Below are 72,089 nucleotides of genomic sequence, written 5' to 3'. Positions count from 1 at the left end.
CTGAGGATGTTACCAGAGAATTTATGAATGCCAAAGATTCAGATGTTCCTGTAACATCTGTGCTCAGGCATTGCAATGATGCACTTATTACCCGCCCTCTGCTAGGGGTCAGAGGTCAGATAACCTGTAGTGTAATAAGAGACATGACAGGTGATGAAGTTGTTTAGTGTTTTAACGATAGATCTATTTTAAAATCCTTCATACATCAGTTATACACACAAGTGGTATATAAAGCAATGTACATGGAAAATGACATGCAAAATGACAGCAAAACATTTTTAACCTTTTTACATTTACATTTACATTTTTGTCAGTTGGCAGACACTTTTAATCCAAAGCGATTTACAAGTGCATAGGTTCTTCCACAAGTTAAAGCATCACATCCATAACTAGTAAAATACACATGTGTTGCTCTGAACATACAGTCATCGTAAGTGCAATTCTATTCTTTTTTTTCTTCTTTTTTTTGGGTTAAACAAGAGGTTTTTTTGGGGTTAGACAAGAGGGATAGGGATATCGGAAAAGGGGGGGGGGGGGATCAGGTAGGGCTAAGGTACAGTTTGAAAAGGTGTGTTTTTAGTTTGCGTCAAAATAGGGGGGGGGGGGGGATTCTGCTGTCCTGACAGTGGTAGGCAAGTCATTCCACCACTGAGGAACCAGAACGGAAAACAGGCGTGAACGTGCAGCTCAACCGCCAGGTGCACGTAGAGAGGGAACCATAAGGCGACCAGAGCTGGCAGACCGGAGTGGTCTAGCTGGGGAGTAGGGAGTGATCAAGGATTGTATGTAAGGTGGGGCAGTCCCCTCAGCAGCCTGAAATGCCAACACTAGGGCCTTGAATCGGATGCGTGCGGCAATAGGAAGCCAGTGGAGGCCAATGAGAAGCGGGGTGACATGAGCCGACCTGGGCTGACTGGTGATCAGGCGGGCTGCAGCATTCTGGACCAGCTGGAGGGGCTTGATGGCACACGCTGGGAGACCGGCTAGGAGGGAGTTGCAGTAATCCAGGCGGGAAATGACGAGCGCCTGGACTAGGAGCTGGGTGGCTTTCTCCGTCAGGAGATGACGGATACGGCGTATATTATACAGAAAGAACCTGCAGGTTCTGGCAGTGGAGGATACTTGTGGAGCCAGGGTGAGGCAGTTATCAAGAGTCACCCCAAGATTCTTTGCTGTATGGGAGGAGGAAACTACAAAGTCCTCAACAGTCAGTGAGAGGTCGATTGACGGAGTGGACTTAGCAGGGATGTAGAGAAGCTCAGTTTTGGCAAGGTTGAGCTTCAGGTGGTGGGAAGTCATCCATGCAGAGATATCAGCCAAGCAGGCAGAGATCTGTGTGGTGACTTGGGTGTCGGGGGAGAAGGAAATAAAGAGTTGGGCGTCATCAGCGTAAGAATGATAAGAAAAGCCATGGGAAGAGATAACAGAACCAAGAGACATGGTGTATAGCGAGAAGATGAGAGGCCCAAGAACTGAGCCCTGCGGGACTCCAGTTTGTAGGGGGTGAGGGTCAGAGACTGAGCCCCTCCAAGTCACCTGGTAGGAGTGACCAGAGAGGTAGGAGGAAAACCAAGCGAGTGCAGACCCTGTGACACCCATCCCAGACAGCGATGAGAGCAGAATCTCATGGTTGACTGTATCGAAGGCGGTCGACAGGTCGAGGAAGATGAGGACAGAGGAGAGGGATTTGGCTTTAGCAGAGTTGAGTGTCTCAGTGACCGCGAGCAGGGCGGTCTCAGTGGAGTGGCCACTCTTGAAGCCAGACTGGTTGGGGTCATGGAGATTGTTCTGGAGAAGATAAGTGGACAGTTGGGAACAGACCGCCCGTTCCAGAGTTTTAGCGAGAAAGGGAAGAAGAAAGACAGGCCGGTAGTTGTTCAGGGCAGAGGGGTCAAGAGTAGAAAAGAGAGGAGAAGGTTGAAAACAGTTTGCGGGGATTAGAGGTGGCCGCGTTAATTTTCGAGTGAAAGAAGGAAGATTTAGCTAGAGAGACAGAGGAATGGAAAGATGATAAGAGGGCATGGAAGGAAGCTATATCACTGGGGAGACAGGACCTTTCCATTCCAGGACAAGAGGAATACTACGTAGTGAAATGAGGGCAGGCAGCGAAAACAAAAACTCATCAGGCTCACAGACAGCCTGGATGGACACCCGTAGATAGACACCCTCGCCTTTGTACCAGCTGCCGCTGGTGCGCTACACAACTGCTTAAATAACACTGACGCTGAATACAGAAAAGTGAGTTCAGGTGTGCCAGTAATTATACCCTAAGCAGGGTGCAAACTATTGGCTCCTCCAGCAACAAAAGCTGTGGCCTGCCAGCCAGTAAAAACAATAGCCAAACTCAATAGCCTAGCTCACCTGAGAGAAACAAACACCTAACCCAGTTTCACTGTAATCTAAATAAACACCACTTGTATTAACTAACAAACAAACAAATACACAGCAGAACACTATAATGACAACTAAACTGAATTAGAAACAGCAAACAAACAAATGATACTTAACTAATCCAGGAGAAAATGCTACCAACCCACTGTAGAGGAAGAACCTGCAGGTTCTGGCAGTGGAGGATACTTGTGGAACCAGGGTGAGGCTGTTATCAAGAGTCACCCCAAGATTCTTTGCCTTTAATCAGTAGTCACAGTAAGAAAATGAATAAACTTTTATTTTCCCATTTTATGTAATGACACAGTTCAGTATAATATAATATATAATAATGTGCTTAACTCTTAGGTTAAATATCACATAAGAATAACCATCGATCATACACACACGGGGTAACAATAGAGCATTTTTACATTACATTACATTATTGGCATTTGGCAGACGCTCTAATCCAGAGCGACGTACAACAAAGTGCATACCTATAACCAGGGGTAAGTGCGCTGAAAGACCCTAGAGGGAAGTACAATTTCAATTGCTACCCGTACAACAAAGATAAGGACCAGGGCCTATTCATTTTTTATTTTTATCAACAAATAAACAAACAACAAAGCAAAACTGACCAAACTTAACTATCCAAATACTGCTTACCTAGCCAACTAAAAATACCGAAACACTACGTAAATCACAAAGACAACAATTAAGGTTCACAGGGAGGTAGGGACGGATGGGGAAAGGTGCTGCTTGAAGAGGTGCGTCTTCAGTTTGCGCTTGAAGGTGGGGAGAGATTCTACAGTTCTGACCTCAACGGGGAGTTCGTTCCACCACCGTGGAGCCAGAACAGACAGTAGTCGTGAGTGTGAGGTGGAGATTCGGAGAGGGGGAGGTCTGGAGACTGTCCACATGCTTTTCAGATAGGCCTACAGTAAACAAGCAAGTGAACACAGACAAGTGGCCTGTGGAGGCTGAACGAAGTGGTCTGGCAGGGGTGTAGGGTCTGATGATTTTTTTGTAGGTAAGCTGGGGAAGACCCCTTAACTGCTTGGAAGGCTAGCACCAATGTTTTGAATTTGATGCGAGCCATGACAGGCAGCCAGTGGAGGGAAGTAAGTAGGGGGGTGATGTGTGAGTATTTGGGAAGGTTGAAGACCAGACGAGCTGCTGCATTCTGGATAAGTTGGAGGGGTCTGATGGCGGACACTGGGAGGCCAGCCAAGAGGGAATTGCAGTAGTCCAGGCGGGACAGAACCATCGCTTGGACCAGGAGCTGGGTGGAGTAGGGGGTGAGAAAGGGGCAGATTCTCCATATGTTGTATAGGATGAACCTGCATGACCGGGTCACCGCCGCAATGTTCTCGGAAAGGGACAGTCTGCTGTCCATCACCACGCCGAGGTTCCTTGCACTGGGTGATGGCGTGAGTGTGGTATCCCCGAGGGAAATGGAGAGATCCAGGTGGGGAGAGGTATTAGCAGGGATGAATATCATTTCAGTCTTGCCTGGGTTGAGCTTTAGATAGTGGTTGTCCATCCAGCTCTGGATGTCAGTCAGGCAAGCAGAGATACGGGCTGAAACCTGTGTATCAGACGGTGGGAATGAGATGAAGAGTTGGGTATCATCCGCATAGCAGTGGTAGGATAGCCCATGTGCAGTGATCACAGGGCCAAGGGAACGAGTGTAAAGAGAAAAAAGAAGCGGGCCTAGGACTGAGCCCTGGGGAACTCCTGTGGCAAGGGGCCGAGGTGTCGATACCGTACCAGCCCAGGCAACCTGGAAAGAGCGACCAAAGACGTAGGACTCAATCCAGTCCAGGGCTGTGCCACAGATGCCCGTTGCTGACATGGCGGACAGGAGGATGGAGTGATCCACAGTGTCAAAGGCAGCAGAGAGATCAAGAAGAAATGAATTCCTCTTTAATGTGAATAATGCACTAGTTTGGACCCTTGAGATTGCTGCATACTGCTACATACTCTTAATAAATTCATTACTGATCCTACTGATAATCAACACTCTATATTAACTCATTCTTCAGCAATCACTCTTTACTATTAACCAACTCACGTGGCAACTCACGTGCCATTTTGTGAAGTCTTTTATGTGTGCTACATCACGTCACTGATTATTAGTCTTCCGATTTACTTGTAAACAATAATCTTACACCGATTCATTGCACCAATAATGTTATTCCAAACCTAAACCTCATAGGATTCAAACTGAATACTGAAAATACATCACTCAATTTAGAACAACGTTTGCTATCGTTCACAGTATGTCCCAACATGTGACTAACATTGACGGTGCATTAGTATTAGCACAGACCACGTTAGCTATGTGGTTAGCTAGTGGCTAGCTCTGGATAGCGCTTTTTGAAACACATTTCTTGACACAGTACACAAACCTAGTCAAAACCTTTATAATAATTAGATGCTAGATAGTGTTATCCTTTGAAATCGAATCACCCTGTAGTGTATAATAAGACACGACAGGTGATAAAGTTGTATAGCGTTTCAACTCTAGATTTTTTAGAAAATCCACGCGGGAAACGCAGAATGTATTGATTGCAAGCACGGAGCTCTAGCGGTCTGGAAGATCATTTCCATGGAATAAAAGGTTATTAATAGTTCCAATTCAGTATAATACTGGGGAGTATTAAAAATGAAAAAGATCCCAAGTCACAGATCCCATTAATCACAAGTCTTCCATTCTGGAAATGTGTTAATTATTTTATTTTTGGTTTAACCACCCACTGTGTCTGGTGGATGAAAAACTTATTTAATTATGACCAGACCAGACCTTTGTTTCTGCAGGAAAATCACAGACCACAGTCTCTCTAACTAGCCGTTAATATCCTCCACTTCATCATTAAGACTCTGTTCCTTTTTTAACCTTGCTTCAGTCAGGACCATTATAGTCAAAGTAAGAATCTTTATAACAATCTGAGAAGGCAACACAGTCATGTTCGGCAGTGTGGCTCTGTTCTGGAAGACCTCCTGGCATGGACGGAGAAGACCAGGAGCAGGCACCCCCAGCGGGTGCACACAGAACAGATCCGGCAGCACAGGACACCGTTATTTGTATGGGATCGGTTGACAGCATATCTTTGGAAGTGGGAGGAAATCGGAAGAAACCCACGCAGACACAGGGAGAACCTGCAAACTTCACACAGAAAGGCTCCATTACATTATTACATTACATTACTTGGCATTTAGCAGACACTCTTATCCAGAGCGACGTACAACAAAGTGACGTACAACAAAGTACAACAAAGGCTCCGTTCATATTCTAACCCGGGACGTTCTTGTTGTGAGCTGACAGTGTTATCCACTGAACCACTGTGCTGCCCATATACGATAGTCTCATGAACACGAGGGCAGAGCAGGGGTGGAGGGGGTTTAGACTAGCAGTCTGTAGTGAGCATATGTCAGAGGGTCAGGAGTCGCACTGCCACGCCCTCAATCACACCGAAAGGAAATCCCCCACTGCCACGCTCTCAATCACACCTAAAGAATATCCCCCACTGCCACGCTCTCAATCACACCTAAAGGAAATCCCCCACTGCCACGCTCTCAATCACACCTAAAGGAAATCCCCCACTGCCATGCTCCCTCAATCACACCTAAAGGAAATCCCCCACTGCCACGCTCTCAATGACACCTAAAGGAAACCCCCCACTGCCACGATCTCAATGACACCTAAAGGAAATCCCCCACTGCCACTCCCTCAATCACACCTAAAGGAAATCCCCCACTGCCACACTCTCAATCACACCTAAAGGAAATCCCCCACTGCCAAGCCCTCAATCACACCTAAAGGAAAACCCCCACTGCTACACTCTCAATCACACCTAAAGGAAATCCCCCACTGCCATGCTCCCTCAATCACACCGAAAGGAAATCCCCCACTGCCACGCTCTCAATCACACCTAAAGGAAATCCCCCACTGCCACGCTCTCAATGACACCTAAAGGAAATCCCCCACTGCCACTCCCTCAATCACACCTAAAAGAAATCCCCCACTGCCACTCCCTCAATCACACCTAGAGGAAATCCCCCACTGCCACGCTCTCAATCACACCTAAAAGAAATCCCCCATTGCCACTCCGTCAATAACACCTAAAGGAAATCCCCCACTGCCACGCTCCCTCAATCACACCCAAAGGAAATCCCCCACTACCACACTCTCAATCACACCTAAAGGAAATCCCCCACTGCCACGCTCTCAATCACACCTAAAGGAAATCCCCCACTGCCACTCCCTCAATCACACCTAAAGGAAATCCCCCACTGCCACTCCCTCAATCACACCTAAAGGAAATCCGCCACTGCCACTCCCTCAATCACACCTAAAGGAAATCCCCCACTGCCACGCTCTCAATCACACCTGAAGGAAATCCCCCACTGCCACGCTCTCAATCACACCTAAAGGAAATCCCCCACTGCCATGCTCCCTCAATCACACCTAAAGGAAATCCCCCACTGCCACGCTCTCAATCACACCTAAAGGAAATCCCCCACTGCCACGCTCTCAATCACACCTAAAGGAAATCCCCCACAGCCACGCTCTCAATCACACCTAAAGGAAATCCCCCACTGCCACTCCCTCAATCACACCTAAAGGAAATCCCCCACTGCCACTCCCTCAATAACACCTGAAGGAAATCCCCCACTGCCACGCTCTCAATAACACCTGAAGGAAATCCCCCACTGCCAAGCTCTCAATCACACCTAAAGGAAATCCCCCACTGCCACGCCCTCAATCACACCTAAAGGAAATCCCCCACTGCCACTCCCTCAATCACACCTAAAGGAAATCCCCCACTGCCACTCCCTCAATAACACCTGAAGGAAATCCCCCACTGCCACGCTCTCAATAACACCTGAAGGAAATCCCCCACTGCCAAGCTCTCAATCACACCTAAAGGAAATCCCCCACTGCCACGCTCTCAATCACACCTAAAGGAAATCCCCCACTGCCACGCCCTCAATGACACCTAGAGGAAATCCCCCACTGCCATGCTCCCTCAATCACACCTAAAGGAAATCCCCCACTGCCACGCTCTATATCACACCTAAAGGAAATCCCCCACTGCCACGCTCTCAATGACACCTAAAGGTAATCCCCCACTGCCACTCCCTCAATCACACCTAAAGGAAATCCCCCACTGCCACGCTCTCAATCACACCTAAAGGAAATCTCCCACTGCCACACTCTCAATCACACCTAAAGGAAATCCCCCACTGCCACGCTCTCAATCACACCTAAAGGAAATCCCCCACTGCCACGCCCTCAATCACACCTAGAGGAAATCCCCCACTGCCATGCTCCCTCAATCACACCTAAAGGAAATCCCCCACTGCCACGCTCTCAATCACACCTAAAGGAAATCCCCCACTGCCACGCTCTCAATGACACCTAAAGGAAATCCCCCACTGCCACTCCCTCAATCACACCTAAAGGAAATCCCCCACTACCACACTCTCAATCACACCTAAAGGAAATCCCCCACTGCCACGCTCTCAATCACACCTAAAGGAAATCCCCCACTACCACACTCTCAATCACACCTAAAGGAAATCCCCCACTGCCACGCTCTCAATCACACCTAAAGGAAATCCCCCACTGCCACTCCCTCAATCACACCTAAAAGAAATCCCCCACTGCCACGCTCTCAATCACACCTAAAAGAAATCCCCCATTGCCACTCCGTCAATAACACGTAAAGGAAATCCCCCACTGCCACGCTCCCTCAATCACACCCAAAGGAAATCCCCCACTACCACACTCTCAATCACACCTAAAGGAAATCCCCCACTGCCACGCTCTCAATCACACCTAAAGGAAATCCCCCACTGCCACGCCCTCAATCACACCTAAAGGAAATCCCCCACTGCCACTCCCTCAATCACACCTGAAGGAAATCCCCCACTGCCACGCTCTCAATCACACCTAAAGGAAATCCCCCACTGCCAAGCTCTCAATCACACCTAAAGGAAATCCCCCACTGCCACGCTCTCAATCACACCTAAAGGAAATCCCCCACTGCCACGCCCTCAATCACACCTAGAGGAAATCCCCCACTGCCATGCTCCCTCAATCACACCTAAAGGAAATCCCCCACTGCCACGCTCTCAATCACACCTAAAGGAAATCCCCCACTGCCACGCTCTCAATGACACCTAAAGGTAATCCCCCACTGCCACTCCCTCAATCACACCTAAAGGAAATCCCCCACTGCCACGCTCTCAATCACACCTAAAGGAAATCTCCCACTGCCACACTCTCAATCACACCTAAAGGAAATCCCCCACTGCCACACTCTCAATCACACCTAAAGGAAATCCCCCACTGCCACGCCCTCAATCACACCTAGAGGAAATCCCCCACTGCCATGCTCCCTCAATCACACCTAAAGGAAATCCCCCACTGCCACACTCTCAATCACACCTAAAGGAAATCCCCCACTGCCACGCTCTCAATGACACCTAAAGGAAATCCCCCACTGCCACTCCCTCAATCACACCTAAAGGAAATCCCCCACTACCACACTCTCAATCACACCTAAAGGAAATCCCCCACTGCCACGCTCTCAATCACACCTAAAGGAAATCCCCCACTACCACACTCTCAATCACACCTAAAGGAAATCCCCCACTGCCACGCTCTCAATCACACCTAAAGGAAATCCCCCACTGCCACTCCCTCAATCACACCTAAAAGAAATCCCCCACTGCCATGCTCTCAATCACACCTAGAGGAAATCCCCCACTGCCACGCTCTCAATCACACCTAAAAGAAATCCCCCATTGCCACTCCGTCAATAACACCTAAAGGAAATCCCCCACTGCCACGCTCCCTCAATCACACCCAAAGGAAATCCCCCACTACCACACTCTCAATCACACCTAAAGGAAATCCCCCACTGCCACGCTCTCAATCACACCTAAAGGAAATCCCCCACTGCCACGCTCTCAATCACACCTAAAGGAAATCCCCCACTGCCACTCCCTCAATCACACCTAAAGGAAATCCCCCACTGCCACTCCCTCAATCACACCTGAAGGAAATCCCCCACTGCCACGCTCTCAATCACACCTAAAGGAAATCCCCCACTGCCAAGCTCTCAATAACACCTAAAGGAAATCCCCCACTGCCACGCTCTCAATCACACCTAAAGGAAATCCCCCACTGCCACGCCCTCAATCACACCTAGAGGAAATCCCCCACTGCCATGCTCCCTCAATCACACCTAAAGGAAATCCCCCACTGCCACGCTCTCAATCACACCTAAAGGAAATCCCCCACTGCCACGCTCTCAATGACACCTAAAGGAAATCCCCCACTGCCACTCCCTCAATCACACCTAAAGGAAATCCCCCACTGCCACGCTCTCAATCACACCTAAAGGAAATCTCCCACTGCCACACTCTCAATCACACCTAAAGGAAATCCCCCACTGCCAAGCCCTCAATCACACCTAAAGGAAAACCCCCACTGCCACACTCTCAATCACATCTAAAGGAAATCCCCCACTGCCACGCTCTCAATCACACCGAAAGGAAATCCCCCACTGCCACGCTCTCAATCACACCTAGAAGAAATCCCCCACTGCCACGCTCTCAATCACACCTAAAGGAAATCCCCCACTGCCACGCTCTCAATCACACCTAAAGGAAATCCCCCACTGCCACTCCCTCAATCACACCTCAAGGAAATCCCCCACTGCCACTCCCTCAATAACACCTGAAGGAAATCCCCCACTGCCACGCTCTCAATCACACCTAAAGGAAATCCCCCACTGCCAAGCTCTCAATCACACCTAAAGGAAATCCCCCACTGCCACGCTCTCAATCACACCTAAAGGAAATCCCCCACTGCCACGCCCTCAATCACACCTAGAGGAAATCCCCCACTGCCATGCTCCCTCAATCACACCTAAAGGAAATCCCCCACTGCCACGCTCTCAATCACACCTAAAGGAAATCCCCCACTGCCACGCTCTCAATCACACCTAAAGGAAATCCCCCACTGCCACGCTCTCAATCACACCTAAAGGAAATCCCCCACTGCCACTCCCTCAATCACACCTAAAAGAAATCCCCCACTGCCACGCTCACAATCACACCTAGATGAAATCCCCCACTGCCACGCTCTCAATCACACCTAAAAGAAATCCCCCATTGCCACTCCGTCAATGACACCGAAAGGAAATCCCCCACTGCCATGCTCTCAATCACACCTAAAGGAAATCCCCCACTGCCACACTCTCAATCACACCTAAAGGAAATCCCCCACTGCCACGCTCTCAATAACACCTAAAGGAAATCCCCCACTGCCACGCTCTCAATCACACCTAAAGGAAATCCCCCACTGCCACTCCCTCAATCACACCTAAAGGAAATCCCCCACTGCCACGCTCTCAATCACACCTGAAGGAAATCCCCCACTGCCACGCTCTCAATCACACCTAAAGGAAATCCCCCACTGCCACGCTCTCAATCACACCTAAAGGAAATCCCCCACTGCCACGCTCTCAATCACACCTAAAGGAAATCCGCCACTGCCACGCTCTCAATCACACCTAAAGGAAATCCCCCACTGCCACGCTCTCAATCACACCTAAAGGAAATCCCCCACTGCCACGCTCTCAATCACACCTAAAGGAAATCCCCCACTGCCACACTCTCAATCACACCTAAAGGAAATCCCCCACTGCCACGCTCTCAATCACACGTAAAGGAAATCCCCCACTGCCACGCTCCCTCAATAACACCTAAAGGAAATCCCCCACTGCCACGCTCTCAATCACACCTAAAGGAAATCCCCCACTGCCACTCCCTCAATCACACCTAAAGGAAATCCCCCACTGCCACGCTCTCCATCATACCTAAAGGAAATCTCCCACTGCCACGCTCTCAATCACACCTAAAGGAAATCCCCCACTGATACGCTCTCAATCACACCTAAAGGAAATCCCCCACTGCCACGCTCTCAATCACACCTAAAGGAAATCCCCCACTGCCACTCCCTCAATCACACCTAAAGGAAATCCCCCACTGCCACGCTCTCAATCACACGTAAAGGAAATCCCCCACTGCCACGCTTTCTCAATCAGACCTAAAGGAAATCCCTCACTGCCACGCTCTCAATCACACCTAAAGGAAATCCCCCACTGCCACGCTCCCTCAATCACACCTAAAGGAAATCCCCCACTACCACACTCTCAATCACACCTAAAGGAAATCCCCCACTGCCACGCTCTCAATCACACCTAAAGGAAATCCCCCACTGCCACGCTCCCTCAATCACACCCAAAGGAAATCCCTCACTGCCACGCTCTCAATCACACCTAAAGGAAATCCCGCACTGCCACGCTCTCAATCACACCTAAAGGAAATCCCCCACTGCCACGCCCTCAATCACACCTAAAGGAAATCCCACTGCCACACTCTCAATCACACCTAAAGGAAATCCCCCACTGCCATGCTCTCAATCACACCTAAAAGAAATCCGCCACTGCCACGCTCTCAATCACACCTAAAGGAAATCCCCCACTGCCACGCTCTCAATCACACCTAAAGGAAATCCCCCACTGCCACGCTCTCAATCACACCTAAAGGAAATCCCCCACTGCCACGCTCTCAATCACACCTAAAGGAAATCCCCCACTGCCACGCTCTCAATCACACCTAAAGGAAATCCCCCACTGCCACGCTCTCAATCACACCTAAAGGAAATCCCCCACTGCCACGCTCTCTCAATCACACCTAAAGGAAATCCCCCACTGCCACGCTCTCAATCACACCTAAAGGAAATCCCCCACTACCACACTCTCAATCACACCTAGAGGAAATCCCCCACTGCCATGCTCCCTCAATCACACCTAAAGGAAATCCCCCACTGCCACGCTCTCAATCACACCTAAAGGAAATCCCCCACTGCCACTCCCTCAATCACACCTAAAGGAAATCCCTCACTGCCACGCTCTCAATCACACCTAAAGGAAATCCCCCACTGCCACGCTCTCAATCACACCTAAAGGAAATCCCCCACTGCCACGCTCTCAATCACACCTAAAGGAAATCCCCCACTGCCACGCTCCCTCAATCACACCTAAAGGAAATCCCCCACTGCCACCGGGTTGAACTAACATCGCGCAGTTTGTCATTCAACTGTTATCAAATTGAAGTAAATGAGTAATCGTAACTCGATGAAATACCAACATAACTTGTCTAATATTTCGCTAGCTATTAAGGTAATTGTTTTGTTATGCTATTGCGAAATCACGACTTTTGCACGCCTGTTTCTCGACATTTATCAGTCGACGAGCGGCTATTTAGAGTTTGTAAATGCAACAAATAATCAGACCAATTTTCACTAGTCACCCCCACCCCCCTCCCCCCGTTCTGACACAGCTCTGACTTGGCTGCCAACTTCTCCTCAATCTTCAAAGTCATGGCAGCCAGTTCTTCCTCCTTCTTCCTGCACAACCGCGTCACGTTCTCCAGGTGTTTTCCTCTCTCCTGTCCAAGCTGCTTCTCAGCTGCCAGGTTGTCCACTGCAGCCTCATACAGGTAGGTAACGTCTTTCAGTGTCTTCTCCGTGGTCTGCCACAGGTCTGACATGGCCACCAGCTTCTCTTCGCTTTTCTCATGCTTTGCAGTCATGGCAGCCAGCTCCTGCTCCCTGTTCCTGCATAACTGCGTCATGGTCTCCAGCCTTTCTCCTCTCTCCTGTCCTCGCCGCTTCTCGGCTGCCAGGTTTACCGTTGCAGCCTCGTACAGGTAGGTCATGTCTGCCAGTGTCTTCGCCATGGGCTGCCACAGGTCTGACATGGCTGCCAGTGTCTCTTTGCTCGTCTCATTCTTTGAAGTCATGGCAGCCAGTTCTTCCTCCTTCTTCCTGCATAACCACGTCACGTTCTCCAGCTGTTTTCCTCTCTCCTGTCCAAGATGTTTCTCAGCTGTCAGGTTATCCCTTGCAGCCTCGTACAGCCTGGTCATGACAGTCAGTTTGTCTTCCTTGATCTGACACAGCTCTGACATGGCAGCAAGCTCCTCCTCCTTGTTCCTGCATATCTGCATCACGGTCTGCAGGTGTTTTCCTCTCTCCTGTCCAAGCTGTTTCTCAGCTGTCAGGTTGTCCGTTGCGGCCTCATACAGCTTGGTTACAGCTGCCAGTTTATCCTCCTCAGCCTGACAGATGTGCTCCATGGCTGTCAGCTTCTCCTCACCCATCTTGAGCTTCACGGCTATAGCAGCCAGCACTTTGTCCTTCCTCTTCTTAGACATGTTTCCCATCAGTTTTCTTAAGGCCAGCTCTTCTTCCTGAAGTCCATGTTCCTCAGCCTTTGCTGCTTCTTTCAGGCAGGTATTTCCCATGGCTGAAAGCAACTTCTGCAAGGCCTGGACGATGTTGCACTGTTGCTTTGAGTTGCCTCCTGTACAAGACAGCTGGACGATTCCTGTTCAAAAGAGGACATTCATCACTTTGTCAAAATAGATAAGAATATGTCTACCCATCTGTTATGCCGGGGGGAACAGAGGAACGAAAAGCAGACAGGGGTGCAGAAAAATGGCAGGTTTAATTCCAAAAGGGACAGAGTGGAGTCAAAAAACAGGCCAGGGTCAAAAACCAGGGGGTCAGTCCAACAAAGCAGAGGTACAGATATCCACAAAGCAAAGAAGAGTCCAGGGAAGTAGGCAGGAGTCAGAACCGGAGGGCAAGGGCAAGGGCAAGGACTCAGGAACAAGGGCAAGGATTCACAAAGACACACATGTAATATAAACGGCTCCGGACTAGAGAGTAGACAATTGCAGACAATCAGGAGATGCAGAGATACAGAGAGACAGGTGCGAATACTTTGCTGAAACTAAGTAAGTAGTCAGTGATAGAATAGGGAGGTTGAGTTACAGAAAATAATTGAAACTGGAGATGCTTTAGTAAGTTAGTTAAGTGATTTAAATTACAAATACCCAAAACTAGTGAATGTTAGTTTGTTAGTCTGACAAACATATTAGTGTGTTAGTATAATTAGTACTGTACAAATTCTATGTTAGTTGGGATTAGTATATTAGTGCTATGTACAAACATGAAATGGAGAGAAAGCAGGAAGTAAGGAATGCAAGATTGGAAGGAAGATTGAACCCCGGAACTACCGTAAACACCCGAATAGTGGGGCACGCAGACAAGGGAGTGACTGGGCTAGTAAACATTCAGACTCAGACATCACAGGGGAAGACGAGTGCAAAGATATTAATGAATATAAACAGCAGACATGAATATGAAAAATAATAAATGACAAGAATAATGATAATAAACAATGATAAACTAACACACCGACCACAGGAACACAACACCATCGATTCCACATAAATCACAATTGTGTGTGTAGTTGTGAGATGCCACAGTGACACAGTGTTAGAACATCATTGTTAATCAGCTGGCCAAACTGCCCATTACTACCGATCTTACCTTCAGCTCCTCACGAAGGTCTTCAACTTCGGAAGCACAGTCCTTGCAGGTAAACAGTTCCTGCTGAAGTTTCCGAATCTTCTTCCTATTTATTCCTCGTCTCGCTCACTTCGAAAGCAATGTTAAAATGAGAATTGAACTTTAATCATCTCATTCTAAAAGGCAGTAGGCTAGCTAAGCCATGTAAAGCGGTAGTTCATGTCTAAAATTAAACCTGGAGGAAAATGAATGAACGGAAGAAAAAGTAACCCAGACAGGGTAATTAAGTGCACACAGGGCAAATTTCCCCCCCAAAAAGGCAGCCTTCAAGACGCTAAAGAAAAATAAGTAGCTAATTGCATTTCATGTACATCGATGAAATGTATTCCATAAACGAATATTTGACACAATAATTACTATGATTAACTTACCCTACATTTCCATGAGCAAATTAACATTTAACGTACATTTAGGATGGTAATATCGCTCCGGAAAATAACATTCTTAGCTCAACAATATATTATATTAACTCACCACAATGATGATAACAGCGATCACCGCGACTGAATTCAACTAAGAAAAAAATTTAACAAACAAGGTCAAAAACGCCGTTTCCGTGGCCCTTATCGCCCACACACTTCCCCAAACACTCATCAAACACCGCACATTGCTGCTCTTGCAATGGGGTTTCTTATGGCATTCTAGCTACATGGAAATAAAACTTTAGCATAGCTTATTCGCTCTACGTGGAAAATATATTTCTGAAGACTTTTTCAGAAGAGACCAAAACAAATTTGCCGTTATCAAGAATGCGAATACGGATGTGAAAAGGTTATAAAATCGACTGAACTCTGTAAAGTAGGTAGGTTTATGATCTGGCCGACGTGAATAACCGTTATTTATTTAAAAAAATAAACTACTGTGACGCAGTCCTACTCACTGAAAATACAGTGACGTGATCATTTTAACAGAAAACTCCCTGTGGAAGCCTACCGGACATCGGCCTAATATATGAAGTTGTATCAATAACGAATAACTGTTTTATTCTCCAAAAGAGAATGCGAATTATTCGTCATATTAATATATATATACACCCAGGCAGCCAGCATATTCGGCCTAGTCCGGCACATTTGGCGCACTGCCGGTTCCTGAAAAATATTATGGGCCAGATCCGGTCCGAGCAGAGCATCTGATTCTGGCTGACAGACGGCGTCTCTTACGGTATTTTGTGGGCCAACCTCGGCTGAGAGCCATGCTGCCGGATGTCCAATTTGACATTATTGTATCCTGACAACATGTCTAGAAAGTTTTTATTTTTATTTTTTTACATGAATGACATAAAGCAATTTCATCTTGAATGAAACTCCTGCAAACTCCATTGTAGCACTGGGATAACGTAACGTTTTTTTATTTGCACAAATATTTCATTTTCATTATTTTTATTTCTTGCTCTTAACTTGTTGTCTAGCACGTATAGTGTTCTGTTACTTGCTAGTTGGTTGTTGGGGATGTCATATTCTCACAATCAGTGTCGTCCCACTTGAGGGAGGTACAGGGGAAAGGCCCCAACGTGTTTGTCTTGTTTGTTGTGTGGATATATTTCCAAAATCAGTGTTTATTATTTTTACAATGTGTTGTCTTTGTCATTCTTTGTCATTGGCTTAATGTAAAGCATTGTCTGCTACATTTTCCGTATGAAAGCTTCCATATGAATAAAGTTTATTATTATTATTATTATTATTATTATTATTATTATTATGATAAAATAGGCCACGATCGTTAGTTTGCTGCTATTTCAATGTTTTAGATGAAGTAGCAACTTTCTAATCAAATGTAATACGAATCGGAAAATAAAAAAGTGAATGCACATTGACTGACCGCAGCTCAGATAGATGTTTTCACATTTCAGTTACTCTGGAGGGCGCCAGCACGCAAGCTGTATGCGCCGATGCACTTGAGGAGAGACCATGAGAGACACTTTTATTTTGGCGCGGCTTGAGTACAGGTAAGCCATTAGAAAACGAAAATAATAATTTACGGTATGATATCTGTGACTTTCAGTGAAACAAATATTCCTATCACTCACTTTAGACTAGGTTTCCATTTCGATAGCTAACGCTAGCTAGCTAGCCGACTATATTGTCATTTTTTTAAATAAGCAAGCTAGCTAACACTAGTAGCCTAACATTAGTTAACATAAACATGAGAGGAATACTGCTAGCTAAGTCACAAACAAGTGTTTATACATCGAAGTATATCTAACTCTATATCGAAGTAGTTCGCTATGTTGCATGATTTGTCTAGCTAATATGTTGGGGAGTAACAGGAGCAGCATTTAGCCAGCTTTAAGTTACAGCTGTTATTAGCTTAGATGGCGAACGTTACTTCAATTTGATTCTCCTGTCTTGTATCACGCAAAGGAGTTAATGTTACAATAATAATTCCAATGTAGTTATACATATAATGCAAATGAGAATATTATAATCAATCCCCAATGGCGAAGCTTCTATTAATAAGCAGCTAACTTACCAAGCTAGTGACCGTTTTTTTAAATGCATGAACTGGAGAGGCGGGAAGAGCAAGGGGTTGCTAGCTAGCATTCATTCAGAAACTCATGGATGTTCTATGAAACGAAGGGTTTTGCATCCGTCCAATTGGGTAAAGGAAAAAAAATACTTCATACATGTTTCAATATGGATCTTTTTGTGGTTCTAAATATAGGTAATACTGGAAACATTTACAATTACAGCACATGCTTGTTTCACATATGTTTTGCTAACAAGCTTTTTTTTTTTGGATACCAAGTTAGACAGTTAGCACAAGAGCACTGTATGTGGACCAAACTGAATGACTTTTTGACAAACGAAGCTAAAAAATAATTTATCAGTCAGACTGAACCACCAAAAAACTATACATTTTTACAGCCCAATTTGCAAATGATTGACAGAAAAGAGTGCATCTTCTATAATGCCACTTGTTTAGTCACCATTGTTCTGTGATTGACAAAAAATCTTGTTGCAAGAAAACTAGTGCTGGTGGTTTGATAGAATGATTTTGCATGGTTGCAGTGTTTTGGTAGTTTCGGTGCATTGTGTGCATAAAATTAGCTATTGTGCCAAGCTGCTAAATCCTCAACTGTCCTCTCCCATGCCCCCCTGCCCCCACCTCTAAGGCAAGGACCAAGGCCACCTCTCTGAGTGGTGCCCCACTTGCTTCTGCCACTCCACTGACCACTTCCTCCTGCTGTCGCTGCTTGATCTCTACTCCAACATGGGTCATCTGCCACTCTGGTTGAATACCCCCTGTGATAAAGGATGGTGATGATGAAATATTACATCCAATGATAATGTAGGAAAAAAGGTTGGTGCCTTGCATGGCAGCCAATCGCTGTTGGTGTGTGTGAATGGGTGAATGAGAAGCGTGAATTGTACAGCGCTTTGGATAAAGGCGCTATATAAATGCCAATCATTTGAAATTGATCATGTTCCAAAGTAATTGGTGTCAATCGATTTCTTTATCCTAAAACATTCATGATCTAGACATGGGATGCTGTCACAGTAATCAATTTCCATAAAACTATGCATTCAGAGTAACGTTGCAATTACTTATCATTTTGATGTTGGATTTTGGATGCATTGGTAGTTAGATGTATTGCAATTAATTAAAAGGGCGGCCTGTAGCGTAGTGGTTAAGGTAAATGACTGTGACACGCAAGGTCGGTGGTTCTAATCCCGGTGTAGCCACAATAAGATCCGCACAGCCGTAGGGCCCTTGAGCAAGGCCCTTAACCCTGCATTGCTCCAGGGGAGGTTTGTCTCCTGCTTAGTCTAATCAACTGTACATCGCTCTGGATAAGAGCGTCTGCCAAAAACAATAATGTAATGTAATGTAATACTTTGAATGAAGTGATTTGGTTCAGTAAACAAACAAATTGTATTCAAGCAATTGAAAAAAGTGTTTAGAGTTTTGAAAAATGTGTGATTATCCGTTTTGAGTTTTGTGCCTGCAGTTTTGAAAAATGACCTTAAGGTTCTGTAATTAGTGTAAAAGTGATTTTAAAAAATGTAAGTTGGCTGACCAGGGTAGGGCACATGAGACTGGTGTTAGGCAGTCCTTAAGGACTCGTATTGGCTGTTGGGTTCTGTTCCAGGAAGTTGGAAGGGGTGAAGTTCACAGAGGGAATTACCAGAACCCCCTTGCTTACTGACAGGCATTCTCTTTTACTGGACAGAGAGTAATAGTATGGCCAGGAGCGAGGAGAGACGGGTCGCTGGACCGAGGAGAGACGGGTCGCTGGACCGAGGAGAGACGGGTCGCTGGAAGTGGATAGGCTGGCGTTGTGCCTGCCATTCAGACCGCCTCTCCTGTGGAGACTCCACCCTGATGGCCAGGTCGAGACTCCCCCCCGATGGCCAGGTCGAGACTCCCCCCTGATGGCCAGGTCGAGACTCCCCCCCGATGGCCAGGTCGAGACTCCCCCCCGATGGCCAGGTCGAGAATCCACCCTGATGGCCAGGTCGAGAATCCACCCTGAGGGCCAGGTCGAGAATCCACCCTGATGGCCAGGTCGAGACTCCACCCTGATGGCCAGGTTGAGACTCCACCCTGATGGCCAGGTCGAGAATCCACCCTGATGGCCAGGTCGAGACTCCCCCCCCGATTGCCAGGTCGAGAATCCACCCTGATGGCCAGGTCGAGACTCCACCCTGATGGCCAGGTCGAGACTCCACCCTGATGGCCAGGTCGAGACTCCACCCTGATGGCCAGGTCGAGACTCCACCCTGATGGCCAGGTCGAGACTCCACCCTGATGGCCAGGTCGAGACTTCACCCTGATGGCCAGGTCGAGAATCCACCGTGATGGCCAGGTTGAGAATCCACCCTGATGGCCAGGTCGAGACTCCACCCTGATGGCCAGGTCGAGACTCCACCCTGATGGCCAGGTCGAGACTCCACCCTGATGGCCAGGTCGAGACTCTGTCTAGGGTCAAAGGCAGTTCACAACTGGTGAGTTCGTCTTTGATAGCATCAGAAGTCCGTAGAGAAATATATCATACTGTGCCATGTGATGGAAGCCAGTAGAGGCTGCCAGAGTCAGAAATTCAGTGGAGAAGTCAGATATGGATTTGTTCTCTTGACACAGGCCAGTAGCTGATCAGATACGGATTTGTCCTCTTGACACAGGCCAGTAGCTGATCAGATACAGATTTGTCCTCTTGACACAGGCCAGTAGCTGATCAGATATGGATTTGTTCTCTTGACACAGGCCAGTAGCTGATCTGATATGGATTTGTCCTCTTGACACAGGCCAGTAGCTGATCTGATATGGATTTGTTCTCTTGACACAGGCCAGTAGCTGATCAGATACGGATTTGTTCTCTTGACACAGGCCAGTAGCTGATCAGATACGGATTTGTTCTCTTGACACAGGCCAGTAGCTCATCTGATATGGATTTGTTCTCTTGACACAGGCCAGTAGCTGATCAGATACGGATTTGTTCTCTTGACACAGGCCAGTAGCTGATCAGATACGGATTTGTCCTCTTGACACAGGCCAGTAGCTGATCAGATATGGATTTGTTCTCTTGACACAGGCCAGTAGCTGATCAGATATGGATTTGTTCTCTTGACACAGGCCAGTAGCTGATCAGATATGGATTTGTTCTCTTGACAAATGTGGTGTGCCCCACAGCTCCGCGAAGTTGTCTGCGACTTTGGAGCGTTCAGTGGGAAGGTTGGATGGCTGGAGGTGGAAACTCAGGGAGTTCTGGGACATGGAGGACCGGCTGGATCCTGGCTCACCGGCGTGGCGCTCCGGGGGTGGAAGGCAAGGTTCGGGTCGGTTTCGGTTCGGGTAGGGTTTGGGGTGTCTCAGGAACAACAACGCCCCAGTATCGCGCAGCCTTACCGGAGAGGGAGTCGGAGATGGGCGTGCAGAGTCCGCAGATTCGGATGAAGGAAGCGGATCTCTGATTCGTGATGACCCAATCATCATGCTCCTTGTTCTGACAGAGCTGCACCACAGCCTCCAGACATTCCATCCACTCGTCTCAAAGTTTGGTCTCGGCCAACAGATTGACTACTGTGGCCACATGCAACTCTTCCTTGATAATTCTTCATGCTTTCATCCCTCTTCCCTATGGCTTCTGACTGATAGACTTGACTGACATGAAATCTCTAAATATGCTGCTGTTAAGAATTTTCTGGTGATGCAATATTTGCCTGATATAATATGATATCACCAGGTCTATTTTACCATAGGCAACTGGTCTAATGATTTTACTTTTATGGCAATGTAGGTCATTTTTTCGCTGAAAGCAGGGAATTTTCGCTTTCAATAACCGATGGATAAATAGCCTAATGGTAATCTATGGCTTTATTTATTTTTATGTAGAACAAGTGCAAAAGTGGACCTAAGAGGACAGTACTGTTCCGAGTCCTAGTGTAAACATACAGAAATTCAGAACCCTTGAAGAGAACAATCAACTTTCAAACTAGCATACCACAGCTGGCAGCTAGAATACAACAATACAACAGCCAATAAAAACAACAATACCTATACAGTTTGCTGGTAGTTTGAATTTGCATGTCAACAAATAAACACGGATGAAGAAACGGCATACAATAAGCCATAAGTGAAGCAACAGCTACAGATTTAAAACACACATAAATTCTTTGATAACTAGGCTATAGTATTTTAGCATTCAATTCCCAGCGGTGTTTGCATTCTTAACCCTTTGAAATGGCCGCAGATTGCTAGTTTACAATGGAAACAGTGTATTGTAATATTCCACTAGGCAAGACAAGGCAAGTTTATTTATATAGCACATTTCATACAGCAATGGCAACTCAAAGTGCTTTACAGAGAGTATACAAATGCAGAACAAGGAGAATATATTAAAAAATATAAGTGAGTGTATATGAAATAAAAATACGTGTGTATATAATAAAATGAGAATAACAATACGAATAAAAATAGGAATAAAAATAAGATATAAAAAGTTAAAAAGTAAATCAGAGTGCTAATGTTTTGTCATAGGTACTGCAGAACATGAAGGTTTTTTGCCTAGTTTTGAATATATTTAGATTTTGGGCCTGTTTGTGTTCTTCAGGGAGTTTATTCCAGATGCACAAGAGAATGAAGGCGTTTTGTTTTCACTCTTGGAGTGTTTCATAGACTGGTGTCAGCTGACCTTTGGGGTCTATCTGGAATGCAAGGTGAGAGGAGGTCTGATATGTATTTTGGCCCAAAGCCATTTAGGGATTTTTTAGGAGTATTTTGAATTCAGTTCTCTGAGACACTGGTAGCCAGTGTAGAGATCTAAGGATCGATTTTTTTCGTTTTTGTTAAGACTCCTGCAGCAGCGTTTTGGATGAGCTGCTGTTTACGAACAGCCCCTTTAGATAGGCCTGTCAAAAGACCATTGCAATAATCAAGCCGACTCAAAATAAATGCATGGATGAGCTTATCAAGGTCTTGTTTAGACATGAAACCTCTAATTCTTGCTAGGTTTTTCAGATGATAGTACGCTGAATTAGTTATTGAGTTTATGTGGCTGTTGAAGTTTAAATCAGAGTCTGGAATTACACCAAGATTTCTGACCTGGTTTTTAGTATGAAGAGAGAGTGAATCAAGGTGGGCACTGACTTTCGATCTTTTGTCGTGTGCACCGAATACAATTGTCTCAGTTTTATCTTTAGCTGGAGAAAATTATGACTCATCCAGCTGTTTATGTGTTCAATGCATTGACGGAGATTGTTGATGGGACTATAGTCATTTGGTGTGAGGGCTATGTTAATTTCAATGTCATCCGCATAGTTGTGATAATCAAATTCATAGTTTTTTTTAAGATATGTCCTAATGGAAGCATGTAGAGATTGAATAAAAGAGGGCCAAGGATTGAATATTGGGGAACTCCACATGTCATTTTAATTTGATCAGATACACAATTACCAATGGAGACATAATAGTTTCTGTCCTGTGGGTAGGATTGAAACCAATTTAAGATGGTGCCTGAAAGTCCAGTTTCTAATCTGTCTATTAAAATGTGGTCTACAGTGTCAAAGGCACTAAGATCTAGTAATGCTAAAACTGAAATTTTAACGAATGTCATTTAAGACCTTGATAAAGGCCGTTTCTGTGCTATGTAAGGGGTGAAAGCCCGATTGATAGTGCCACCCCTTTCCTGTTTTTAACCTGGAGAAAAATGAACACCACCAAAAAACAAGACATTTCTACAGCCCAATTTGTATATGACTTGTATCAGAACAACTCTACATGGCAGCCAGCTCCTGCTCCTTGTATATATAACTTTGTCACAGTCTCCAGGCTTTTTACTCTCTCCTGTCCAAGCTGCTTCTCAGCTGCCTGATTGTAGCCTCGTACATCTTGGCCATGGCAGCCAGTGTTTCTTCCTTTGTCCGACACAACTCTGACATGGCCGCCAACTTCTCCTCACTGGTCTCAAACTTCATAGTCATGGCAGCCAGCTCCTCCTCCTTGTTCCTGCATATCTGCGTCATGGTCTCCAGGCTTTGTCCTCTCTCCTGTCCAAGCTGCTTCTCGGCTTCCAGATTGTCCGTTGTAGCCTCGTACAGGTAAGTAACGTCTTTCAGTGTTTTCGCCATGGCCTGCCACAGGTCTGACATGGCCGCCAGTGTCTCTTTGCTTGTCTTATTCTTTGAAGTCATGGCAGTCAGTTCTTCCTCCTCCTTCCTGGACAACCGCGTCACGTTCTCCAGCTGTTTTCCTCTCTCCTGTCCAAGCTGTTTCTCAGCTGTCAGGTTGTCCGTTGCGGCCTCATACAGCTTGGTTACAGCTGCCAGTTTATCCTCCTCAGCCTGACAGATGTGCTCCATGGCTGTCAGCTTCTCCTCACCCATATCAAGCTTTACAGCGATGCCAGCCTGCACCATGTCCATCTTCTTCTTAGACATGTTTTCCATCAGTTTTCTTAAGGCCAGCTCTTCTTCCTGAAGTCCATGTTCCTCAGCCTTTGCTGCTTCTTTCTGGCAGGTATTTCCCATGGCTGAAAGCTCCTTCTGCAAGGCCTGGACGATGTTGCACTGTTGCTTTGAGTTGACTCCTGTACAAGACAGCTGGACGATTCCTGTTCAAAAGAGGACATTCATCACTGTGAAAATAGAGACAGAATATTTTGTTGCATGGAAACTGTTGAATATGAAATAGGGGTGCTGCTCATGAGGCAAAGTTAGGCACAAACTGTCGGTAGTAACCCACTAGACCAAAGAATGTCCACACCTGCTTCCTCGTTTCTGGGCGGGGCCACGTGGCAATTGCCTCCACTTTGAATGCTTGAGGTCGTACAGCCAAGGTAATTGGTCTCCTCTAGGTCCTCCTGTGTGGCCTGAGGACTCGGTCCATTAGGTGCTGGAAGGTAGCGGGGGCTCCATGGACACCGAATGGTAGAACCTTGTAGTGGAAGAGGCCGTCCGGGGTTGAAAACGCCGTCTTCTCCTTGGCTCTATCCATAAGGGGTACCTGCCAATACCCCCTAGTGTGGTCCAACGTGCTAATGAACCTCGCGGGACCCAGCCTCTCCAGGAGCTCATCTACCCTGGGCATCGGATAAGCATCAAAGACTAATATGTCATTTAAACTTCGAAAGTCATTACAGCACCTTAACAAGCCGTCAGGTTTCGGAACCACGACAATGGGGCTGCTCCATGCACTTTGCGATTCTTCAATCACTCCTAACTCTAGCATTGAGCGTACCTCGTCACAAATTGCTTCCCTCCTGGCTTCAGGGATCCGGTAGGGTCTCAGCCTCACCATCTTTCCTGGCTCGGTGATGATGTCATGTGAAATGACTGTAGTCCGTCCCGGTTGGTCAGAGAACACGTCCTTATTCCGGCTTAGCAGCTCCTTCAGCTCCAGGACCTGATGAGGGGAAAGCTGTTTGCCCATGGGCACTTCCGGAGTGCTCTGGGATGGAAGGTTAGCCGACAATGCCTGCATTCTCCACCACATGTGAGATCCCAGGTCAAAAAACAGGCAGCAAAAGGTTTTAAGTGCAAAAACTGAGGTAAATTTATTTTCACAAAAACAGTGAAGGGCAAGGGGCGATGAGAAAGAACAAAAAAACCACAGCCGTTCCAAAGCTTCTGGCTGGTGGGTTCCCGGTCTCTAAGCTTCCCTTGGCTTAGGAGCACTACTCCAGGCCAGTGGCAAACGAAAAATCACAAAGAGTTAGCTCAGTCACAGAATTCACCAGAACGCACCTCCCCAGCTCTGGAGAATTCCTGTGTTTAAAGCCCTTGGCCTCATCACTCAACGCAGCCCATCTGTGCTTGAGGGGGTGTGGCCAGGAGCAGTTCACCATCACCAGGTGCGCCTTGTTGGGTCCTGATGAGATTCAGTTATTGTCCTCTACATTGGTACTCCGTTTCCCTTCAGGGTCCTAAAGCCCTCCAGCATCTCAGTAGGGAAATACCTTCCCTCAATCACCTGACCCAGAGGTATTCTCCAGCGGCAGGCCCTTGATGAGGGCCAGGTTGGCCCAGTCGTACCCCGAGGGCACCTCAGTAGGCTAGCTAAGTCATGTAAAGTGTTAGTTCATGTCTAAAATGAAATAAAAATAACTTTGGCCTTTCCTGTTTTTAACCTGGAGAAAAATGAACACCACCAAAAAACAAGACATTTCTACAGCCCAATTTGTATATGACTTGTATCGGAACAACTCTACATGGCAGCCAGCTCCTGCTCCTTGTATATACATAACTTTGTCACAGTCTCCAGGCTTTTTACTCTCTCCTGTCCAAGCTGCTTCTCAGCTGCCTGATTGTAGCCTCGTACATCTTGGCCATGGCAGCCAGTTTTTCTTCCTTTGTCCGACACAACTCTGACATGGCCGCCAACTTCTCCTCACTGGTCTCAAACTTCATAGTCATGGCAGCCAGCTCCTCCTCCTTGTTCCTGCATATCTGCGTCATGGTCTCCAGGCTTAGTCCTCTCTCCTGTCCTAGCTGCTTCTCGGCTGTCAGATTGTTCATTGCGGCCTTATACAGCTTGGTTACAGCTGCCAGTTTATCCTCCTCAGCCTGACAGATGTGCTCCATGGTTGTCAGCTTCTCCTCACCCATATCAAGCTTTACAGCGATGGCAGCCAGGACCATGTCCTTCTTCTTCTTAGACATGTTTCCCATCAGTTTTCTTAAGGCCAGCTCTTCTTCCTGAAGTCCATGTTCCTCAGCCTTTGCTGCTTCTTTCAGGCAGGTATTTCCCATGGCTGAAAGCTCCTTCTGCAAGGCCTGGACGATGTTGCACTGTCGCTTTGAGTTGCCTCCTCTACAAGACAGCTGGACGATTCCTGTTCAAAAGAGGACATTCATCACTTTGTCAAAATAGAGACAGAATAGTTTATTGCATGGAAACTGTTGAATATGTCTACCCATCGATTCCACATAATTATATGTGTAGTTGTGAGATGCCATTTTATATTCTGCTTTCATCATTTATAATGTTTCCTGTTGCGTCTTTGGTGATTTTGCAATAGTTTCCTGTCTTGTCCAAACAGATGGACATAGAGCGCTTTGGAGCAAAAGGCAAACAAATGTGATATAAATTATTAATTGAATAAAGTTACATTTTGGAAAAAATAACATTTTATTCAGTGATGGACCTTTTCTTTTGCAATTAAAGTGAAATTAGAGAACGTGAACGTAGAAGCCAAGTAAAAATTGCTAATTTGAAATACAAGATGTCAGGTGGACTTCGCATCAATCCACCTGACAATGCAAAAACCAAATATACAGTTTGGTTTTTGCATCTGAAGTCTTCAATTGTCTTTGCCAGCTAAAGCTGATCTTTGGACTTCAGTGCGTTTTATCTGCGAGGCCTGTTTTTCAGTCGTTCTTTTTTTAACCTTTTATATGAATTGAGAATTAAATGATTTTACACTGTGAATGTGCACATGACTAGACCCTTATGCCATGTGAACTCTATGTCCTTCGCTGTTTCCGTAACAACGGAGAATGTAATTTCTCGCTTGTTGTTTTTGCCTGGTATGTGCATTTAATATTGTTCAGTTGTCTTTCTAACTTTTTGTCGTATATTATAAAAGGGGTTAGGTGAGGCATGTGTCTTTCTGTCAGGTTCTGTGTTTTCTAAGTCCTTAGCGTTTCCTTTCATTGTTACCCTCTGTTAACCTTATCTTCAGCCATTTACTAACAAAGCCCACACCTGCTTAGCTTCAGCCATTTACTAACCAAGCCCACACCTGCTTAGCTTCAGCCATTTGGCAGGAGCTAGGTGCATGATGGTATGGCTGCTGGCTATGTGTTATGTGTCCCAACCATGCTCTCCAGTGTTTATTTCTGATTGATTTCTGTTACAACATGTTTTGTCTTAGACTTCCGCCTCTTGCTTTCCTTCTGTTTTGTTTTGACCCATAGTTTAGACCCTTTGGCTGTGACTTCGACTTTGTTTTGTATTATCCTTGTTATCTGTTTGCTGGTGTACCATCACTTTGCCTGGACTATCGTTAACAAACTGCCTATTTCCCTGCTGATTCTGTTTGCTGGCTGTCGACCTTCACTTGTATACTCTGCCATCATGTTAATAAAGACTCTGAACTTCTGCTGTCTCGCTACTGGGTCCTATGGTTCTGAAGCTATATCTACACTTTATCTACATATCTACTAGTTATCTATGTATTAGTATTATTCATTCATAATATCATCGCCCTGTATATAAGTCCCTGGGCTAGCACTGGACTGGGTAGGGGAGAATTGCAGTGTATAGACTTCAGCTGTTATTTGGGGCAACATGGCTCAGGCAGTAAGAGCAGTCGTCTGGCAGTCGGAGGGTTGCCGGTTCGATCCCCCGCCCGGGCTGTGTCGAATTGTCCCTGAGCAAGACACCTAACCCCTAAATGCTCCTGACGAGCTGGTCGGCGCCTTGCATGGCAGCCAATCGCCGTTGGTGTGTGAGTGAGTGTATGAATGGGTGAATGAGAAGCATTAATTGTATAGCGCTTTGGATAAAGGCGCTATATAAATGCCAACCATTTACCATTTGTTGTATTTACCAGACTAATAAATGTGCAAATGCAGTCTTCAGACTGCAATACAGTGTTGTTTCACGATGTCCTCTGTTCTGGCCCCACGGTGGTGGAATTAACTTTCGGCAGAGAACAGCAGAGTCTGACCACTTTAAAGCACAAACTGGAGACTCACCTTTTCAGGCTGCACCTCTCCCTCCTCTCACTGCAATAATGAGCCATGTACGCTATGTGTATGCTATATGTAATGATCGCACTTGGGGTTAATTATTTTACTATTCTTAGTGTTCAGGTTGTCAAGACTGGTGTTACTACTTGTTCAGTTCATCTGATTAACAGATTCAAGTTTTTAACGATGTGATCACTCTAGGACTTGGAACCATACTTCCCTCTTGGGTCATCAGAGCACTTGTCCCTGGTTCTGATTTTGACAAAAGCTGGATGAATTCTGAAGTTTTTCGGGCAATATTATCTGCTCATATTCAGCCAAATGCTTCAGAACTCATTGGACGGCGCTTCACAGTGCAGATGGACAATGACCCGAAGCATACTGCGAAAGCAACCAAAGAGTTTTTTAAGGCAAAGAAGTGGAATGTTATGCAATGGCCAAGTCAATCACCTGACCTGAATCCAATTGAACATGCATTTCACTTGCTGAAGACAAACCTGAAGGGAAAATGCCCCAAAAACAAGCAGGAACTGAAGACAGTTGCAGTAGAGGCCTGGCAGAGCATCACCAGGGATGAAACCCAGCGTCTGGTGATATCTATGCATTCCAGACTTCAGGCTGTAATTGACTGCAAAGGATTTGCAACCAAGTATTAAAAAGTGAAAGTTTGATTTATGATTGTTAGTTTGTCCCATTACTTTTGGTCCCTTAAAAAGTGGGAGGCACATATAGAAACTGTAGAAAAATTCCTTCACCGTTCACCTGATTTGGATGTAAATGCCCTCAAATAGCTGAAAGTCTGCAGTTAAAGCGCATCTTGTTTGTTTCATTTCAAATCCATTGTGGTGGTGTATAGAGCCAAAAAGATGAGAATTGTGTCGATGTCCCAATATTGATGGAGTGGTATCAAAACATGACACTCGTACAACTTCAGGTAAGTAAATAACCAAATACATAATGATTAACAATGAGACGTAATCCATGCTTTCATTCACTTCCATATGTGCAATTGTTATACAGTAGATATAACAATTTAGCCAATGTACATGGACATTTCCATATGATAACAAAACTTTAAAAATAACAATGTCTTTTTCATCATTAATCAGTAGTCACGGAAAGACATTAATAAACTTTTCCCATTTTATGTAGTGACACAGTTCAGTATATTACAATGTATAATAATGTGCTTAACTCCCTACTTTTAGGTTACTGTTAAGTATCACGTAACAATAACCATAAATCATACACACACAGGGCAACAATAGAGCATTTAAATGAATTACTCTTCAGTGCGATTAATGCACTAGTTTAGACCCTTGAGATTGCTGCATACTGCTACATACTCTTAATAAATTAATTACTGATCCTACTCATTATCAACACTCTTATGATGATGTACTTGAAGTTAGTGAAAAGGGCTCCCACACTGGTGTTGGTACTACTGACCCCTCAGCAGTGCAGAATCTAGTGTTCGTACTAGTGACCTCTCAGCAGTGCAGAATCTAGTGTTGGTACTAGTGACCTCTCAGCAGTGCAGAATCTAGTGTTGGTACTACTGACCCCTCAGCAGTGCAGAATCTAGTGTTGGTACTAGTGACCCCTCAGCAGTGCAGAATATAGTGGTACTACTGACCCCTCAGCAGTGCAGAATCTAGTGTTGGTACTAGTGACCCCTCAGCAGTGCAGAATCTAGTGTTGGTACTACTGGCCCCTCAGCAGTGTCTTTAGTGTTGTGCAAAGTCACAGATCCCATTAATCACAAGCTTTCTATTCTGGAAATGTGTTTATTATTTTACTTTTTGTTTTTGTTTAACCAGCCACAGTGGTGGATGAAAAACTTTTTACCAGACCAGACCTTTGTTTCTGCAGGAAAATCACAGACCACAGTCTCTCTAACTAGCCGTTAATATCCTCCACTTCATCATTAAGACTCTGTTCCTTTTTTAACCTCGCTTCAGTCAGGACCACTGTAGTCAAAGTAAGAATTGTAGGAGGGGAGAGGGGATGGGGTGGGGATGGGGTCAAGAGGACAGGTGGTTGGGCGGTGGGAAGTAAGGAGTTTCAGTGTGTCGGCGTCAGAGAGGAGAGAAAAGGAGGTTAGGGAGTTGGGGAGGGTAGGAGGGTCAGTAGGGGTGGAGGGTTGGGAGGGTTGGGAGAAGGAATTGCGAATAGCATCGACCTTCTTTTCAAAGAAGGAGACAAAGTGATCACTCACACCTGATGACTTTGTCTCCTTCTTTGAAAAGAAGGTCGATGCTATTCGCAATTCCTTCTCCCAACCCTCCACCCCTACTGACCCTCCTACCCTCCCCAACTCCCTAACCTCCTTTTCTCTCCTCTCTGACGCCGACACACTGAAACTTTGTAGTTTCCTCCTCCCGTACGGCAAAGAATCTTGGGGTGACTCTTGATAACTGCCTCACCCTGGCTCCACAAGTATCCTCCACTGCCAGAACCTGCAGGTTCTTTCTGTATAATATACGCCGTATCCGTCATCTCCTGACTGAGAAAGCCACCCAGCTCCTAGTCCAGGCGCTCGTCATTTCCTGCCTGGATAACTACAACTCCCTCCTAGCCGGTCTCCCAGCGTGTGCCATCAAGCCCCTCCAGCTGGTCCAGAATGCTGCAGCCCGCCTGATCACCAGTCAGCCCAGGTCGGCTCATTTCACCCCGCTTCTCATTGGCCTCCACTGGCTTCCTATTGCCGCACGTATCCGTTTCAAGGCCCTAGTGTTGACATTTCAGGCTGCTAAGGGGACTGCCCCACCTTACATACAATCCCTGATCACTCCCTACTCCCCAGCTAGACCACTCCGGTCTGCCAGCTCTGGTCGCCTTATAGTTCCCTCACTACGTGCACCTGGCGGTCGAGCTGCACGTTCACGCCTGTTTTCCGTTCTGGTTCCTCAGTGGTGGAATGACTTGCCTACCACTGTCAGAACAGCAGAATCCCTTCCCCTATTTCGACGCAGACTCAAAACCCACCTTTTCAAACTCTACCTTAGTCCTCCCTCCTGATTTCCCCTGCCCCTCCTTTCCGATATCCCTATCCTTGTCAAAAAGAAAATGCACTTCTGATGACAACTATGTTTACAACAGCATTTCATGTGTATTTTGCTAGTTTCTGGATGTGATGCTTTGACTTATGGTAGAACCTATGCACTTGTAAGTCGCTTTGGATTAAAAGCGTCTGCCAAATGACTAAAATGTAAATGTAAGAGACCAGTCTTTCTTACTAGCTGTTAATATCCTCCACTTCATCATTAAGACTCTGTTCCTTTTTTAACCTCGCTTCAGTCTGGACCACTATAGTCAAAGTAAGAATCTTTATAACAATCTGAGAAGGCAACACAGTCATGTTCGGCAGTGTGGCTCTCTTCTGGAAGACCTCCTGGCATGGATGGAGAAGACCAGGAGCAGGCACCCCCAGCGGGTGCACACAGAACAGATCCGGCAGCACAGGACACCGTTATTTGTATGGGATCGGTTGACAGCATATCTTTGGATTTGGGAGGAAGCTGGAAGAAACCCACGCAGACACGGGGAGAACATGCAAACTCCACACAGAAAGGGTCAGTTTGGATTCAAATCCGGGACGTTTTTGCTTTGGGCTGAAAGTGCTCACAGCAAAAAGAAATGGACAACCGTGCTGCCCATATATGTTAGTTTAATAAACACGAGAGTGGCGCAGGGGTGGAGGGGGTTTAGACTAGCAGTCTGTAGTGAGCATACATGACTTAGACTAGCAGTCTGTAGTGAGCATACATGACTTAGACTAGCAGTCTGTAGTGAGCATACATGACTTAGACTAGCAGTCTGTAGTGAGCATATGTAGGAGGGTCAGGAGTCGCACTAGCCTCCCCCACACACTCATACACACACAATAACCCCAGGCCACATGGGGATCAACGCACTGGGGAGAGGGGGTTCACACACTCCTGTACACACACACACATACACACAGAGGCACACACACACACATGCATACAAACAAAAATATAAGAGTCCTTGTAATACTTAGCTTGCCAACTAGCTACTCCTTTTATTTTTCTCCAGACAAAAATACACCCAAAATATTACCTGGATTACATTTATACTTACAGCCAAGTTAACAGTAACCCTGACGCTGGAGGCTACCAACAGGATTTGCTTCCAAGAGGGCAACCCAACCCCCAACATATTTTAATTCACAAAAATGTATATTTTACTTTTTATACTCGATATTTGTAGATATTTGGATTCAACATACTGAATTATACAGCCTTTGAGAGACAGTATTTTATAAAAATATAATTAGCAAAAATGCTGTCGGGTTTATATTGAAGTTTAAATTGAAAGATATATATGTTCAATTAAAATATACTTTTTTAGATGGATAGATGGAAGGGAAGTGGGAGATTGAGAGTGAACAGAGACAGGAGACTTTTGGAGTCATCCCATTTAATGAGCAGCACACAGATCAAACACCAGTTTGCCTGTTGAGAGAGAGATAAGGAACGCTTATTGCTATACATTGCTCTTGTGTTGAACATCACTCTGGATATAAGCATCTTCTACAGAAAGTGCAGTGTACTGAAATGCATCTGCTACAGTAAGTGTACTGTAATGCATCTGCTGCAGTAAGTGAGTGCAGTGTACTGAAATGCATCTGCTACAGTAAGTAAATGCAGTGTACTGTAATTCATCTGCTACAGTAAGTGAGTGCAGTGTACTGTAATGTATCTGCTACAGTAAGTGTACTGTAATGCATCTGCTACAGTAAGTGTACTGTAATTAATCTGCTACAGTAAGTGCAGTGTACTGTAATGTATCTGCTACAGTAAGTGTACTGTAATTAATCTGCTACAGTAAGTGCAGTGTACTGTAGTGCACTGTGAACATGTGGGCGTGGCTGACACTCACCTGCAGTGATGGAGTCGCTGCTCTGATGTCACACTTCTCCCCCTCAGGCTCCAGGTGGGGGCGGGACTGTGAAGACGGACAGACTGTGTCAAAATGCTAACTCCTAGCGCAGGGGTGTGTCACAGTGCTAACTCCTAGCGCAGGGGCATGTCACAGTGCTAACTCCTAGCGCAGGGGCGTGTCACAGTGCTAACTCCTAGCGCAGGGGCGTGTCACAGTGCTAACTCCTAGCGCAGGGGCGTGTCACAGTGCTAACTCCTAGCGCAGGGGCGTGTCACAGTGCTAACTCCTAGCGCAGGGGCGTGTCACAGTGCTAACTCCTAGCGCAGGGGCGTGTAACAGTGCTAACTCCTAGCGCAGGGGCGTGTCACAGTGCTAACTCCTAGCGCAGGGGCGTGTCACAGTGCTAACTCCTAGCGCAGGGGCGTGTCACAGTGCTAACTCCTAGCCCAGGGGCGTGTCACAGTGCTAACTCCTAGCCCAGGGGCGTGTCACAGTGCTAACTCCTAGCGCAGGGGTGTGTCACAGTGCTAACTCCTAGCGCAGGGGTGTGTCACAGTGCTAACTCCTAGCGCAGGGGTGTGTCACAGTGCTAACTCCTAGCGCAGGGGTGTGTCACAGTGCTAACTCCTAGCGCTGGGGTGTGTCACAGCACTAACTCATTTTACATTTACATTTTAGCCATTTGGCAGACGCTTCTAATCCAAAGCGATTTACAAGTACACAAGATCCCTTTGCCCTGTTATCTCTGCTCACGGCATCTCATATCATTGTTATGCCGATGACACCCAACTCTTTCTCTCCTTCCCCCCATCAGACACACAGGCCTCTACCCGTATCTCCGCCTGCCCGAGAGACATCCAGAGCTGGATGGGCAACCACCATCTAAAGCTCAACCCAGGTAAGACGGAGGTAATCTTCATCCCTGCTCTAACCTCTCCCTTCTCCGATTTTTCCATCTCACTAGGGCATACCACAGTGACCTCATCCCCTACTGCAAGAAACCTTGGAGTGGTGATGGACAACACGCTGTCCTTCTCCGAGAACATCGCTACGGTGACCTGGGCATGCAAGATCTTCCTGTACGGAGAATCCGACCCTTTCTCACCACCTACTCCACTCAGCTCCTTGTCCAAGCAATGGTCCTGTCCTGCCTGGACTATTGCAATTCTCTGCTGGCTGGCCTTCCAGCATCTGCCATCAGACCCCTACAACTCATCCAGCCCGTCTGGTATTCAATGTTCCTTGACATTCACATCACCCCCCTGCTCAGCAACCTCCACTGGCTGCCTGTTATGGCTCGCATCAAATATAAAACTTTGGTGCTCGCGTACCAGGCAGTTAAGGGATCAGCCCCTGTATATATTCAATCGCTTATCAAGACCTACACACCAACAAGACCCCTCCGTTCTGCCACTTCGTCTGGCACCTCCCCCTCACCACACCTGCACTTCACGCTCATGACTGCTGTCTGTCCTGGCCCCACAATAGTGGAATGACCTCCCTGTGGATGTCAGAACGGCAGAGTCTCTGACCTCGTTTAAGCGCAGACTGAAGACTCATCTCTTCAGGCTGCACCTTTCCCTCCCTTCCTCACCACCATGATTAGCCTTGTATATGCCATAGACTATAATGCCACTTATATAGCTATAAATAGATATTGTTGTGTTTTGTATTAGCTATTGTTGTACTCAGGGTATTCTAGCCGCCAACCGTGGTATGCTAGTTTGTAAGTTGATGTATTCGTCAAGGGTTCCGATTGTATCTGTATGGTTACACTAGGACTTGGAAACAGTAGGGGACAGTGCTAACTCCTAGCCCAGGGGCGTGTCACAGTGCTAACTCCTAGCCCAGGGGCGTGTCACAGTGCTAACTCCTAGCGCAGGGGCGTATCACAGTGCTAACTCCTAGAGCAGGGGCGTGTCACAGTGCTAACTCCTAGCGCAGGGGTGTGTCACAGTGCTAACTCCTAGCGCAGGGGTGTGTCACAGTGCTAACTCCTAGCGCAGGGGTGTGTCACAGTGCTAACTCCTAGCGCTGGGGTGTGTCACAGCACTAACTCATTTTACATTTACATTTTAGCCATTTGGCAGACGCTTCTAATCCAAAGCGATTTACAAGTACACAAGATCCCTTTGCCCTGTTATCTCTGCTCACGGCATCTCATATCATTGTTATGCCGATGACACCCAACTCTTTCTCTCCTTCCCCCCATCAGACACACAGGCCTCTACCCGTATCTCCGCCTGCCCGAGAGACATCCAGAGCTGGATGGGCAACCACCATCTAAAGCTCAACCCAGGTAAGACGGAGGTAATCTTCATCCCTGCTCTAACCTCTCCCTTCTCCGATTTTTCCATCTCACTAGGGCATACCACAGTGACCTCATCCCCTACTGCAAGAAACCTTGGAGTGGTGATGGACAACACGCTGTCCTTCTCCGAGAACATCGCTACGGTGACCTGGGCATGCAAGATCTTCCTGTACGGAGAATCCGACCCTTTCTCACCACCTACTCCACTCAGCTCCTTGTCCAAGCAATGGTCCTGTCCTGCCTGGACTATTGCAATTCTCTGCTGGCTGGCCTTCCAGCATCTGCCATCAGACCCCTACAACTCATCCAGCCCGTCTGGTATTCAATGTTCCTTGACATTCACATCACCCCCCTGCTCAGCAACCTCCACTGGCTGCCTGTTATGGCTCGCATCAAATATAAAACTTTGGTGCTCGCGTACCAGGCAGTTAAGGGATCAGCCCCTGTATATATTCAATCGCTTATCAAGACCTACACACCAACAAGACCCCTCCGTTCTGCCACTTCGTCTGGCACCTCCCCCTCACCACACCTGCACTTCACGCTCATGACTGCTGTCTGTCCTGGCCCCACAATAGTGGAATGACCTCCCTGTGGATGTCAGAACGGCAGAGTCTCTGACCTCGTTTAAGCGCAGACTGAAGACTCATCTCTTCAGGCTGCACCTTTCCCTCCCTTCCTCACCACCATGATTAGCCTTGTATATGCCATAGACTATAATGCCACTTATATAGCTATAAATAGATATTGTTGTGTTTTGTATTAGCTATTGTTGTACTCAGGGTATTCTAGCCGCCAACCGTGGTATGCTAGTTTGTAAGTTGATGTATTCGTCAAGGGTTCCGATTGTATCTGTATGGTTACACTAGGACTTGGAAACAGTAGGGGACAGTGCTAACTCCTAGCCCAGGGGCGTGTCACAGTGCTAACTCCTAGCCCAGGGGCGTGTCACAGTGCTAACTCCTAGCGCAGGGGTGTGTCACAGTGCTAACTCCTAGCGCAGGGGTGTGTCACAGTGCTAACTCCTAGCGCTGGGGTGTGTCACAGCACTAACTCATTTTACATTTACATTTTAGCCATTTGGCAGACGCTTCTAATCCAAAGCGATTTACAAGTACACAAGATCCCTTTGCCCTGTTATCTCTGCTCACGGCATCTCATATCATTGTTATGCCGATGACACCCAACTCTTTCTCTCCTTCCCCCCATCAGACACACAGGCCTCTACCCGTATCTCCGCCTGCCCGAGAGACATCCAGAGCTGGATGGGCAACCACCATCTAAAGCTCAACCCAGGTAAGACGGAGGTAATCTTCATCCCTGCTCTAACCTCTCCCTTCTCCGATTTTTCCATCTCACTAGGGCATACCACAGTGACCTCATCCCCTACTGCAAGAAACCTTGGAGTGGTGATGGACAACACGCTGTCCTTCTCCGAGAACATCGCTACGGTGACCTGGGCATGCAAGATCTTCCTGTACGGAGAATCCGACCCTTTCTCACCACCTACTCCACTCAGCTCCTTGTCCAAGCAATGGTCCTGTCCTGCCTGGACTATTGCAATTCTCTGCTGGCTGGCCTTCCAGCATCTGCCATCAGACCCCTACAACTCATCCAGCCCGTCTGGTATTCAATGTTCCTTGACATTCACATCACCCCCCTGCTCAGCAACCTCCACTGGCTGCCTGTTATGGCTCGCATCAAATATAAAACTTTGGTGCTCGCGTACCAGGCAGTTAAGGGATCAGCCCCTGTATATATTCAATCGCTTATCAAGACCTACACACCAACAAGACCCCTCCGTTCTGCCACTTCGTCTGGCACCTCCCCCTCACCACACCTGCACTTCACGCTCATGACTGCTGTCTGTCCTGGCCCCACAATAGTGGAATGACCTCCCTGTGGATGTCAGAACGGCAGAGTCTCTGACCTCGTTTAAGCGCAGACTGAAGACTCATCTCTTCAGGCTGCACCTTTCCCTCCCTTCCTCACCACCATGATTAGCCTTGTATATGCCATAGACTATAATGCCACTTATATAGCTATAAATAGATATTGTTGTGTTTTGTATTAGCTATTGTTGTACTCAGGGTATTCTAGCCGCCAACCGTGGTATGCTAGTTTGTAAGTTGATGTATTCGTCAAGGGTTCCGATTGTATCTGTATGGTTACACTAGGACTTGGAAACGTACTGTCCTCTCGGGTCCTCTTCACACATGTACCTCATGCTTTTCAGATACAGCACAGAAATAAAAAGGGCCACGCCCAGAAGAGGTCCAGAGGAGTTTTGAGGAGAACAAATACAAGTGAACAAGCAAGGTATTGGGAAGAAGTGAACAGACACAGGCTGCCAGTGTATCATAGTCATGACTGAGCATGTTTGTCTTATAATATTTACATGGTTAAAATCCTGCATAGTATGTATTTTTTAAAATAGAATACTATGTGTAGGTTTGACTTCATGTGATGTAAGAACAGTTCTGTTCTGAATAGAGGAAATGAGGATGTTGAAATGGTTCTAAGTACGTATCTAGGAGATCATCCAATCTCCACATTTGATTGAACTCACAAACACTGACGTGTAACATTTCACTGTATAATGAATAAAGATCTTGTTAAATATAAATGCATACAGTACCAGTCAAAAGTTTGGACACATTATGGTTCCCTCTCTACGAGCACCTGGCGGTCGAGCTGCACGTTCACGCCTGTTTTCCGTTCTGGTTCCTCAGTGGTGGAATGACTTGCCTACCACTGTAAGGACAGCAGAATCCCTCCCCCTATTTCGACGAAGACTAAAAACACACCTTTTCAAACTCTATCTTAGTCCTCCCTCCTGATTTCCCCCGCCCCCCTTTCTGATATCCCTCTTGTCTAACCCCAAAAAAATTAAAATAAATTGCACTTATGATGACTCTATGTTTAGAACAGCACTTCGTGTGTATTTTCCTCGTTATGGATGTGATGCTTTGACTTGTGGAAGAACCTATGCATTTGTAAATCGCTTTGGATTAAAAGCATCTGCCAAATGACTAAAATGTAAATTTTGGAGCCTTTTTTGTTATTTTTCTGAAAATTTTTTAATTTTCTCTGTTTCATCAAACAATTCACATGTGGACAGAGCGTCTGCCAAATGCCATTAATGTAATGTAATGTAATGGTCAATACGAAGATTCTCAGCTTTTATTAAAGAGTAGTTTCATACATTTATACATTTTTACCATGTAGCAATTACACCATTTTTATACATTTCAATGTTTGAGGCAAATTAACATGAAGTCAAATGAAATAGTCATGTTTTGTATTTGGTTGCATATATTTGTATGCCATGAAATCTATCAACATCACCAGAGTCTGGATATCTCAAGCAATACTAAAACCACTCTGGATTTAATTGGATCTCTATGGGAATTGGGGGTTGGGACTTGATTCAGCTGTAAATTATGCTGATACAATATGGAACACATTTGTGGATTAAATGGTTTTTAGTCATCAAGGGTCTGAGGTAAGGGACTTCACAAGTGAATTGTTTGATGTCATATTTCCTCTGTCATCAATCAGAAAAGGCAGAAAAGGGCAAGGTGTGTCCAAACTTTTGATTGGTACTGTATGTTTTATTAAGGGGCTATATTCACCCAGCATCACAGAAACTCTCACAGTGCACAGAAGACTTACCAGAACACATCAGGCCCACATCGTTTCCATGGGAGCAGGGTTGATTCTGTGAGGGTGCTGTGGGGCAGAAGTAAATCTGAGATTCGTTGCCTCTACACTGAATCTCCTCTGCCCACACCTGGCCCTCGCCCTGGCCGAATGCAGCTGCCCCGCGCAGCTCTTTAGGAGCCCCACAGCCCAGCTCCCTGCACACAACCTCTGCGTCCCGCTGGTCAAAGTCAGCATCACACACCGTGCCCCAGGAGCTCCCATGATGCACCTCTACTCTCCCAGAGCACAGGTCAGTCCCGCCCACCAGCCTGACCTTTCGATGGGCTGCAGTGAAACAGAGAATAAAGAGAGAATCATCAGAATGACCGGCACCTTATTCCAGAGACAACATTCAGCACAGCTGTCTGAACACAGGACTGCACAGCTATTATACATGGAGTACAGCAGTGTGAGATGAGCCAAGCCATCATGGTGTTGTCATATCATCATTGTTACAGACCGAACCTCAATCCACAACATAAACAAGACGCCAACGAGAAGAGGGACCCTCAACCATTGACCGTGAGGGGGCAGTCACGCCGTCTTCATCCGCGGTCAGAGCAGCTAGAAGGGCAGTAGAGTCGTCAGACACAGACTGGTCGGGTGAATCACGAGCGAAATATGGCTTCAGCATATTAACATGGCACACCCGAGTGTGCTGTCGCCTGTCTGGAGTGGAAATTACACAGTCGAGATCAGACACTAACTGATGGAACTAACTGCTAGGCACGCAGGATTGAGGCTTTCACCTCGTCATAATAAGAGCTATCATCAAAAGGAAAAGCAGAGTAAACTTCTTGTGCTTTGCCTTTTAAAACACATCGCAGCAAAAGTAAGTAAAAAATATCGCCAAGGCCACTGTAAAGTAGTTGCAACACGTTCAAAATGAGGAAAGTATTTTTCCACCTCCCTCCCGGTGAACTCAGGAACCATACGAATATACCGGCTCGCATCAAAATCATGTTCTCCGCGCGGTATAGCCTGGCTCTGTCTTCTTGCCTCAATTTCCAATCACTTTAATTCCAGTGAATTTCTAAGCTCCTCTTGTCGAGCCGAAACACGCAATTTTTCACGCTCATTCTCAAGGTCTTTTTCACGCAAAGTGAGCTCTTGAAAGCGAATTTGGAGTTCAAGTTCTGTAGTGCTACTATGTGGTGGCTTTGTTTCAGCCGCACTTTCGGGCAAGATTTCCTGTGCGACAAGACCTTTAATTAAAGCAGTTAAGGTGGTCTCTTTTAAACGCTTTTTTAGCAATATGCACTTGATTAGTCTCAGACAATTAATTCAGATGATTTTTAGAGCATTGCAAGAGCACGGACGGCTCCGCAACAAAATCATCTATTGAAGACATTTCGACACTTCAACTGCAATCAACAAAAGTTATCGAAAACTTTAAAGCAGCAGCTTCAAAATTCACAAGTGGTCAAAAAAAAACACGAAGACCACAGGTCCACCCACAAAAAGCCTTATAAGCACGAAACACCAGTATAGCTGGCAAAAACGAAGTACAACTTCAGTGTGCGATCAACTTTAAAAAAGTTGACAGAACTTTACAAAACGACTTGTATCACAAAAAAAAGACAATTCATACGAGAAACCTCAACACCCAGGAGACTATCGCAAACTTTCAAAAGGGGACAAAGTAAACAAAACAGCCCTAATTACCTCTCTGTCTATCTTCAGTGGTTCCACCACCCAGCGTGCAAGCTCGTTAGCTCAGCAACAGACTACAGACAGCCAATCACCAAACCCGAGCGTACAAAATAGGGCTACCACCAAAAACAAAGCAGAAAATAACAAATTGATTATCTTCCTAAGGGTGTATACAAAAGCAGAGAATTGCCAATACTTAGAAAAAGTAGTTGATTCTTCAGAAAAGGTCCCGCAAAAAAAAAAACGTTTAACGCCGAATGTACCCTTACAAAAACAGTAAATGGTTCGAAAAAAAGCGGACGAGCGCCCAATTATGTTACGGCCCGAACCTCAATCCACAACATAAACAAGATGCCAAGGAGAAGAGGGCTCGACTCTAGGGTTTTTAATTACAAAAATAGGGATTTACAACAAGAGAGAATGAATAAGTATTTAAGTTAAGAGTCCAGAATTAAGTTAAGCGTCAAAATAGCGAATGGCGTCCAAGAGAGCGGGGACCAGCAGCTCAGTCAGCGGGAGCAGGAACAGAAGGCGTGGGATGGACTGTCTTTCTCAAGCATGAGCCGCATGCATCGCTCCGTCTTCACCTGTGCACAGGTATATTATATAGACCCCGCCTGCCGGATTTCAGAGCATGGATTGGCACAGAGATAATTGGCAGGGGCACGCACTGTCCAATGTTTGTGGCCATGGCTACCAGCAGAGGGAGCCAAGCCAACCTTACTGTATTAGGTGACCACCAAGTACAGGGGATGCATAACAATCATGCACCCTGCTCCTGCTGAAGCTAAGCAGGTGGGGGCTTGTTCAGTACTAGGATGGGACACCTCCTGGGAAACCTAAGTTGCTGCTGGAAGTGTTTTGGTGGGCCAGTTGGGGGGAGATCTTCCCTCTGGTTCAATTACCCCCAATGTCCCCATCACTGCACTGGGAGTCCTACCTGAGCAGATCACTCCAGCGTCCTCTCGATGATTACAGGAATGTTTACCCCATCCTCGTGACTCACACTGCTTCAGTATGGATTCTGATCCACTGCAGATCACATCATCCATCCATATTCTCCCAGACCCTGGTCCAAAGTGACCCTCTCCTAGTGCATCTACAGCATCTCCACAGCCCAGCTGTCTGCACACCACTCCAGCATCACTCATGTCCCAGCCACGACCACACACTGTCCCCCACTCTCCCCGATGGTAAACCTCCACTCTCCCAGCACAGGGGCTGCTACCATTCACCAGCCTCACATCCTCCCTGCCTGAGAGAGAGAGAGAGAGAGAGAGAGAGAGAGAGAGAGAGAGAATGATCATGTTTTAACACTGATGAGAGGTCTTTAATACAGTTTAGCCAGGTGTACAATAGCTGTTTACCCCCAAGTTGTCACTGTGGATTTAAAGGATATGACCCCAGCAGTGTCTGCAGGAACACAGGGACACCACTAGGGTGCGCTCTACCTCCCTTGCTTTGTGCACTGGACACCAGTGATATGAGCTCTGCCAGTGAGGACTGTCACATGAATGATTAAGCAGATGACACTCCTGTGACAGCGCTCATCTCTCAGGGAGAAGAAGCCCCTACAGACTGCAGGGACACACGTTGGCCACAAGAGTAGCCAATCGTCTCCTCTTGACCCGACCACCCACTCTTCTATTGGACCCTAGAGTGTATGTGTTCAGTGTATTGGACCATAGAGCGTATGAGGTAAGTGTGATGGACCATAGATTGTATAAGTTCAGTGTATTGACCAAAGAGCGTATGAGTTCAGTGTATTGGACCATAGATCATATAAGTTCAGTGGATTGGATCATAAAGCACATGAGTTCAGTGCACTGGACTCATGCTTTTCAGGTACAGCACAGAAATAAAAAGGGCCACGCCCAGAAGAGGTCCAGAGGAGTTTTGAGAAGAACAAATACAAGTAAACAAGCAAGGTATTGGGCAGGAGTGGACTCAGACACAGGCTGCCAGTGAATGATAGTCATGACTGAGCATGTTTGTCTTATAATATTTAAATGGTTAAAATCCTGCAGAGTATGTTTTGAAAAAAAATAGTATATACTATGGACATGTTTGACTTCATGAGAAGTAAGAACAGTTCCGCCCTGAACAGAGGAAATGAGGATGTAGAGATGGTTCTGAGTACTGGGGGCGACATGGCTCAGGCAGTAAGAGCAGTCGTCTGGCAGTCAGAGGGTTGCCGGTTCGATCCCCCGCCTGGGCTGTGTCGAAGTATCCCTGAGCAAGACACCTAACCCCCATTTGCTCCTGACGAGCTGGTCGGTGCCTTGCATGGCAGCCAATTGCCATTGGTGTGTGTGAGTGTGTGTGAGTGTGTGTATGAATGGGTGAATGGGTGAATGGGTGAATGAGAAGCATCAATTGTACAGTGCTTTGGATAAAAGCGCTATATAAATGCCAACCATTTACCATTTACGTATCTGGCAGATCATCCAAACTCCACACTTGATTAAACTGACAAACACTGGCGTGTAGCATTTCACAGTATAATGAATTTCACAGTATAATGAATAAAGACCTTGTTAAATATAAACTCATATGGCCTATTAAGGGGCTATATTCAACCAGCATCACAGAAACTCTCACAGTACACAGAAGACTCTTACCAGAACACACCAGGCCCACATCGTTTCCATGGGAGCAGGGTTGATTCTGTGAGGGTGCTGTGGGGCAGAAGTTAATCTGAGATTCATTGCCTCTACACTGAATCTCCTCTGCCCACACCTGGCCCTGGCCCTGGCCGAATGCAGCTGCCCCGCGCAGCTCTTTAGGAGCCCCACAGCCCAGCTCCCTGCACACAACCTCTGCGTCCCGCTGGTCAAAGTCAGCATCACACACCGTGCCCCAGGAGCTCCCATGATGCACCTCTACTCTCCCAGAGCACAGGTCAGTCCCGCCCACCAGCCTGACCTCTGCAGTTGAACAGAGAATAAAGAGAGAATTATCACCTTATTCCAGAGACAACATTCAGCACAGCTGTCTGAACACAGGACTGCACAGCTATTATACATGGAGTACAGCAGTGTGAGATGAGCCAAGCCATCATGGTATTGCCATCCCATCATGCACCCTGCTCCTGCTGAAGCTAAGCAGGTGTGGGCTTGGTCAGTACTCGGAATGGAGACCTCCTGGGAAACGTAAGTTGCTGCTGAAAGTGTTTTTGGTTGGCCAGTTGGGAGGAGATCTTCCCTCTGGTTCAATTACCCCAATGTCCCCATCACTGCACTGGGAGTCCTACCTGAGCAGATCACTCCAGCGTCCTCTCCATGATTACAGTAATGTTTACCCCATCCTGCTGATCCACACTGCTTCAGTATGGATTCTGATCCACTGCATTTCACATAATCCATCCATATTCTCCCAGACCCTGGTCCAAAGTGAGCCTCTCCTAGTGCATCTACAGCATCTCCACAGCCCAGCTGTCTGCACACCACTCCAGCATCACTCAGGTCCCACCATTTATCACACACTGACCCCCACTCTCCCCGATAGTAAACCTCCACTCTCCCAGCACAGGAGCTGCTACCATTCACCAGCCTCACATCCTCCCTGCCTGAGGGAGAGAGAGAGAGAGAGAGAGAGAGAGAGAATGATCATGTTTTAACACTGATGAGAGGTCTTTAATACAGTTTAGCCAGGTGTACAATGGCTGTTTACCCCCAAGTTGTCACTGTGGATTTATAGGATATGACCCCAGCAGTGTCTGCAGGAACACAGGGACACCACTAGGGTGCGCTCTAACTCCCTTGCTTTGTGCACTGGACACCAGTGATATGAGCTCTGCCAGTGAGGCCTGTCACATGAATGATTAAGCAGATGACACTCCTGTGACAGCGCTCATCTCTCAGGGAGAAGAAGCCCCTACAGACTGCAGGGACACACGTTGGCCACTGGAGTAGCCAATCGTCTCCTCTTGACCCGACCACCCGCTCTTCTATTGGACAATAGAGTGCATGCGTTCAGTGTGATGGACCATAGAGCGTAGGAGTTCAGTGTATTGGACCATAGATCATATAAGTTTCGTGTATTGGACCATAGAGCGTATGAGTTCAGTGTATTGGACCATAGATCGTATAAGTTCAGTGTATTGGACCATAGAGCGTATGAGTTCAGTGTATTGGATCATAAAGCACATGAGTTCAGTGCACTGGACTCTTGCTTTTCAGATACAGCACAGAAATAAAAAGGGCCATGCCCAGAAGAGGTCCAGAGGAGTTTTTAGAATACCAAATACAAGTAAACAAGCAAGGTATTGGGCAGAAGTGAACACAGACACAGGCTGCCAGTGTATCATAGTCATGCCTGAGCATGTTTGTCTTATAGTATTTAAATGGTTAAAATCCTGCAGAGTATGTTTTAAAAAAAATAGTATATACTTTGTACATATTTGACTTCATGAGAAGTAAGAACAGTTCCGCCCTGAATAGAGGAAATGAGGATGTAGAGATGGTTCTGTGTATTGGGGGCAACATGGCTCAGGCCGTAAGAGCAGTCGTCTGGAAGTCGGAGGGTTGCTGGTTCGATCCCCCGCCCAGGCTGTGTTGAAGTATCCCTGAGCAAGATACCTAACCCCCATTTGCTCCTGACGAGCTGGTCGGTGGGTTGCATGGCAGCCAATTGCCGTTGGTCTGTGTGTGAGTGTGTATGTGAAGCATCAATTGTACAGCTCTTTGGATAAAAGCGCAATATAAATGCCAACCATTTACCATTTACATATTTGGGAGATCATCCAAACTCCACACTTGATTAAACTTACACACACTGGCGTGCAACATTTCACAGTACAATGAATAAAGACCTTGTTAAATATAAACTCATATGGCCTATTAAGGGCTATATTCACCCAGCATCACAGAAACTCTCACAGTGCACAGAAGACACTTACCAGAACACACCAGGCCCACATCGTTTCCATGGGAGCAGGGTTGATTCTGTGAGGGTGCTGTGGGGCAGAAGTTAATCTGAGATTCGTTGCCTCTACACTGAATCTCCTCTGCCCACACCTGGCCCTCGCCCTGGCCGAATGCAGCTGCCCCGCGCAGCTCTTTAGGAGCCCCACAGCCCAGCTCCCTGCACACAACCTCTGCGTCCTTCTGGTCAAAGTCAGCATCACACACCGTGCCCCAGGAGCTCCCATGATGCACCTCTACTCTCCCAGAGCACAGGTCAGTCCCACCCACCAGCCTGACCTCTGCAGTTGAACAGAGAATAAAGAGAGAATCATCAGAAATGACCGGCACCTTATTCTAGAGACAACATTCAGCACAGCTGTCTGAACACAGGCTTGCACAGCTATTATACATGGAGTACAGCAGTGTGAGATGAGCCAAGCCATCAAGGTATTGCCATCCCATCATACACCCTGCTCCTGCTGAAGCTAAGCAGGTGTGTGCTTGGTCAGTACTTGGATGGGAGATCTCCTGGGAAACCTAAGTTGCTGCTGGAAGTGTTGTTGGTGGGCCAGTTGGGGGGAGATCTTCCCTCTGGTTCAATTACCCCCAATGTCCCCATCACGCACTGGGAGTCCTACCTGAGCAGATCACTCCAGCGTCCTCTACATGATTACAGAGTTGAAAACCCCATCCTCGTGACCCACACTGCTTCAGTATGGATTCTGATCCCCTGCAGATCACATAATCCATCCATATTCTCCCCGACCCTGGTCCAAAGTGACCCTCTCTTAGTGCATCTACAGCATCTCCACAGCCCAGCTGTCTGCACACCACTCCAGCATCCCTCATGTCCCACCAATTATCACACACTGTCCCCCACTCTCCCCGATGGTAAACCTCCACTCTCCCAGCACAGGGACTGCTACCATTGACCAGCCTCAAATCCTCCCTGCCTGAGAGAGAGAGAGAGAGAGAGAGAGAGAGAGAGCGATGATGTTTTAACACTGACGAGAGGTCTTTAATACAGTTTAGCCAGGTGTACAATGGCTGTTTACCCCCAAGTTGTCACTGTGGATTTAAAGGATATGACCCCAGCAGTGTCTGCAGGGACACCACTAGGGTGCGCTCTATCTCCCTTGCTTTGTGCACTGGACACCAGTGATATGAGCTCTGCCAGTGAGGCCTGTCACATGACTGATTAAGCAGATGACACTCCTGTGACAGCGCTCATCTCTCAGGGAGAAGAAGCCCCTACAGATTGCAGGGACACACGTTGACCACTGGAGTAGCAAATCGTCTCCTCTTGACCCTATCACCCCCTCTTCTAGTGCACAATAGAGTGTAGGAGTTCAGTGTGATGGACCATAGAGCGTATGAGTTCAGTGTATTGGACCATAGAGCGTATGATTTCAGTGTAATGGACCATAGAGCATAGGAGTTCAGTGTGATGGACCATAGATCATATAAGTTCAGTGTATTGGATCATAAAGCACATGAGTTCAGTGTAATGGACCATAGATCGTATAAGTTCAGTGTATTGGACCAAAGAGCGTATGAGTTCAGTGTATTGGATCATAAAGCACAGGAGTTCAGTGCACTGGCCTCAGGCTTTTCAGGTACAGCACAGAAATGAAAATGGCCACACCCAGAAGAGGTCCAGAGGAGTTTTGAGAAGAACAAATACAAGTAAACAAGCAAGGTATTGGGCAGAAGTGAACACAGACACAGGCTGCCAGTGTATCATAGTCATGACTGAGCATGTTTGTCTTATACTATTTACATGATTAAAATACTGCAGAGTATGTTTAAAAAAAAATAGTATATACTATGTACATGTTTGACTTCATGAGAAGCAAGAACAGTTCCCCCCTGAATAGAGGAAATGAGGACGTAGAGATGGTTCTGAGCACTGGGGGCGACATGGCTCAGACAGTAAGAGCAGTTGTCTGGCAGTCGGAGGGTTGTCGGTTCGATCCCCCTGGGCAGTGTTGAAGTATCCCTGAGCAAGACACCTAACCCCCATTTGCTCCTGACGAGCTGGTCGGTGCCTTGCATGGCAGCCAATTGCCATTGGTGTGTGAGTGTGTGTATGAATGGGTGAATGAGAAGCATCAATTGTACAGTGCTTTGGATAAAAGCGCTATATAAATGCCAACCATTTACCATTTACGTATCTGGGAGATCATCCAAACTCCACACTTGATTAAACTGACAAACACTGGCGTGTAGCATTTCACAGTATAATGAATAAAGACCTTGTTAAATATAAACTCATATGGCCTATTAAGGAGCTATATTCACCCAGCATCACAGAAACTCTCACAGTGCACAGAAGACTTACCAGAACACACCAGGCCCACATCGTTTCCATGAGAGCAGGGTTGATTCTGTGAGGGTGCTGTGGGGCAGAAGTTAATCTGAGATTCATTGCCTCTACACTGAATCTCCTCTGCCCACACCTGGCCCTCGCCCTGGCCAAATACAGCTGCCCCGCGCAGCTCTTTAGGAGCCCCACAGCCCAGCTCCCTGCACACAACCTCTGCATCCTGCTGGTCAAAGTTTGCATCACACACCGTGCCCCAGAAGCTCCCATGATGCACCTCTACTCTCCCAGAGCACAGGTCAGTCCCTCCCACCAGCCTGACCCCTGCAGTTCAAGAGAGAATAAAGAGAGAATCATCAGAAATGACCAGCACCTTATTCCAGAGACAACATTCAGCACAGCTGTCTGAACACAGGACTGCACAGCTATTATACATGGAGTACAGCAGTGTGAGTTGAGCCAAGCCATCATGGTGTTGCCATCCCATCATGCACCCTGTTCCTGCTGAAGCTAAGCAGGTGTTGGCCTGGTCAGTACTTGGATGGGAGACCTCCTGGGAAACCTAAGTTGCTGCTGAAAGTGTTGTTGGGGGGACAGTTGGGGGGAGATCTTCCCACTGGTTCAATTAGCCCCAAAGTCCCCATCACTGCGCTGGGAGTCCTACCTGAGCAGATAACTCCAGCGTCCTCTCCATGTTTACAGAGATGTCTACCCCATCCTCCTGATCCACACTGCTTCAGTGAGGATTCTGATCCTCTGCAGAACACATTATTCATCCATATTCTCCCAGACCCTCGTCCAAAGTGAGCCCCTCCTATTGCCTCTACAGCATCTCCACAGCCCAGCTGTCTGCACACCACCCCAGCATCACTCATATCCCAGTAATCATCACACACTGTCCCCCACTCTCCCTGATGGTAAACCTCCACTCTCCCAGCACAGGGGCTGCCACCATTCACCAGCCTCACATCCACCCTGCCTGTGAGAGAGAGAGAGAGAGAGAGAGAATGATCATGTTTTAACACTGATGAGAGGTCTGCAATACAGTTTAGCCAGGTGTACAATGGCTGTTTACCCCCAAGTTGTCACTGTGGATTTAAAGGATATGACCCCAGCAGTGTCTGCAGGAACAGAGGGACACCATTAGGGTGTGCTCTATCTCCCTTGCTTTGTGCACTGGACACCAGTGATATGAGCTCTGCCAGTGAGGCCTGTCACATGACTGATTAAGCAGATGACACTCGTGTGACAGTACTCATCTCTCAGGGAGAAGAAGCCCCTACAGACTGCAAGGACACACGTTGGCCACTGGAGTAGCCAATCGTCTCCTCTTGACCCTACCACCTGGTCTTCTATTGGACAATAGAGTGTATGAGTTCAGTGTGATGGACCATAGAGTGTATGACTTCAGTGTATTGGACCATAGAGCGTATAAGTTCAGTGTATTGATTCATGAAGCACATGAGTTCAGTGCATTGGACTCAGGCTTTTCAGATACAGTACAGAAATGAAAAGGGCCATGCCCAAAAGAGGTCCAGAGGAGTTTTTAGAAGAACAAATACAAGTAAACAAGCAAGGTATTGGGTAGAAGTGAACACAGACACAGGCTGCCAGTGTATCTGCCAGTGTATCATAGTCATGACTGAGCATGTTTGTCTTATAATATTTACATGGTTAAAATCCTGCAGAGTATCTTTTAAAAATAAATAGTATGTACTATGTACATGTTTTACTTCCTGAGAAGTAAGAACTGTTCTGCCCTGAATAGAGGAATTGAGGATGTAGAGATGGTTCTGAGTACTGGGGGCGACATGGCTCAGGCAGTAAGAGCAGTCGTCTGGCAGTCGGAGGGTTGCCGCTTCGATCCCCCCGGGCTGTGTCGAAGTGTCCCTGAGCAAGACACCTAACCCCCATTTGTTCCTGACGAGCTGGTCGGTGCCTTGCATGGCAGCCAATTGCCGTTGATGTGTGTGTGTGTACGAATGGGTGAATGAGAAGCATCAATTGAACAGCGCTTTGGATAAAAGTGCAATATAAATGCCAACCATTTACCATTTACGTATCGGGGAGATCATCCAAACTCCACACTTGATTAAACTCACACACACTGGCGTGTAACATTTCACAGTATAATGAATAAAGACCTTGTTAAATATAAACTCATATGGCCTATTAAGGGGCTATATTCACCCAGCATCACAGAAACTCTCACAGTGCACAGAAGACTCTTACCAGAACACACCAGGCCCACATCGTTTCCATGGGAGCAGGGTTGATTCTGTGAGGGTGCTGTGGGGCAGAAGTTAATCTGAGATTCATTGCCTCTACACTGAATCTCCTCTGCCCACACCTGGCCCTCGCCCTGGCCGAATGCAGCTGCCCCGCGCAGCTCTTTAGGAGCCCCACAGCCCAGCTCCCTGCACACAACCTCTGCGTCCTGCTGGTCAAAGTCAGCATCACACACCGTGCCCCAGGAGCTCCCATGATGCACCTCTACCCTCCCAGAGCACAGGTCAGTCCCGCCCACCAGCCTGACCTCTGCAGTTGAACAGAGAATAAAGAGAGAATCATCAGCAATGACCGGCACCTTATTCCAGAGACAACATTCAGCACAGCTGTCTGAACACAGGACTGCACAGCTATTATAGATAGAGTACAGCAGTGTGAGATGAGCCAAGCCATCATGGTATTGCCATCCCATCATGCACCCTGCTCCTGCTGAAGCTAAGCAGGTGTGGGCTTGGTCAGTACTTGGATGGGAGACCTCCTGGGAAACCTAAGTTGCTGCTGAAAGTGTTGTTGGGGGGCCAGCTGGGGGGAGATCTTCCCTCTGGTTAAATTACCCCTAATGTCCCCACCACTGCACTGGGAGTCCTACCTGAGCAGATCACTCCGACTTCCTCTCCATGATTACAGCGAAATTTAGCCCATTTTCGTGACTCACACTGCTTCAGTGAGGATTCTGATCCACTGCAGATCACATCAGCCAGCCATATTCTCCCAGACCCTGGTCCGAACTGAGCCTCTCCTAGTGCATGTACAGCATCTCCACAGCCTAGCTCTCTGCACACCACCACAGCATCACTCGTGGTCCACCATTTATCACACACTGTCCCCCACTCTCCCCGATAGTGAAGCTCCACTCTCCCAGCACAGGGGCTGCCACCATTCACCAGCCTCAAATCCTCCCTGCCTGAGAGAGAGAGAGAGAGAGAGAGAGAAAGAGAGAGAGAATGATCATGAGACAGAGAGAATGATCATGTTTTAACACTGATGAGAGGTCTTTTAAAACAGTTTAGCCAGGTGTACAATGGCTGCTTACCCACAAGTTGTCACTGTGGATTTAAAGGATATGACCCCAGCAGTGTCTGCAGGAACACAGGGACACCACTAGGGTGCACTCTATCTCCCTTGCTTTGTGCACTGGACACCAGTGATATGAGCTCTGCCAGTGAGGCCTGTCACATGACTGATTAAACAGATGACACTCGTGTGACAGCGCTCATCTCTCAGGGAGAAGAAGCCCCTACAGACTGCAGGGACAGACGTTGGCCACAAGGGGGAGAAAAATCTTTTACTTTCTCGACCTAAGAACTGTTTTACTGCCCATAAGAATGCTGCCTAAGAGACGTACAATCTCAAATGGTGCACAGACACAAAATATTGCATACTCAAAAGGGAATCAGCATTACCAGTGTGGTAAAGGTGCTGGTGTAAGTAGAGGTTGAACATATAAAAGCTGAGTCTTAACTGAGTCTGGCATTTTAAAAGATTTCCACATAAAGTTTGCACAGGCGTGCACTGATGCACTAATTTATGGAAAGTTTTTTTATATACGTTTTATCACTTGGACACTCCAACACGTGTAATATATCATTAATGTGCTGCCATAATGAAATCAAATGCTGTGGAGAGAATGTCACATTTCTGTTCAGCAAAAAATCACCAGAGACTTCAGACTTTTCACTAAATTAATCTATTAAAAATGCAATACTTGCATCTGAAGTGATACTAGTAATATATAAGCCTAACTTAGGACATACATTTGACATGATACAAGAGGTTGTATTTTTAGGAGCCATCTATTTATTAGCTGAATTTACTACCTGACTTTTTCATGAATATCAAATGCAATGACTATGAGAAATGAGAAACACCATAAAGATCTGTAAATACAATAAAACAAATACATGAGCATAATATTTTTTATAACTTTACTCAGGGTTAGGGTTAGACAAGAGGGATAGTGGAAGGGGGAGGAGATCAGGAGGGTGGACTCGGGTAGAGTTTGAAAAGGTGCATTTTCAGTCAGTCGAAATAGGGGGAGGGGTCCTGACAGTTGTCATTCCACCTCTGAGGAACCAGAACGGAAAACAGGCATAAACGTGCAGCTCAACCACCAGGTGCTTGTAGTGAGGGAACCAGACCAGAGCTGGCAGACCGGAGTGGTCTAGCTGGGGAGTGATTAAGGATTGTATGTAAGGTGGGGCAGTCCCCTTAGCAGCCTGAAATGGCATCACTAGGGCCTTGAAGCGGATGCGTGCGGCAATAGGAAGCCAGTGGAGGCCAATGAGGAGTGGGGTGACATGAGCCGACCTGGGCTGATTGGTGGTCAGGCGGGCTGCCGTAATCTGTGGTGTTTAGAGGCTGCCTGTAACCCTGCTCTTACTGGAGAGCCCTTTGACCAGCAGACCCTCTGACCCCTTGGCCCTGGCCCCCAGTCTCTGACCCCCAGTCTATGACCCCCAGTCTCTGACCCCCAGTCTCTGACCCCCAGTCTCTGACCCCCAGTCTCTGACCCCCAGTCTCTGACCCCCAGTCTCTGGCCCCGGTCTCTGACCCCCAGTCTCTGGCCCCCAATCTCTGACCCCCAGTCTCTGGCCCCCAGTCTATGACCCCCAGTCTCTGACCCCCAGTCTCTGGCCCCCAGTCTATGACCCCCAGTCTCTGACCCCCAGGCTCTGACCCCCAGTCTCTGGCCCTGATTGAGTGTGGAGAAGCAGGGGAGGAGGATGAATCTGTGCTGTATGGATGGATGCGATAACGGACTTGAAGACACTCCAGATCTAGAACAAACAAAACATACATGATGGGGAATTATTCTATAATTTCTAATTAATTATAATTATTTTATAATATATTATTCATGATAATTATTTTATAATTCATAATTATATTATAACAAGTCGCAATTGCAATAATATAATTATAAATGATATTTCTGATTCCATGTAATAAATACACCTATGTTGGCACTAATTCCAAGAGACTACGTCTTTAAACAAGAAGCTTTCACAGGTCGCAAGGCAGAGTTCAGTGCGGCATGTCAAGTTTAAAGCAGCACTGCACAATCTAGGTCCAGGTGCAGAATTTCTATCTTTAAGCCATCTGTAATTATGAGTTTACCAAATTTCCTGAAGGTCGTGCAATTCGACATGCCACACTTAAAGGTACAGCAGGTAAGATGTCTGTTTTAAAGTATTGTTACAAGACCATTTCCCATCATTGAAAAAGACTCACTGACATGTTGACTCACTACTCTGCCTGTGTAACGAAAAGACGTTTCATATTATTAATAATAGACTTCGGGTTTTGTGAAATTCAGATTAAAAACATAGTAAAATCGAACATGCGTTTTACAATAGGTCGCCCTCTCTCGGCTAACGTTACCTGGCTCGCTCGTTACATTACATTTAAAAAAATTTACATTGCATGTAATGCAATTTCGGACTTTACAACGTTGGCTAGCTGGACTCACGTAAGTTTCTAACACCATTGAGTACAACTTCTGAATGCCGTAGAACTTAACAGGACAAAATAGCTAGATAATCGGCGAATTTAAAAAGGATTTTAGAAATCGGTGTTCTACGTTTAGTCAGTGTTGCAATTAAAAGGATTCACCAGACTGGGTCGTGGTTCTTAACTCCACCTCGGCTGCGTCTCGTGTCTCGCGCTTTCCTTTTTTTCCCCTCGATTGGTAACCAGCCTAGAATGATCTTGGGAAATACGCCGAGACAACATTACTTTTAAGCACGGTTGTCATTTCAACAAGCACTGACCAAAAGAGAAATAGCAAGTAAAACTCGCCTTTATTTGATATGTGAAATTCCTGCGTTCTTCTTCAGCTCAGGTTGGTGCAGAGGCAAAATATAATAGAAGCCTTTTCTTTGATAGACGCTTCAGGTAAGGCAGCCAGGATATACACAGTACAATGCTGTATTAAATAAACAGTGAAATTCTGTGGGAAAATCAGTGTAAATGTACAGATTTGTTTTACAGTGTGGTACTCACTGGCTGTACAGAGCAGGAGCAGGGAGGAGAGAGAGAGGAACGACAGACATCTCTCCATCTTCAGCGCAGACAGCAGAGTGGATGCTCACACCTTCCCCTCTGAGCTCTGAGATAATGGGAACCCTGCGCTTGGACCATGGAGACAGGCTTGGACCCTGCCATCGAGAGCACACCCCCACCCCCCACCAATCACACTCACTGCTCGGCCACGCCCACAGAAGCTTCAGGGACTGAGAGCCAGAGCAAATAAGACTATTTCCTTTCAAGCCCCCCTTTGGGCTCTTTTCATAGTTAGAGTTTAATACAATGCTTTGTTGTAAATGCTCAATATGAGGTTTCGACTGAGTGTTGGAAATGCTCAATATGAGGTTTTGACTGAGTGTTGTAAATGCTCAATATGAGGTTTTGACTGAGTGTTGTAAATGCTCAATATGAGGTTTTTACTGAGTGTTGTAAATGCTCAATATGAGGTTTTGATTGAGTGTTGGAAATGCTCAATATGAGGTTTTGACTGAGTGTTGTAAATGCTAAATATGAGGTTTTGACTGAGTTACGTTAAGTTTGAGTATTGGTTGCACCTCAAACTTTTTACTTTTGGTTTAGAATGCCCAATTTTTATTTGGTGTAAAGATTTGTTTCAAGGAATGATTGAGTTTCATTGTGGTGATTAAATATTCGTGTCAATTGATTTGAAAATGATTGATTTGTTTTTCTAAATTTAAGATTAATATTGTACGGAAAGTGTGGGAAAATTTTAAAATATATATAGCTCAAATGGCATTAACTGTGTAATTTGTGCAAAGCATGAATATGTGCCCACTTCTCCTAATGTGCATTAATATGTGCCCACTTCTACTAACGTGCAGAGAGAAGCTGTCTACCAGTGGAAATTTCCACTGAACTGTAGCAACGTGAGCAAATATGGGCATGAATACCAGTAAGATAAGAGAATCAGAAACTGTTCCTGGAACTGTGAGTTGTCGTTGTCCTCTAGCTCATTTAGAGTGAAGGAGCCGCCATTTGGTGTGCTACACCGCACACAAGCTACACGCCAGGCCTGCAACAACCACTTTGACTTGGGCTGTTTTTAGTTATACTGCCGGCTATTGGGTTTATTTCATGTCATTGAGGTATTTCATTTCATTGAGGCTTAGAACCCTGTTATGTATGGGGTGTTGAGGAAATATTTTTTGTCTCTTTTCCTCCTCGACCCTTTTACGTAGGTGAAGTTGTTTTGGCAGCAATGATGTTGAAAAAATATTCAGACTCAGTAGTTGCTCATTATAAATCTTTAGTTAAAAATAAAACAGATTAATCCGGGGAGTCTGTGCGCTCCAGAATACTTCCAGAGATCAGAGAATTCCAAAGTAACAGTAGGAAGTATCCTAGTCTTTATACATTATAGCTAACCAATCATTTGTCATAAATCATCACATTGTCTCTCTTAACCCGCCTTAATATTTTCTGTCACTCTATGAAAGCTGAGCTGTCTTAACCTTTCGCCTATATAATGATGCAGGCAAATTGAGCTGGTGATCACTAACTCAAAACATCTCTTTGCAAAGACCCACATCTCTTGGGCTGCATCACAGAGTCAAAACAGGCCGCATCCAATGCCATGGTTTGTAAACACCTGATTAAGTGTTCTCTGCACTTTCATTAAACAGACTGTACTTTGCAGCTCAATGTGTTTTAACAGACACACAGTTCTAATTGCTCAAGACTTATTCATTTTAACATGATTAATAATAATTCTTCAAACAGTATGGCTTATCATTGTAGTACTAAACAGCATTTGAAATATAGTATAGAGATATATAGTAACATTTAGGAAAGGGTATTTTTGCAGATGATTCTGAAAGTATTTAAATCAAACTTCATCATTCCTGATTTTCAATAAGGGCATTTTGATCAAACTTCAACATTCCCCCCTTTGAGACCACTAGGTCTCACATTCTTGAGAGTTAACTTTAACGTTATCACTCTTTTATTAATTATTTTACCATGCCCAAATTCATTAGTTATCAATAGCATTAACCATTTAATCTATCAATTATACTAATCATTCCATACATCAATTACAATAATCATTGTTTTAAATGAGCATAAGAGAAATATAGGAATAGCATCAGTTCTTGTACCATGATCTTCAAATCCGTGAGACGTCATCAGTTGGATTGTTGGCCTGAGGAGAGGTTACTAGCACATCACTCAGCCGTCGCAATCAGGCCTGTCTATTTATTGTTGCCTCTATGTGTCAGTGCATCTAACCTATCAAAGACCTTCAAATATCAGGAGGTTGTTTTCCCTCCTGTGTTTCCCTTGTCGTCGTTGTCCATAGGTGTTCGTGTTTGCCTCTATGTGTTGCATCTTACATGTTTGTGTGGTTTTGTGTTTTATGACAATACTTACTCGTGATCATAAACAATTGGGGAGCGGTGCCTTTCATCATCGTCACATTCACTTGGATTTTCAGGATCAGAGTTATCGATAACTATAGCCTTGTGCTTGTTCTTTACCCCATTGGCGTCGGGCCCTTCATCAGGGTCCACCTGCAGGATGTGCTTGCAGTACTGCCGTAGGAACTCAGGATCTTTTAGGGCCGCTCTAGCTGCTGGATTCCAGTTCCAACACTCCCATCCGGCTCCCGCTCGGACTCCGTGCTCGCACAATGGGTTGCCATAGGGACAGTCAAAGGGGCCCCCCTTTGCATTCACCAAAAATCCATGTTCATTTCAATAGGTATCTGGCCCTGTTTGAGTTATGATAACAGGAAAACATCCCACAACACCCCCACAGCTTCCGACATGTTTGGGCTCCTCTCTCCCATCAGTTTTTATTGGCATCGCATGGCCCTCCGAGGCTACAGAGATAGTGTCTATGTTGTCACAAGAATTGGGGTTCATTTTCCTTGGATTGTCTGGGGTTTTTTTAGCCTGGGGCATATGCGTCTGCTGTAACATTATGAGATTGTTTTGAAACATCCTATTGAACATATTCCTCAAACAGCTCAGCAAGCAAGGCACTATGCAAAATAAAAGTGTGAGTATCACTAAGACTGGTGCTATCAGATTCCCTCGCCAAGGGCCCATACTACCAAACCAATTTTTTAGAAAAGCAAAGGGATTCCAGTCTCCATCGATCCCAGCTCCCTCTGCTGCCCCATCTCGAATTTCTTTGAGCTTGTCTATGGCCTTGCTCAGGGTCCCATTATCAGCACTATTTTGGGGGATGTAGGTGCAACAGGAGTCCCCTATGATCGCACACACTCCTCCTGCCACTGCGTTATACATATCTAATACCATCCTATTTTGGAGAGTCATTATGGTGTTTGCCCTCAGTTCAGTCTTAACAGCAGAAAGAGCTTCTACAGTTTTGTTCATGAACGTAAGCAGGTCCCACCGTATGACTTGCAACCATCTAGCGTTTGCTACAGCTTGTACGCTGAGACCAGAGGAGAAGAACATTTCTACTCCCTTGAAAAGTCTTTGGTCATACGGTATGTGATTAAGGCTCGGCTTGTACCTGTCTGCCCAACTTGCCTGTCTTTTCCATCTATGTGTTATTCTATGTTTCCCTAGGTCCTCTGGCTTCGCTTGAACTATGAAAACTGACTGTATTAGTGTGACAGGAGCACATATTCCCCCCCAGCGAACCGGTAGGCGGTTCCAAGCATTTTCCCCACACTGCCAATACATGTCTAATGCGATAGCAGTCCCTTTAGTTAAATCAGTGTTAGTCACCTCCCTCATTCGGGTGGCATTTAAGGTTAAATTACAATGGGTAGTTGTTCCCATATCTAAATTACCGCTCCCTTTGAAGCAGACAGGAAAACGGGTTCTGGGTCGTATTTGGGCTATAGTTCTTTCAGGGGATTGGTGGCTTGGTAGTATGGGGTGGCCTTTCCAAAAGGCATTGTAAGAATGGCCCCATTCTCCTGGTGTCAGCATACCTAGTTGAGTGCTGTTGGGCGGTGCAGTGAAGTGTGCAGCATATCCTACTGATTGAGCTAGCTCTAATGATTCACTCTGGGAATATGGTTGGGCCAAAAGAAAGGTGGGGGAAGCAGTGGAGTGAGGCATTATCGCGCATACGTAGCAGTCTGTGATTATGTTAGCTTGTTCCCGTGCGGAGTAATTCATGTAACTCCACCAAACGTTTGAGTGGTAGGAGGCATATTCAGTTCCCTGGAGCCATGATAAATTTGTTAGAAGTGAGTTCTGCTGTCGTTTTTCCTTTCTCTGAGCTATAGGGTTGTTCTCAGGAGAAAAGGCAAAGAATATTAGCATAAGTAGTCCAAGATGTCCTATCCCAAAAGCCCATTTTAAAACCCTTTTACAGGGCCTAGGGGGTGAGAGTTCTGATCGTGGTCGGTTGGGTCTGGGGCTTGTCGGCAATGGGTTAGGTGTATCCATGATGTGATTTCCTTAACTTTAACTGCTGTGGGTGTGGAAAATATCACCTGATAGGGTCCCACTTGTCTGGGATGTTTCCACTTCCGCTTGAATTTTTTCACGTAGACCCAGTCACCGGGGATTACCTTCAGCTGCTCTCCTTCCTCTGCTGTTGGTGGTGGTCCTTGGGCCTGTTTGTTCTGGGAATAAATGACACTGACAACCCGATTTAAGTTTTTCAAATACCCCCCAAGTTCTGATTCTAACACCTCCAAACTTACTTCTCCCATCCTGGGCCTAGTTGCTGGGACATTCATTACCCTCCCAGTAATCATTTCATGGGGTGTCAAGTGTGTTATCCTGCTCCTGCTATTTCTCATGGCCATGAGAGCTAGGGGCAGACACTTGACCCATGACATTCCTGTCTCTTTGCATGCTTTGATTATTTTATTTTTTAGAATGCCATTGCATCTCTCGACTATGCCGGCAGACTGTGGATGGTAAACTGTGGAGAATTTTTGTTTGACCCCTGTCATTAAACAAACAGATTTGACGACTTCTGATGTGAAATGTGTGCCATTGTCGGAAGACAGGGTCTGGCAGACCCCAAAGCGTGGGAAAATTTCTGTGACCAAAGCCTTGGCCACAGTAGCTGCGTCTGCATGTCTTGTGGGGAATGCTTCTACCCACCTAGAGAACCTGTCTATGATCACCAAACAATACCTTTTCCCCTCCGCAGGTGTGATCATATCTATGTAATCCATCACTAGATGGGTGAATGGGCCTTGGGCAGGGGGCATGCTTCCTGGTTGTGTGGGTATCCCTTTGTGCACATTGTTTTCTTGGCAAATTGAACAGTGTGAAATCCAATTGGTAACTGTTTCGGTTAAATTTGGAGAAAACCAAAATCTTTGAATCTTCTCGATCATCTCCCCCCTTGTAGAGTGGCACACACCGTGAGCCGATCTGCATAGGAGTTGCAACAGGGAGTTTGGGGCAACAACTTTGCCTGTGGAGTTCTGGCGCCATATATTTGTGACAGGATCCTTAGAGCAACCTCTGAATTTCCAGAGTTCTTGCTCAGTTGTGGAGGCAGTCTGCTGGACCTCCAGAAGTTCTTGCAAAGTAAATTCCTGTATTTCAATTACAGGGGCCTGATTAGCAGGCCCAGATGGTAGGTCAGCAGCTCTTTTAGCTGCAGCATCCGCGTGCGCGTTGCCCTGGGAAACAGGGTCTTGTTTTTTTTTTTGTGTGTGCTGTACATTTGATCACGGCTAGCTTTGATGGTAGTTTAATTGCCTCGAGTAAGGCAGAGATCTCTTTTTTATTTTTCACCGGTGTCCCAGTAGCTGTTAAAAACCCACGACGGGCCCAAGTGGCCCCCCAAGAATGTACCACCCCGCAAGCATAGGCAGAGTCACTATAGATGTTGACGGACTTCCCTTCTGCCAACTGGCAGGCTCTAGCCAGTGCTACTATCTCTGCCTGCTGGGCACTAGTTCCTGGAGCTAGAGCTGATTCCATTACAGTGTGGTAAGTAAAAGGGGCGTGTTGAGTGACAATGGCACATCCTGACTTCCTACAGCCTTTGGGGTCAATAAACGATGAGCCGTCAACAAACAAAGTCATGTCAGGGGTAGTGAGGGGGTTTGTAAACAGATCAGGTCTAGCAGTTGAGTCTTCTTCAACTGTGGCTGTGCAGTTGTGTGGTTCTCCCCGAGGGGAGTGGTCATGAGAGTGGCTGGGTTTACAACCTGGCAGCGAGTGATTGTGATGTGTGGTTGAGTCAACAAAACTTCGTAGCCAGAAACTCTTCGGTGGGTTAGAGCAGATTTTCCTCTGGACAGCATGGAGTCCACAGCGTGTGACACATATAGCGTGGTTGGGTGTCCGGCCATTAAAGGGTTTGCCTTGTTCACGGCAAACGCAGCTGCTGCTAAGCCTCTTTCACATGGGTGCAGTCCTCTTTCCACAGCGTCTAGCCTGGTGCTGTAATAGGCTAGCGGTTTGAACTGTTTCATGACAAGCTGTGCCAGTACGGCTGTGGTGAACCCTGCGGCTTCAGCACAGGGCTTTCTGATGCGAACGGAAGGGCACGTCGTCATTTCCATTGGTATCCAGGCATGGTTGTAGTCCAGCTTGCTCTAAGATCTTACGTGTTTCCCCACCAGCAATGAAAAACAGGAGTTGCTTCATGTCCCCCAGGCAGAGGTTTGAGTGGGAGTTCTTCTGCTGGAATGCAGCGATCCAGGGGTCCGCCCCTTGCTGTAGCTTGGGCAGAGACTTGATCATGGTTTCCATATCTGTATGGGACCATGGTTGGTACTTATGGAGTGGTTGCCCCCCCCGCCAGGCTGGGGTAGGGCAATGAGGGGGCATTGATTGTCTCCCTCATCGTTTTCACTGTTATCTTCAAACCCCAATTTCCTTCTTCCTTGATCCTTCAATCTGCGACTTTTCCTGGTGGGAGACTGTTTCTTCTTTTCCTGCCTTCGGACTTTCTTCTGGGCTCGTCGTGCAGCGGCCTCGGCCTGGTTTGCGAAGTGCTCTAATTCTTTCTGGTCCTCAGGGCTTCCTCCCGATTTTTGGTGTTTTTCCGACATCTTTCTGGCTCTATGTGCGTTCTCACTAAGATGCAAGGCTTGCATCGTCAGTGCAGTGGTGCTTGGTTCTCTGTCGTCATCGGATGAAAAGTCCATCAGGTCTTTGTCTTCCCTTCTCTTGGGGTAGATTCTTAACTTCCCTTTGAGGATGCAGTCATCTCCGTCCCTGTCCTCATCCATGCTGCTGGTGTCAAGGTACCAGGATATTATTTTTCTCCTTTCCGCCATCTGCAGGATCTTCTCGCTGCCACTTGCCAGTCTCTGCTTTTCCCCACCTTCATCAGCGATGCACCGAAGTTGGGGTTCTTCTTCACATTTACTTGCTCTTTCTCTTAATTCCTTTTCTCATCTCTCTTTTTCCTCCCTTTCTTTCCACAGGATAAAAGTCTCGTTCCCAGTACTAGCCTTTAGGGAGTGCTCTTGCTTCTGGGAGGGTTGCTCAGGTCTTGCTTTTGACAGGGATGGGGCAATGGATCTTCCAAACAGCTGGCTCTCACGGTCATCACTCTGCAATGAACAGAATGGTCTTGCCTCAAGGGGTGTTCTGGAAGGGCTGCTGACGTTCCTCTAGTGGGGAGGACAGGAGGTGCTCAGCTGGCCTTATAAGTCCCTTCACGCTGAGTTGTCCTTCCACCTGCAGGTCTCCTTCCATCTGTAATCCAGTGTCAGATGTATTCGCTTGACTTACCATCACTTGGACCTCCTCAATGTCAGGATACAATTTTCCGGTAGGGGGAGCTCCAGCATAAGGTGGTGGTCTCCCAAGAAGGGCAGGGCCGCTTGGTTTTGCATCACAGAGAAGCAGGTGCCCCTCCCTGCTTCTTCCTGGTAGCTTCAGTCTCTCCGGCAAGCCTGTTCTGACGCCTCTGCGACTCAGCTCTCCATTCCTTGAAATGTTGTCGGTACATTTTCAACTCAATTTTGCTCCCCCAGCCTGGTTTCTTTTCCTTCTCGGTCAACACAGCATCAACGCACTTCAAGTAATCAGGTTTAAATGTTCCAGTCTTATCTGGCCACACATTGTTGTAACCCTCCGTCCATTTTTTCCAAGTAGACATTGTTTTGCTATATTCAGTTTCAAAATGTTTGGACATATAGTCCAGGGGGGTAACAATCTTATCCGACATTTCTGAGCAGTCCGTCAACATCACAAGATCAACCTTTCTTCGTTGCATTTGCTTTTCCCCAATACTGAATAAAAACAACCAGAAAGAGGAAAGAAAAATAACCCTTTAAATGTTTTTTATTTATTTATTTTTTATAAGATATAAAATAAGAAATATAAAAATAAAGATAAAAATAAAGATAAGAAATGGAAATGAAAATAAACCTTCGGCAATGGAACTATGGAACTGCAGGTGTTCCTCTTGCACCACTTTTTTATTATATATTTTTATTATATTTGAGAACAACCAACTTGTGCTAGCTCTTGGAAAATTCACAATATTCTTTAATATTTTGATTATCGTATCCTGATATGTATATTATAATTATGTATGAGAACAACCAATTTGTTCTCCCCCCTTGGAAATCCACAATATGTATTATTATTATTTATTATATATATATATATATGACCATTATTATATATGAGAACAACCAATCAATTTGTTCTCTCCCTTGGGAAATTCACAATATTAAAAACACCCGGCAGTAATCACGCATACATTTACACAAGATTCTCAAACCTTAAAATAATGTAAAAAATATGTCAATATGACACACAAAAAAAAACAAAGAGCTATAGTAGCTTAGTAGCAAGTATTTTACAAAATACCGTCAAAACTCCTCGTATGCGGCCTGTACCCGTGCAGCAGCCTGCCTTGCCCCTCTCTGGGTTGCTAAGGTCTTTCCAAAAGATAGGAAGCGATATGTACAATCCTCTGCACGGTGACTCTCCTCTAAAAGGAGTCTCTTGCCTTTAAATTATTAAGTCCCTGTTCCACATAAAATTCCACGTATCTCGAGTCAGTTTCGACAAGTCTGCCCGCCCGCATGCGTGCACTGCACCAACCGTCAGTATGCCCAACACAACTTCTCACTGGTTTTGGTTAGCTATATAAGGCTCATTTCTTATCATTCATGCTTTTCAACATCACACTTTTAAAAAGGCCACAACTCACCCACAGGTATCCGTCACTCCTTTACAGGTACTGCCAAAAGCTGATGGACCACGGGTAACGCCCTCACAGTCTTTTATAAAAAAGGTGACTGTTTACCTGTATCTTAGTTGTGCACTGGTCCTATTCAGGGAAGAACACCGTGTCCCATCAGCCGTCAGCAGTCCCGCTTCAGAAGATTGGATCCCGGGTTTCGGCACCAAATGTTGAGGAAATATTTTTTGTCTCTTTTCCTCCTCGACCCTTTTACGTAGGTGAAGTTGTTTTGGCAGCAATGATGTTGAAAAAATATTCAGACTCAGTAGTTGCTCATTATAAATCTTTAGTTAAAAATAAAACAGATTAATCCGGGGAGTCTGTGCGCTCCAGAATACTTCCAGAGATCAGAGAATTCCAAAGTAACAGTAGGAAGTATCCTAGTCTTTATACATTATAGCTAACCAATCATTTGTCATAAATCATCACATTGTCTCTCTTAACCCGCCTTAATATTTTCTGTCACTCTATGAAAGCTGAGCTGTCTTAACCTTTCGCCTATATAATGATGCAGGCAAATTGAGCTGGTGATCACTAACTCAAAACATCTCTTTGCAAAGACCCACATCTCTTGGGCTGCATCACAGAGTCAAAACAGGCCGCATCCAATGCCATGGTTTGTAAACACCTGATTAAGTGTTCTCTGCACTTTCATTAAACAGACTGTACTTTGCAGCTCAATGTGTTTTAACAGACACACAGTTCTAATTGCTCAAGACTTATTCATTTTAACATGATTAATAATAATTCTTCAAACAGTATGGCTTATCATTGTAGTACTAAACAGCATTTGAAATATAGTATAGAGATATATAGTAACATTTAGGAAAGGGTATTTTTGCAGATGATTCTGAAAGTATTTAAATCAAACTTCATCATTCCTGATTTTCAATAAGGGCATTTTGATCAAACTTCAACAGGGGGTATGTGGTTCTAGTCTCGCCCTACAGGTGGAGCCAGGAGGTGTACCCTGCACTGATTGCTAACCTGCCACACCTGCCATGGGCTGGAGTATATAAACTCCTCCCCTTCCTCCACATGGTCTCTCTTTGTCTTGGCAGCCAGCTCTGCAGTAGCAGGGCCTTCAGCAGCCACCTTTTTGTTTTGAGCAGTTCATAGTTCTTGTGTTACAATAAATGTAGTTCTTTTCAAACACTTTAACTGTGTCTGTTTCCTCTGTTATATTCCCTGAGCCAGGGTTGTAACATATTGGGGGCTCGTCCGGGATTTTCTGGAGGCGTTGTATGCATTTTGTTTAGTTTCCCCGAGATTTCTGATTGTTTGTTTAGTGGAGTGCTGAGGCTGCATGGTCTCTCTTCCTCTGGTGTGTACAGTTGCTTTGAGTGCTGTTATTTGAGTTGGGCATCTCCCAGGTTAGGTAGGAGTGATCCAGCTGGATTGAAACATTCAGTCGGGTCACTCTTTTATTGTTTTCCTTTGTTATTTTCGAGGCGGAGACTTGTCTCTGTTGGGGGAAGGCGGTTCAGGGCCATTTTTGGTCCTGTCGTTTGCTTTTAAAGTGGCTTCGAGCCTGGCACGCCTCAGAAGACAGGTAGGCAGGCAAAGCAAAGGATAAGCAGGGTCCTGGGGAGATTGCTCATGTACTATCAGCTGTATTGTTAACTGCACTCATGTCACTGTGCTTGCTAGAGGGGGGGGGGGGGGGGGTAAGTTAGGTGAGTTTAGTGTCCTATTCAGTCGGCATTATATGTTTTGTGTCCATGATCCTAACTTTGTAGCGGTTTTTAGGAGGCTCTAGCGACGTATAGCGTCTTGGTAGGATAGGTCACCCTGAGTTTTGTGTCTTGAAGTTTCGACACTTATGATTACTAATGAGTTCCATGTGGGAGAAAATGGTACTTGTTTCTGTGAGTAATCTTAACTGGAATAGCTGATGAGTAAAACCTAGTTCTGCTTGTAATTGGTTGACATTGGTTGACATTGGTTGACATTGGTTGACATTGGTTGACATTGGTAGCATTTGAGTCAGGCCGCTGTGTGTAGCTGTAGGCTACTTTTAGTATGGACACTTGTGCAGTAGTTCCCCTTTAATTAGGCACACCTGTGCTAGTGATGTGGCCATTCTCCCTTGATTAAAACTGGCTTATCATTTAGTTTAGGTGCTATAGTTTGGGGCACTCTGCCAAATAGGGTCAGCCAGGTCCCTTGTGCATGTTTCCTGAATTTTGTATTGTGTGTGTTTAAGTTCCCTGCTAAAATGGCAACTATTGAGGACCTCATTCTTAATCCTTCTGAGGAGGTGTTGGCCTACTTCACTAAGGATCAGCTCTTAAAATTAGCAGCATTACGAAATTGAGATGAGTAGCTGTGAGCGGTGCCTTAAGGACAGCATTAGGACGATACATTAATGTAATGTACTGTAATGTAGTGTAATGTAGTGTACTGTACTGTACTGTAATGTAATGTAGTGTAATGTAGTGTAATGTACTGTACTGTACTGTTATGTTATGTAATGTAATGTACTGTTATGTAATGTAATGTACTGTACTGTACTGTAATGTACTGTAGTGTAATGTAGTGTAATGTAATTTAATGTAAATGTAGTGTTGTGTAGTGTAATGTACTGTAATGTACTGTACTGTACTGTAATGTACTGTACTGTAATGTAATGTAATGTACTGTACTGTACTGTAATGTAATGTACTGTACTGTACTGTAGTGTACTGTAATGTAGTGTACTGTACTGTAATGTAATGATACTGGTTGACAGTGGTGTTCTTAAGACCAAGACTGTGGAGCCGCCTGTTTCCTTACAACCTAGTTCCTCACCACTCGGCAAGGCTGACAGTTAAGACTCAAGGAGTTTCAACTGAAAGAGAAAATGATGTACTTGGAACATGAACGTTTCTTAAAGGAGTTCAAGCAGGCAGCTATTGGACGACCTACCTCCTCTGAGTTTGATGTCAGCAGACATGTTAGTTTGGTTCCCCCTTTTATAGAGAAAGATGTTGAGAGAATTTTTCCTCATTTTGAAAGGGTAGCTGCCACTCTGAAATGGCCCTATGATGTCTGGACCCTCCTGTTGCAGTGTGTTCTAGTTGGTAAGCCACGGGAAGCATAGTCCTCTTTGAGTCTTGCGCAAAGTGGTGATTATGAGGGCGTTAAAGGGGCCATCTTGAGAGTTTATGAGCTTGTGCCAAAAGCCTATCGACAGCGCTTCAGAAGCCAACGTAGGACTGACTGTCAGACCTATGTTGAGTTTGCGAAGTAAAAGGAGAATCTGCTGGATAGATGGTGCATGTCTCAAAAGGCAGAGACTAGAGAGCAGCTTAGACAGCTGATTCTTTTAGAGGAATTTAAAAATTGTGTTCCAGTGATTGTGGCTACCTATCTGACCAAAAAGTGAAAAGGCTAGATGAAGGATATTAAATATTTATGTTAATTGCTTTGAAAATGATTGATTAGTTTTTCTAAATTTAAGATTAATATTGTACGGAAAGTGTGGGAATTTTAATTGGCTCACAAAATATAGCTCATATGGCATTAACTGTGTAATTTGTGCAAAGCATGAATATGTGCCCACTTATACTAAAGTGCATTAATATGTGCCCACTTCTACTAATGTGCAGAGAGAAGCTGTCTACCAGTGGGAATTTCCACTGAACTGTAGCAACGCAAGCAAATATGGGCATGAATACCAGTAAGATAAGAGAAGCAGGAACATTTGTTTCAAATATCATCACAAGCTTGCAGAAAAGCAGGAGCCCACCTAACCATGAAGGAGGGGGCCACACTGGATTGACCCCAGAGCTTAGAATTGTTTCTCTTGGTGCATGTGCTGGCTACTGACTGGAGGGAGACAGGGACTGCCCCACTCTCCCCAGCAACAGAATGTGTATATAAGCTGTAACGAAGCATAAGGCATGGTTCTCCGCTTTGGAACCGCTGGATCCGATATGCATATTGTCTGAAGCTGTTAAACTCTGACTTGTGCAGAGCTGTTACTGTGTTGCAGATTTGTATCCAACTATTGATTTCAGCGCACTTATCCCTGGTTACGGCTATGCACTTTGCACATTGCTCTGGATAAGACCGCCTGCCAAATGCCATTAATGTAATGTTTGATGTGATTTCAAAAGAAGCTCTTCTTGCCAAGGCCAGCCCAATCGTCCTGCTTTCTGCGGAGGACTGCTCTCCTCGTGTTTTCGCGGGAAGTTCAAGTTAATTAGGATTGGAAAAAAAGAAAAAAAAAGAAACCAGACAGAATCCTCGGGCGCGGATGAGGACCGTGAGATCCCACGTGTGATAATCTTGCCTCTTGCGTGCGGCAACATCAGACTATTTCCCCTAAGCGGTGTCGAACTGTCTTCATCCAAACCCAATCCTTTTGTGTTTCTACTCTCCCCACACATCACTTAGGAGGTCAACCTAAATCACCTGTGTGTAGCCCTATGGAAAAGTAGGCCTAGATATTAAAAGTTCATTGATTCATGAATAGGAATGAATAAATAGTATAAATAGAATAAATAGGATTTAAAAGGTTAAACTATGCAGAGGTTTAATATTGCATATTGTGCAATTGTCATTGGATTTCATGGTTAAATTCATGTATTGTGTTAATTACATGATATAAAATGTATTTTGTTTTCCAAAATACTATGTTCACAATGCTGGACATATTGTAAAAATGTTTTATTTTGCATACTGTGAGAAAAGATTCAAATGTAAAGTGTTGTTCAACATTTGGGGGGTCTGCCATCTTGCCTAGCTTAGCTCTACAGAGAGATAGCTAGCTCTTCTGGATTGCTCACGGACTGTGTGTTCGCGAACCCGGAGAGCTCGACAAGTCTGCGAGAACCAAAGGAGACCATAACACAAGAGATACCTGCGATTCCAACCAACTAAACACACTTTCCGGAGAGGAGCTTCGCGCGCGCTGCCTGTTCCAGGAACTGAGTTGTCGTTGTCCGCTAGCTCATTTAGAGTGAAGGAGCCACCATTTGGTGTGCTACACCGCACACAAGCTACGCGCCAGGCCTGCAACAACCACTTTGACTTGGGCTATTTTTAGTTATACTGCCGGCTATAGGGTTTATGATGTCATTTCATTATTTTGTTCGTTTGTTTTTAAAAATGTACATATGCTCACGTAAATCCAAAGTGCCGTTTGGTATGAGACCAGCAGTCTATCAGCAGTTGTAGATTTGTTGTCAAATTACTGCGTTAGTTAGACCAGGTGTGTTGCATTTTCTGTTATTAGTTAGCAAATCTCGTGTGTTTTTCACCAGCCGCCGGCAGTTTCGCTCGGTTCTGTTATTCTGATTAGGTGATCAGAATCAGATACTTTGGACTCTGCAATTGTTAGGATAATTTTTAGATCGCTAGTTTGCATTAGTAATTAGCAGTTTATATGGGCGTGCTCAGAGCGACGCTCCCTCCCATTTTGGAATGGTATGGTGTGTCAGCACCTCATTACAGTCTGCTCTCTCCCCTTCAGAACACGCTTCCAGCAGCATGGCCCTCCACGACGACGGAACCCCACCAACCTCTGCTACCCCTCACTGGCTATGGAACTGCCAATCTGCTACACGGAAGGCTGACTTCATTACTGGTTATGCCTCCCTCCTGTCCCTACAGTTCCTCGCCCTCACTGAGACCTGGATTACACCAGAGAACACCACCACCCCCGCTGCCCTCTCATCATCCTCCTTCTCACACACCCTCCGGCCCTCTGGCTGTGGAGATGGCACTGGCTTGCTGACCTCCCCTTCGTGGAAATTCTCTGCGTTTTCCCTCACTGACCTATCCCTATCCACCTTTGAATGCCACGCTGTCTCAATTACTCACCCTGTTAAACTTTATATTGTTGTTGTTTATCGTCCTCCAGGTGCCCTGGGAAGTTTCCTTGATGAGCTTGACACTCTACTCAGCTCATTCCCTGAGGATGGCACTGATCCTCCTGGGAGATTTCAACATCCACCTGGAAGCCTCCCAGTCTGCTGCCATCTTACCACTACTTCACTCCTTTGACCTCTCTCTGCAGCACTCTCCCCCAACTCACAAGGCTGGAAACCTTCTCGACCTGATCTTTCTGAGGAACTGCTCCTCTTCTATCCCCACTGTTACCCCCTTACTGTTACCCCCTTACACTAGTCCGATCACCACTTCATTTCCTTCTCCAGCCCCTCTACCTCCCTCCCCTTCTCTCACCCCCACTGTTTCTGTCCGATGTAACCTCCGCTCTCTATCACCCTCCTCCCTTGCCCCCAGAGCTCCCTCCTCTTGAATCCTTCTCCAAACTACCCACTGATTCCGCATCTTCCGTGCTGCTTTCCTCTCTCTCCTCAGCCCTTGACTCTCTCTGTCCTCTTGTCTCCCGGCCTGCTCGATCCTCCCCTCCCAGCCCATGGGTTTCTGACCTTCTACATTCCTCCAGGCCCAGTCTACGTACAGCTGAGAGGAAGTGGAGGAAATCAAAAGACCCATCGGACCTGTTTTCCTACCAGTCTCTCCTGGTGGAATTCTCCTCCGCTATCACCACTGCCAAAAGAAATTACTTCCAAACAAAAATCCAGAATTCCACTTCTAACCCTTGTCAACTGTTCTCCATTTTCTTCTCTCTCCTCAGCACACCTTCCCCACCATCTCAGTCCTCGCTCACTGCTGATGACTTTGCGGTATTTTGACGAGAAGGTTGCAGATATCCGCAGCACCTGCGCAACCTCCACCACTTCTATGCCTGCCTCCATTTCTGTGTCTGCCCCCTGTTTCTCCTCTTTCTGTCCCCTTACAGATGCTGATGTCTCACCTCCTGCTCTCCCACCGCCCTACTACTTGTGCCCTGGACCCCATCCCCTCAAACCTCTTTCAGGCAATCACGCCTGACATCCTCCCGTTTGTCACCTCCCTTTAACTCCTCTCTGTCCTCTGGCTGCTTTCCCTCATCATTCAAGAGGGCCTACATCACCCCGCTCCTAAAGAAACCCACTCCAGACCCCTCCTGCATTCAAAACTACCGTCCGGTATCTCTCCTTCATTTTCTATCCAAATCCATTGAACGAGCTGCCTCCAACTCTCTTCCTTCCTCTCACAGAATAACCTGCTGGACCCCCACCAGTCCGGCTTCAGACCTGACCACTCAACGGAGACTGCACTCCTCTCTGTCAATGAGTCCCTTCAGGCTCCTTGACCTCTCTGCGGTCAACCACTCCATCCTCTTAGCCTCCCTGGCATCTACAGGGATCTGTGGCACAGCCTGGATCAAATCTTATCTCTCTGGCCGGTCCTCCCAGGTGTCCTGGGCTGGAGGAGTGTCAACCCCTCACCCCCTTGTTACAGGAGTCCCCCAGGGCTCAGTCCTCGGACCCCTCCTCTTCTCCATCTACATGAGATCCCTTGGCCCCGTTATCTCTGTTCATGGCATCTCCTATCATTGTTATGCCGATGACACCCAACTCTTTCTCTCCTTCCCCCCATCAGACACACAGGTCTCTACCCGTATCTCCGCCTGCCTGAGAGACATCCAGAGCTGGATGGGAAACCACCATCTAAAGCTCAACCCAGGTAAGATGGAGGTAATCTTCATCCCTGCTTTAACCTCTCCCTTCTCTGATTTCTCCATCTCAACCCAGGTAAGACGGAGGTAATCTTCATCCCTGCTTTAACCTCTCCCTTCTCTGATTTCTCCATCTCACTAGGGGATACCACAGTGACCTCATCCCCTAGTGCAAGAAACCTTGGAGTGGTGGTGGACCACAGGCTGTCCTTCTCCGAGATCATCGCTATGGTGACCCGGGCGTGCAGGTTCTTCCTGTACAACATCTGGAGAATCCGACCCTTTCTCACCACCTACTCCACTCAGCTCCTTGTTCAAGCAATGGTCCTGTCCTGCCTGGACTATTGCAATTCTCTGCTGGCTGGCCTTCCAGCATCTGCCATCAGACCCCTACAACTCATCCAGAATGCTGCAGCCGGTCTGGTATTCAATGTTCTCAGACATTCACATGTCACCCCCCTGCTCAGCAACCTCTGCCTGGTATGGCTCGCATCAAATTTAAAACTTTGGTGCTCGCATACCAGGCAGTTAAAGGATCAGGCTACACCTTTCCCTCCCCAACTCACAATCACCATGATTAGCCTTAGACTGTAATGGCACTTATGTATAGATATTGTTACTTGTATAGGGATTGTTGTTTTTATTGGCTGTTGTATTGTATTCTAGCTGCCAACTGCGGTATGCTAGTTTGAAAGTTGATTGTACTCTTCAAGGCTTCTGAATTTCTGTGTTTACACTCGGACTCGGAACTGTACTGTCCTCTCAGGTTCTCTTTGCCCTTGTTTGATTTGCACTTTGTTGTACGTCGCTCTGGATAAGAGCATCTGCTAAATGCCACGTAATGTAATGTAATATTCCTCTTTGAGTCTGGCGCAAAGTGGTGATTATGAGCGCGTTAAAGGGGCCATCTTGAGAGCTTATTAGCTTGTTCCAGAAGCCTATCGAGTGCGCTTCAGAAGCCAACGTAGGACTGACAGTCAGACCTATGTTGAGTTTGCAAAGGAAAAGGAGAATCTGCTGGATAGATGGTGCATGTCTCAAAAGGCAGAGACTAGAGAGCAGCTTAGACAGCTGATTCTTTTAGAGGAATTTAAAAATTGTGTTCCAGAGATTGTGGCTACCTATCTGAATGAGCAAAAAGTGAAAAGGCTAGATGAAGCTGCTGTATTGGCTGGTGAGTTTGTGTTGACTCACAAGCTTGACTTCATAGACAAGCAAGAATCTGGAGGGCAACAGTTGCATGGTTTTCGCCCCTTCCGGCCTGTTACCCTTAGTTCTAATCCACCACCAGCTTTTGGG

The 72,089-nt window shown here is 46.1% G+C and overlaps 1 protein-coding gene across 3 annotated transcripts; it reads right to left on the bottom strand.

Moving 5' to 3' along the window:
* Nucleotides 1-32,040: 32,040 nt before the first annotated feature.
* On the bottom strand, nucleotides 32,041-54,269 carry LOC133122726 (deleted in malignant brain tumors 1 protein-like). Of its 3 annotated transcripts, XM_061232860.1 has the most exons (13): nucleotides 54,122-54,269; nucleotides 50,709-51,023; nucleotides 50,063-50,368; nucleotides 48,495-48,809; nucleotides 47,849-48,154; nucleotides 46,146-46,460; nucleotides 45,501-45,806; nucleotides 43,854-44,168; nucleotides 43,222-43,527; nucleotides 41,541-41,855; nucleotides 38,918-39,232; nucleotides 32,929-32,994; nucleotides 32,041-32,501 (listed from the first exon to the last, which is right to left on the bottom strand). In XM_061232860.1, exons 1-12 carry the CDS (start codon nucleotides 54,177-54,179, stop codon nucleotides 32,972-32,974), a joined length of 3,195 nt encoding a protein of 1,064 aa, XP_061088844.1. In that variant the 5' UTR covers nucleotides 54,180-54,269; the 3' UTR covers nucleotides 32,041-32,501; nucleotides 32,929-32,971. The 3 variants fall into 3 exon arrangements, with proteins under 3 accessions (XP_061088844.1, XP_061088846.1, XP_061088845.1); XM_061232862.1 differs by lacking the exons at nucleotides 38,918-39,232; nucleotides 41,541-41,855; XM_061232861.1 differs by lacking the exons at nucleotides 50,063-50,368; nucleotides 50,709-51,023 and having other exon boundaries at nucleotides 54,122-54,233.
* Nucleotides 54,270-72,089: the final 17,820 nt, after the last annotated feature.

Source organism: Conger conger, chromosome 2 (genome assembly GCF_963514075.1).
Source record: "Conger conger chromosome 2, fConCon1.1, whole genome shotgun sequence".
Taxonomy (NCBI): Eukaryota; Metazoa; Chordata; class Actinopteri; order Anguilliformes; family Congridae; genus Conger; species Conger conger.
Note: the sequence above shows the minus strand (reverse complement) of the source record. Positions and strands in the feature narration are given on the sequence as shown.

Coding starts and splice junctions, on each gene's coding strand:
- LOC133122726 (XM_061232860.1), bottom strand. CDS start 54,179: ATGGAGAGATGTCTGTCGTTCCTCTCTCTCTCCTCCCTGCTCCTGCTC. Junction 46,461..47,848: donor TGTGGGCCTGGTGTGTTCTG/GTAAGTCTTCTG, acceptor TCTCTCTCTCAG/GCAGGGAGGATTTGAGGCTG. Junction 43,528..43,853: donor CGCTGGAGTGATCTGCTCAG/GTAGGACTCCCA, acceptor GTTCAACTGCAG/AGGTCAGGCTGGTGGGCGGG.